The sequence below is a fragment of the Gordionus sp. m RMFG-2023 genome, chromosome 1, assembly GCF_954871325.1.
Source record: "Gordionus sp. m RMFG-2023 chromosome 1, tfGorSpeb1-WG-v2, whole genome shotgun sequence".
In the NCBI taxonomy this organism is placed as follows: domain Eukaryota; kingdom Metazoa; phylum Nematomorpha; class Gordioida; order Chordodea; family Parachordodidae; genus Gordionus; species Gordionus sp. m RMFG-2023.
In genome coordinates, this window is record NC_088775.1 from 87,896,410 (window position 1) to 87,968,498 (window position 72,089).

Genomic DNA, 72,089 nt, shown 5'->3' on the forward strand with positions numbered 1-72,089 from the left:
AATAAACACCGGCTTCTATACCCCATCAATATAATGCAACAGCGCTCCTCCTATACCTTTATTAGATGTATCCACCGCTAATATCACCTCCAATTCATTGTTAAAACACACTAGAACCTTTCCTATTCGACATTTTAATTCTTTGAAGGACTCCTCTTGTTCATTTGTTAAATCAAATTTTCTTCCTTTCTTTAACAATTGATATAGCTGCTATTTGAGCAAACCCTTTCACGATCCGATGATAATAGGATATATTTCAATGAGGGTTTGATGAGAGTATTTTTTTTTTTAAAATTTAGATTAAAGTTCCAAAAATTGGATGTGTTAAAGTGTGGGTAAAACAGATTCAGGTAAAGCTAAAGATATAAAATGTTATCCTTAGGAGTTAAAAGAAGATATCATGGCGTTATTCATCGAATATGATGCCAAAATGAAGAAAGAGATATAAGATTTAATGGGTACAAATCTAAAATTCCCATTTTCAAGGTTGTGATAGACCCCAGTTAAAATCCTCCAAATATTTAATATTTCCTAAAATATTCCTAAAAAATTTATGGAAACATAACTTCATTATTTAAATGAAAAGGAAGAAGATCTAAAAATAAAATAAAATATTTTGATTAAATTAAATATTATTTTTTTAATAAGCCTTTAAAAAAATTTCCCATGAACACCTTACAGTTGGAAAAAGTGCTTATAGGGGAAACAAAAAAGATTAACTTTATTTAATAATTTTAAACCTCAAGATTTTGGAGGGCATTGGAATTTAAAATGAATATTTCAGATTTAGCTTTTTAGAGTAAGACCTTTTTTTAAAGGAGAATTCAGCTCTATATAATCTACGACCTAAGATATTTTTAGATGGTTCACAGATGATGCCATCATCCAGATACCATATATTTTAGTGTTGTTAAACGGCTCGTTTTGAGCCGATTTTTAAAAACGGCTAATTCAATATTTTAGCCAGAAATATTGCCTAAGACTCTAGATTTCGCTAATTGATGTCTAGATCTTTGTGCCATATAGCAAGATCTTCAGTCTTGCGTAATATTATTCTAGGTAAAATAATGAGTTAACCGTTTTAAAAATCGGCTCAAATCGAGCCGTTTAATAACACTAATATATTTACGTATAAGTTAAAAAGAGTTTTTAAAGAATGAATTAAATTATGTATGCCCAAGCTAAAGACGAGAGGAACCACAGGGTTCCCTTGTTGTATAACCTCAACAGAAAGGATTGTATATAATCCCAAAATTTAAGAGGGGTTCCATAGTCATATGCCTGTCAATAAATTTAACATGCACTGATAATTATTTATAAAATATGTTCAATAATAATTTTCTGAATAAAGAATTAAAAGCACTTTTTAAATCCAGCTTAGAGACTACGGTACCTGGTAGAGAATCATCGAGGTATATACGTAGAGTAAAGGGTTATTTTGCCTTCCTTTTTTTTATTAAAGCCTTTTTAATATGTTTGTAACATTTTTGAAGCAACAGGTTTGATGCACTCAAAGTTATCTTAGCTATTAGTCTCCTAAAAAGAGGCCTTATTGCAATCGGCTGATCCTCGTCATCAGGCTTAAATAGTGCAATTAATCTTGCAACAAAAAGGAATTGAAGTACTTACTTTTTAGGGCTAATTAAAAATTGGAGACAAGGTCAAAAACTGTCAATTCCCTTAAAAGATAGAACTGTTTTTGTTTTCTTTATTTAAAAAAATCGCAATCATTGGGAAGTATCTCTGGCCTTGTTAAGAGTGTGACTTGCCAATCTGGTAGTTAGTTCGAAAACAGAGGACCATATATTTTTTTTCTGAATCAAGGTTCCGTCTTAGGGTACGCGTGATTCTATCTCTTGATATAAAGATTAAATAAATTTTGAGCCTTAGAATAAAATTGGTCGTTGTTTATCAAATTAAGTGGTTGCTTAGAAAATTACTATTTGTCGACCTTGGCAATATTTAAAATCAACCATAAAAATTAAAATGAGTTAAAAATAAAATATCCCCAAGAGGGAAATATTTTTTTACGTGGTTAACAAATAGCCTTATACTTAAAAATTAAGGCAAATAAATGAAATCAATTTAATTGCAAATTTTACAATATCCAGATTTTCTAATAAATATTCATAATTCCTAGGGAAGTGCAAGTGCGCCATCTTGGATTCTTCCACCCATGATTGTTACTCATTTATTTTTAATGACACACACACATAAGATAAAATATTAGTTTTAGTGTATGTTGATTCATCATGCGTGTAGTATATATATTATATAACTCGAGTGCAATTTATTTTTAAACTGTTATTAAAAATTTTAAAGCCTTATAGCACTTTGTAATGGTATAATAAATAATTTTATACCTTTAGTTTGATATTCGTAATGAACTAATTAATATTCTAGTAGGAATTATTCGAATTGAGTAAATATTATTCAAATAGAAGTGTTATATTTTCGACTCGTTATATCTTAGCATTTAGGTCAATATATTTTTTAGGTAAATATAACCTCGACCCATTTAACATTGTTCCAAATATTTTTACTACTCCCGTTTTTCTTCTTCTTCTGTTATTATATTCTTTTACTATCATAAGAAAGCGAAATTACTTTACACGCTATACAGTTACAGATAAATATTTGAAGATCATTTGTTTATTTTATGGTTTGTTTGTTATTTTTGACTAAAATTTTTTTTTTCTCATTTCTTGTTTACATTGCAGAATAGGTTACAATTTTCTTGATATAACTAGTATTCCAATCTAAATATTTAATTATTTAAGATAAATAGAATTTTTTTTTTGAATAATAATAATAATAATATACAAATTATAAACTATGCGCCCATTTTTAAAATTTTTTTAAAATTATCTCACATAATTTATAACCCTTCGAAAATGAATAACAATCTATTCGTGTTCATAGCTATAACATTTTTGTCAATTCTAGCGACCCCGGAAGGTATAATTATTATTACTATCGTTAGATATAATAATCTTATTTTTTTTTTTTAAAAAAATAAAATTTTTTCGGATGAATCAATTCGGTCGTTTAAAATAATTCTATACAATAAAAATGAATCCATCCCAATTATATACATGTTTCTAACCCCATTAGCATAATTTTTGGAAAAGCTCTTTAAAAAGGGAAGATTCCATTCTCAGCATGAAATTAAAGTCCTCGAAAGCGAAACAAATTGATAACCGAATTAATATCTTTATTTTAAAAATATATAAAGCTCATCCCGAAATTCTTAAATAACAGGCTCTTAATTTTATGCATTTATAAATTGCTTTTTAAAAAATATTTAATTTAAGTCATAAAATATCTTATTAAAATCTTTAAAAATAAAGGTCAACAGGCCCGGACCTGAAACCACCCTAGTAATAAAACGGATTTTAAAAATGTGTGCAAGGCTACTTCAATAGAAATTAAGTCCAGACCCAAAAACGCACCGCCAAATTTTGATAACATTTTTCGGGGAAAGAGCGCTTTATTTATCAAATTTCACAATAAAATATTATTGTTTAAAAATAATAATAAAATGACTACACACTGAGATCCCGACAATAACAACATTTTCTATATAATTATATACAATTTTACTACTTTAATAAATTATATTATTTATTTTTTATATTAATAAATACAAAAGCTCAAAGGTGAATATCATTATCATTCATTATACAAAATATATAAATATACACCCCCCCCCCTCACTTCCCTCCCCTAAAAGGTATACTCATCCATAAAGCTTAAACGTTTTAGTTTTTTATGCCCTTTTCTTAATTATTCATGTAGTTTGAATAACAGGTGTTAAGAATATTTGCAAACCTGAATTGAGGCATTCCGACTCAGGTTGGATACCTGATTTGGGGACAAATCTTTTGAATAGTGAAATAATTAATCAAGGAATTTACGAATGAGTAGAGTTGGGTTAGAGTAAATATATAGTAGAGATCTGCAACGCCCGGCTAAAAGCCCAGCCGCGGGTGGAGCATGGCTTAAATTTTAACGCAATTTACACTGTAATCAGAGAGAGCCCAGCAAAGTTTCTGATTTTTCATAAAATTTTAAAAGACTATCCCGACTATTAAAATTGTGACAATATATTTTTTTGAATTTCAAGCTAATATTTTTTATTTTAATTAATATTATCTGAAAAAAATTAGTGTATTTTAAGAGTTGTCTAACTCTTAAATCTAAGAATTATATTAAATTCGTAAAAATTTAAAACAAAGTTATTTACGATTATTATCCAATTACAAATATGCAATGTAATATCAAACAAAATTGATTTATAAACGGTTGTTCTAAATAGATAGCGTTAAAAGAGAAGATAAAAAAGCCTTAATTGACATAAGAGGGGGGGGGGTTAAATATAGATAATAAAGAAAGTAAGAAAGAATTGTATAAAAAATTTTAACGATCCAGGGCGGACTTAGGTAAAATTATACTGGGTCTAGCCTCCTGTCTTTTCGTAAAATTTTAACGGGCCGGTCATATTTATTAACGGGCTCCTTTTAATATATAGAGTCCCCTGCAAACAGAGTAGCACTCGGTCTCTTTTTTGTTGATAATAATTTCCCTTTTTCTTTGTTAATTTTAATTTAGATTTTGTTTGCTTGGGGTATAGATAAACTAGTTTTTTAAATAGACTATTGAATTCATTCTTTGCCCGGGTCAATCTTAGCTAGGTTCTCTGTGCACCTTTAAAGCCTACATTGCATATTATACATTTAGAATGATATACGCATTGCATAGAAAATCAGACTATATAAAATTGGGTATATAGCAAATAGACGTTGAATTTAAATGAATGAATTAAACGATTGTAATATATTTTTTTAAGTTAATAAGCTTCCCATTAACTTATAATTTTGGCGCAAATAAACATGGAATACTTCTAGCTCAATTTGCGCCATCAATTCCTCTAACGTTTTCTTTTTCTGAATGACCGATAGTAATATATTTAGAAAATATATATATATATAATTTTTTAATATATAAAATATGAATTATGTAAGATTAAGAGAAAAATCTTTCCAGCTCCTCAAATAAAATTCTCACTTGATGTTATAACCAGCCCGCCACTGGTGGGTGGGGAGTGTTATCAGAAAGATTTTTTATTAATTAATAAATAATAATTATTTATTGTTTTCAAATAAATTTTATTTTTGTTTTAAATAGTGGGATTTCCGAAGAGATTATTAATCAGGTAATGAATATAATTAAGACAATTTTTTTTTTAGTTAAAGGCGATAATAGTGACGTATATCAATGTATTTAGTTGATTCTCTCACTGGTAGAGGGAGAGAGATATCGTGCTATTTACCGCGCTCAGCATTAGAGCTTGCTCTATTTTTTAACGCTGCGTTAAAAACGTCGCAAAAATCTGAAATGCTCTAAAAATTGGCAACAAGACGACGATTTTTAAGCGCTGCTATAAACTGACACTGCATTTTAAAAATTCCGCTATAATTTAAGAAAATTTTTATAAGCTGCTGTTTGAATTATTTTAGAATTTAATCATTTATAATTTCAGTAAACTTTGAATGTCATATAAAAACAAATCGTGGACAGTTTCAATTTATGTTTGAATTTATTAATAATTAAGATTATTAATTCTAAATAGCTTATCAACCTTATAAATTATATGCATTAAAGATAATTAGTATTAAAATGTACAAACTTAATCAACTTTTCTAAATGACGTGAACAAAAAATAGCTTTTTGTTAGGACATTACTATTATGTTTAGTTAAGTCGTATCTCTATAAATAGTGTTGTTAAACGGCTCGATTATTTTTAAAAACGACTAACACAATATTTTTACAGAAAAATATTAAGCAAGCCGGAAGATATTGATTATAGATGGCACAAAGGGTTGGACATCTTTGCAAAATCTTGAGATATAGGCAATATTTTTCTGGCTAAAATATTGAGGTAGCCGTCTTTAAAAATAGGCCCAAATCGTGCCCTTTAACAACAAATAAATGTTGATATTAGTAAAAATTTTTTAGATTATGCCTTATGCGTAGAGTAATTTACAAGTAATTCTTTAAGATTTACGATTGATAAATTTTTAAATTTATATTAGTTCATATTACACCTTATATAAAATTAGTATCGTTAAAATAGAGCATCAATAATTGGTATTTATATTCATACTTTATAATCAGAAAATTATTTTAATATACAAAATAATATAAATTTTTAAGCTATATTGAACTCAACTTGGGTGGCAACCAACTTTTATATCTATTAAATAATGATCAAAGCAGTATATAAATATTCTAAGAAAAATAAAATTATGTTAAAAATAAAGTCGAAATATATTTAGTTCTATATTTATAAATGAGTTTTAAAACCACCTTTAAATCGTTTTTCATTTCTTCATTATTTCTTTAAAACCCAATTTGAGGTATTCTCATTTAGGACACTAATAAAAAAAAGAGTTAGGAATAATTCTTGTTCTAGCATTAATATGTTACCGTTGGGCGGTACTTGAAACTTGTAATTACCCCCATTTAAACTTGTAGGTATGAAAATATATATAAATTTTAAAACCAACAAATAAGAATAAAATGTAAGACTTTTTAGCGTTAAAATTTTTTTTTTCTAGTCCTCTGTTTCTGTTATATTCTTCTAATTATATATATATGTTTTAGTTTATTCCAGGCAAAAGCTTTACCTTGAATAGAAAGATGTTAAGAGTGTGTTTGTTAAATCATGAAGATAACGGTACATATTATTGTTACGATTTTTCAGGCTATCGATTTGCACCAATCCCGGAGGCCGTTAATAAGGTTAGGCACTTAAACATTTTTATTGGTTTTTTTATTTAAGGCAAATTTATTTTGTTATCAACAGTTAGTTAATTTGGACTTCTTTATTAAAATAAAAAATAAATAAAATCAAAATTTCGAATCATTTAATTTCAAACTAGATGGAGATTATGAAAGTTGGCGGAACACTCTACACTAAGGAATATTATACCGGCTTCTATGTTCTGAAAATAGGGAAGGGAATAAAAAAATTAACCGTAAACGCTAACAAGGAGGAAGTTCAAAGCGAACTTAGCGTAACGAATTTCAGGATTCAGCAAAACACTTTTCGAACACCCAATATGCTATACCCACATTTTAGTTTGATTCCTAAATGATTAATAATTGTTTATGAAATCATTTTGAAGCTGTGGTTAAATGCAAATCATATGGTGACACTGACACGCCATTTTGGTTTCCCCGTATAAAAATTTTTAAATTTTTTTTAATGTAAGCTATTTATAATGAAAAAACTAAAATGGCATGTCAGTGTTACCAGCTGATCTATCATTTATAGACTTTGAATTAATATCCCGCCAGTCTAAATCCTATTGTTTATATAACAATTGATAATTTAATATTAAATCCTAAATGAAGGATAAAAACTGAACGATACATTCTTATGCAAATATTATATTTATTATATCTCCCATTAGAATCTTACGTTGATTACGAAGATGTTTGTGATTTAGTTAAATCACCGATTATTTATAATGTGTACAGACGGGGACGTTTCTTTGAGTAATATATTTTGATAACATTTTATGGTAAAAATTGATAAACTCTGTTGTTTATTAAATCCAGCGCTATCCCTTTGGCATCAACTAAAAATGGTGTCGTAGAAAGAGTAGAATCTGAATACCATGTTGCAACTACAATGTATAGGAATGACAATAATAAAATAAAGAAGAATAAGAATATCCCACGAGTGCAGAATGTTTTCCATATGTATTATCGCACCATGATTGGCAAATTATTTAGCAACAAGAAAGATTACCGAATCGAAGTTAACCCACATAGGGTAATTTACAAGTGATTACATATGTCAATTAAATTTTTCTCTCTTTTTTTTGAACAGGTAAAACTGAACGTAACGGGACTAGACATTACCGTAGTAATATTTAATATAGATAACCCAGAAGTGGATGTATTTTTGAGCACAAAATTTGATGAAGTTTGTTCAACGAATTATACATATTAATATATTGTTTATTGTAAACTTGTAGATAATTAAAATAGATAATGAATCTCAGTTAAAATATTAATATTATATACCATTAATATATTATAGTATATATTCGATTTTCATTTTCATTTTTATTTCTTCTTTTATTTAATCCAAGGCAATAATTATCCAAAATTCGAATGGGGTGAAGTTCAGAACTAAGCAAGCTATTAATGGGTCTACCATTTACAAATCTATGCGTTACCCCAAGCATTTAATTGCTCGAATTGAAATAAAAAAATATTATCCCAAAAACAAAAGGCAATATAAATTCCCGAAAGGCTTCTATATTCGCTTAGAAAAACTATTCAAAAAATGTCAGTTTGCTTAAATATATATATATCTTTTTTCTTCTTCAAATAATAGCAATAAAATATGCAAAATAAAATTTTAGTTAAATGTTAAGATATTTGTATTTCAAAATTAATTACTAGTTTAATTATTATCATATATGTAATATAAAAAAAAGGTAAGATGTATGTGTTTCCATTACTTTCATTTAATTTTCAAAATGTTATTAAAAAAAATTTAGTTTATTATTTTCAATAGAAACATACAATTTGTAAATGGTATACAATACAACACAATCAAATATAGAAATTTAGCAAATAATAGTTTTGTGAAAATATAATTGTAACTATAATTTAGGTAAAATCAACTTTGCACTGTATTTACTTATATTTGTATATTAGTTTCTTTCTAAAGATACAAACGCAGATCTTTGAGAGCCTATGTGTTATGTTGCTTGTTATAACTGTTGTAAAATGTAATTGGAGGTAACCTAGAGTTTTTAATGTGATGATCCTGTAAAACCGGGTATATGTATTAAGATTTGGGGGAAAAACACAATAGGAAGAGATCATGTTAAGAGTTTCCGCCTTTTAAAAAGGGATGTGTAGCGCTGTTTGCTTTTTTTTATTAAGAGAAATATTGGATGGTTCGAAGAAGTTAAGGGGCCCTGTAGAATGAGAGATTTTGACAATAGATAATTGATATTTTAATGATGCAGATGAGTTAAATATTTTGGAATGGGCTAGGCATGACAATTTCCCTGTAATACTATCATAGGTACCAACCATTTTACACCTTTAAATAACTTAAGTCAACGATTGAAAGATCTGATACGAGTAATTTATCACTAAATTTAATTTGTTCGAGTGTATAACACATCAGACGTTTATTTTATAGTAGCTCTCAATTAAGTGCACATTAATATTGCAACAATTTGTTTGTCTAGCTAGGTAGTAACGAGGCTTGTGAATCTAAAGCATATAATTTCGCCTCAACAAATAAATAAATCTAGTGATTCTTGATCGATATTATTACTCAGTTTTCTAAGTTGTATTAATAGATTAAATATTTTTTATATGTAAATAATTATGGATATACAAAATAATGCTCTTATAATATGTAATAGGATTATTTTTATTTTTAAATATTAACATAAATGTTGGGTTATTTTTTTTTCATGAGACATTAGAACTAAATTATGTTTGCTTATTCCTTTATCGATTCATAAAATCCACATGTACGTAGAGAATGAAGCCACACATGAAGGCGTTGATAACCTAATGGCAATAGCTGTTAAATCATTTATAAAATTCGTTAAATGCAATATGACACTTTTCTTACACATAGTATTGATAATATTTTTAAAATCATGTTTTTCTACCACTTCAGCTGCTAATAATCCCTTTGAAAATTTCATTTCATGATGTGATGTTTCAATATTAAAGTTTAATAAAGACACATTAGAGTCATTTTATCTGCAATAAAATAACTTAGGTCAAGAGACAATATATAAAAACAATGTCATAATCATGGTCAGTAAATCTTTTTAAAAAATTCAATAAAATAATCAATTATTTTATTACATAATAATTTCCTTTATAAGAAAGAAATCCAATTTAAGTCCTACAATCAAATTTTAATTTGGCATAAACCAGTGACGAAGCATCAAGTTTACTACTAGGGAAGCAATCAAAATTTTTTTTTAAATTTAATTATTAGTGAAATCATAAAAAAATTAAAATATATAAATAAGTAGAATTCGACTTTGTTTTTGAATAAAATGATCAAGTACAGAGTTATTGCTAGATTTAAAATTAATTCAATCGATATCATAAATAGATTTAAAATTTACATTAAAATTTAGCGGAATATCTATAAAATTATTTTACAAAACTCTAAATAAAATTTATTTATTTAAAATAATTATGTGCATCAATGTTATTGTTTATAATTAATGGGCGTCATGGCTAAGCAATGATTTATAGATTCTTTAGAATGATAAAAATATTCTTCACAATCTTGAACAGATATCTATAGATATAAATGGGGAAAAATAAGCTTCGTTGATTATTTGATTAAGTTGCAATAAGTGGTATTTATATCTATTTTTAAAATAAGTATTAATATTGTACATATATATTTTAGTCTTAAAATTTTTATAATATATATTTATTTAAATAATATGCTCATATATGTGAGATAAAATTTGCACTTAAATATATTTTTATTTTTTAGATAAAAAAAAGTGTTAAATGAAAGTATATCAAAAAGTATCTATACACAGATACCTCAGAAATAATATATAGATACAGATACTTTTTATATAATCTGATAATCTTAATAAATTTTCAGTAATATAATTATAATTATTAAACATTAATTATTGCTTATAAAAAAGTAAATATTTTTTATTTAAAAAAATAAAGAAAAAAAATATAGTATAAAAAAATTTTTTCTCTTTTATTTATTAAAAAAATATGCATTTTTTAATTTGCTTCCCCAATGCTTCTTTCTTAAACGTAAAATTACACAATATTTTCGCATGATTTTCTCTTTATTTATTAAAAAAAAAGCAATATTAAATTTGCTTCCCTCATGTATACATTTTTTTAGCGTAGTAAAATATAATGGTAAATTTTTTAATGTAGTAAAAAAAATAGTAATTTATTTAACGTAGTAGAAATAATAGTCATTCTTCTTAACGTAGTAAAAATAATATTAATATTTTTAACGTAATAAAAATTATATTAGTTTTTTTTAACGAAGTCAGATAAGTTTTTTTTAAACATATTATAGAGATTATATTAAGTTTATTTAGAATTTTTTAGGAAAAACTTCAAGGGAAGCAATGTCTCCCTAGCTTCTATAGAAGCTTCGTCACTTGTATAAACCAAAAATTCTTAAATATTATTTGGCGTTTTACAAACACTTGTGGATTTTTCTTGGGTCAAATTAAATTTTGATATAAAATTTTTACCTCTTTAATTTTTTGATATATTAATTTGGAGTCAACACAGTTTTTAACATCCATTATTGTTATAGATGCAATAAAATAATATTTTAATATTAATTAAAATAAAAAAAAATTATAACAAATTAACATAAATTAATAAATTAACATAAATTAATAAATTAACATAAATTATAATAAATTAACATAAATCATAATAATTATAAAAATATTATATAAATAAATTATAATATTAATTAAAATAATCTATAAGAATATATAATAATATTTCCAATAATCGAAATAATGAATAAAAATGAGATATTAATTTTGAGATAAATGCTTAAAATAATGGAAATAATATTGATGTTGAGAATATTTTAGACAAAAAAGACGAGGCCATGAAAGAGTTGATATATTTAATTAAAATATTTACTCGTTTATTTTATATTTATTATATAATAAGAATAGATATTGATTTTGAGATAAATGCTTTAAATAATGTAAATGAAAGCAATATCGATGATGAAATTTTAGACAAAGAAAGATGAGGCAATGAAAGAGTTGAAGTTGAAACAAGTACATTTAATAAAATACAGTTTTTCAATTTCAAACTAAGCTCTAGATAATAAAAAAAAGATTAACTGTAGCTGTGAGAGATGTAAATATTGAAAGTAAAATAATAAGAGAAAGAAAATAAGTAGATTAATTTCTATATTGGATATTTTATTTGTATGTTAGGCTCAATTAGGATATTTCTGATGGAATTATATTTTCTAATGTAATCAAAGAAAAATAAAATATAGGCATGGAATCTGATGAGGATGCTATTGCAAACTTAATTGTCGGCAACAATCCTCATAAAGATATGGATAATATAAGAAAAAAAATATTTTTTTTATCACTTTTTTTACTTTCAAAATTTACTTTCTTTGATATTATAAATAATTATTACTTATTATTACGGAATAGAGGGAGGGGGGGGGAGACGCCATATATATTTTATTAGTTCAGCCCCTTGGGATTGCAGACTAGTGTAGTCACTGATATACTAAATATTTTAATATTCTTCATCTCTTAAGATGTAAAAATACAGCAATAAAAAGTAAATGTAATTACATTTTCACCTGAATTAGTTATTGTAGTAGAAGAAATTATATCATATCAAATATCGATTTTAAATGTTATTGATTACGCACAATTTGATGGTTCAGCAAGATGACCAGTATTTATATATATCCTTTTTCAGTATTCTTATAAAACAATATTGAACTTAAAATCAACTTTATAAGAATTTTATGTTTTTTTTTATAGATTTAATAATTGAATTAAAATTTTTTAACTTGTATTTTCTTATATATTGGAGGACCGTAATATAGAGACCATTTCTGAGAGCCAAAAAAAGTCAGAAGAAAGATTAAGAGGCCGAAAATTAGGGAATCTGCCCCCACGTGGCTTAGGCCAGTGCCCTCAACATAAATTTAGCCACCCCAATCACGCATTTATATAAATATTTCTGCACACCACACAGACACTAGGCTTGTATCTAGATTGATATTTATACGGAAGACAAAATAAGTAATTTTAATAAAAAGAAATCAAATTAGTGATGAGCCAGACAGGTCCATATAATATAATCAATCAAATTTGACAGCATATATGACAGATATTTACTATCCTTTTTTTTATTGTAGAGATAAAACAAAACATATGATTTCAATAAAATATATTGAACAAATCTATGGAATCTTTAAAAGACAGTACTAGTCATTTAAAGTCGCCTATCAGTTATAGGCCAGAATTATTTAGGAGCTTGGAAGATATGGCTTGCTCATCATCAGTTATTAATTATAATAATGATAAAAATAAGATAGAAAAGTCAAAAAAAATTGCCCCTCAAAATAATGATGACAATATGAGCTTTTTATCTGAATTCATAGGCTCAAGAGTTGTTAGAGGTCCTGATTGGAAATGGGGAAAACAAGATGGTGGTGAGGGATATGTTGGCACAGTTAGGAATTTTGAATCACCTGAAGAAGTCTTAATAGTTTGGGATCATGGAACAGCAGCAAATTATAGATGCTCAATGTTTTATGATTTGAGAATCCTTGATAGTGCATCTGCAGGTATGCTCAATTTTATTATATTGACTTTTAATGACTATCCTGATATTTTAATTAAATCATTTTAAAAAATAATATATTTTACTTACATTGGTGTAATATTGTTAAGCAGCCCAATTTAGTTAATCATAATCAAATATTTTAGCCAAATATTACACAACCCTCAAGATTTCAATAGATTTCCAAACCTTTTTGACATCTATGAGCAAAATCTCAACATTTGCATAATATTTTTTGGCTTTAGTCTTTAAAAATCAAACCATTTAACCACTTTACACTTGGATAACTTAATTAGGAATTTTATTTAGAAGATCCCCTCATCACACATTTTATTGGAGAGTTCTAGGCCCTTGGAAGCCTTTGAATAGATTACATTTTTTAAAAAAATATTGGCACAACTTTTATGCTCTTTTCCTGCAGATTTTTAATTATGGTCATTATTTCAAAAAAAAATTAATAAATATTAAATTTAAAAAATTATTATAATGATTTTTATCTTTTTTTCTTTATTTACATTTATTTTATATTTTAAAAATGCATGCATAAATTTATTATAAATGAAGAATATTATATATTAGTTATAAATAATGCATATCAAAACTTTTTTATTTGACATGGTGGACATCTTTTCCCCTACAGATAAATTTAAAATTAATATATTTTGGGGAAAAATCTTTAGAAATCATAGTCTTAGTTTCAAATTTTGAAAGATAGGGGTGGGGAGGGGGTCATTATTAGGTGTGTTTCTTACATTGATTTTATTGGATACCTTTAGTCCCACTTATTATGATAGCATTTGATTATATTAAATTTTTATAAAAATAATTTTAGCTTGTTTTTTATATCTAAAGAATGTGTATAATATAGTTATTATTAATTTTTACTTATTTTTCTTTAAGAGAGAAGGAATTTGAGGGATTGATTATCTTATAAAAAATATGTAAGTAGCTAGTATTGGCTTAGAATAACAAAACAAATTCTATTGGTATGGTATTGATTTCAAACTATTGTATTGGTTTAAACATTATTTACATTGATATTGATCCATAAAATTTAGAGAAGCAAAATAATTAATTTATAGTTTACTCATGTTAAATATTCTTAAATCATCCCTAATATATTTTTGTGTGTTTTTTAACTAAACAAAACTTTATTCTACACCCAAACTTATCTTGAAAAGAGAGAAAATTATTATCAATATATATATATAATAATTAGATTGATTTTAACCAGCTATTTGTGTTGGCACTAAGGTAGTATTAATTTTTTAAAAATCCCAAATACAATATGATCTTATATTGTTTCGGGATTGTAAACCAAGACAAGAAAATATCGGTATTATTGCTAGCCCTTGTCATAGTCATCAAAAAAAATTGCTAGTAGCCGTAGATAATTTGAAATAACGCTAGCTAATGGTTTTTCTAAGTTAATTTTTTGTCCTCTTTATTTTAATTTTATATTTTCTTTGATCTTTTCCGTTTTTTTGTTTTGTTTCAATTAATAATTTAAAGTTACATTTTGCTGGCTTAAAGATAAATTTATTTATTTCCTCAACTACAGCTGTTAGTATACGCTAGAGAATAAATATTTCGGAATTATCGTTTATTAGTTTGTTTCCCAACCTACATACGTAGTCAATGTGATTCATTATCTGTAATAGACGCCTAGTGTTGTTAAACGGCTCAATTTGAGCTTATTTTTAAAACGGATTACTCAATATTTTAAGCAGAATAATATTGCCTGAGCCTCGAGATTTCACTTATAGATGTCCAAAGCTTTCTGCCATCTATGAGCAAAATCTTTAGGTTTGCTTAATATCGTTTCTGCATAAAATATTGATCTAGCCACTTTAAAAAACATCTGCTTAAATCGAGTCGCGTAACATTACAGAGCTCATTGAAAGGTATTTCGAAATTTCGTTTAAATGACTTTCAAAAGGGGCTTAAATTTCAATCAATTTACACTTTTTAAATTCTTTTTAATGAATGAGTCATTATTCTAGAATCAATGTTATTGTTTCATTCTCGAACGAAGGTTCACGAAAAATGAACCTAAATTTTGTTACCTTATGCTCGTACAAGTAGCTCCGAGAATAACCGTTTAACTCATTTGTTTGATATTATAGTTGTTAAATTCTGGTTCTTTACACGGTCTGGTATGAGTCCAATAAATAAATTTCAGTGAAGTTGCGGCTCATTTTTTTCTTCTTCTCACCAAAAGATCCTCAAAAATTATAGGTATCACAAATACTTTCGAGAATAGGATTTCTTAATTTTTGTACCTCGGTGAAAGTATCATCAAAAACTTGTGTAAAGTATCATACGTGTGTAACGAGTATTTTGCAACCTTTTTGAGAATTATTCGATATTCGTTTTAACTGCTTTAGTTTACCGTTATTCATTTGCTATGCCTCTGTTATTCGACAACAGTTTAGTACTTTTGTTGACCACTATTTGTTTACTCATATATGGGTTTGGTTTTGGTCTCTTACAACATACTCCACACTAGAGGTCTGCTATGGGCGGTATTAGCCCACAATCCCACCCGTCCAACATTTAAGAAATAACCCGCCCGCCCAACGCGCTCATAGTTTAAAAAAAATATACACGCCCGACCTTTGGTCTAAAGTTTTTTATTCGCCCGCTCATTATTTATAAAAAGTTTTTAACCCACGCCGCCCATATAATTTAAATAAGCTCATTCTTTCATTTTTTTATAATCTGCCAATAAAAAAAAATGCTTTAGTTTCGGCGTTACATCCCTACAAAAAAGTTTTATAATTTAGGAAATTGCTATATTAATAAGAATAAAAAAAAATTTAATTTAAAATTATGGATAAGGAATTTATTTTGATCTAATAAAATATTTATGTAATAATATAAAGTAAATATTTATTGATATTAAATCCAGCAATGCTAATTCGTTGTTCAGTAGAAGCACTGGTTGCTGGAATTGCCAATAATTTTCTAGCTAATCTTGATAGCTTTGATAAATATTTTTTTTTGTCGTTTCCATCAAAGTAGGATATCCACTCAAAGGATAAGTTTATACAAAAAGTAAAACCGTTTTAAAAAATTATTTAAATTAAAATTGTTTATAAATTGTAAACTTAAACTAACCTAAGTGGCCTAAAAGCTTGCTAAATTATACAAAAACTCGTTACCTTAAAATTTAGATATATTGTTATGTCATTAGGTAAGGTGCTCTCCTCTGTAACAGCCACATTTTCCCAATTGTTGTTTAATTTTGACGTGGATGCTATTTATTTCAAATATTGCATTTATAATTTAATAATTTTTAATTGAATTCTCTTAGCTTTTGGAGTGACGGGAAAAATCAGATTTTCATCCACGTTGATGTAATGTTTTATATATATTTGTTTACCTAATTAATTTCTTTCGAAGACAGCATCCTCAGTTATCGGTCCTTTGGTATTAAAAATGTTGAAATTTCAGGCAGCATATTTTTTTTAATGCTTACATAAATGATTTTAAATAACAAATATAAGTTGTAAATTTTTTAACCCGCTGGCCCACTCACCCATAGCTTAAATACTTTTCCTAACTTGCCCACTCGCCCGCCCATTTTTTAAATTTTTTTGGACCGCTCGCCCGCCGATGGGCGGGAGTTTAAAACAACTCTACTCTACACTACAGGCTTGTAAAACTAAACTTCTTTAAGTTTATACACAAGTTACATAATAAAATCGTAATTTAATATTTTTTGACCCATCTTAACCTCGTCCACATTGCCCCACCCCCTTCATCACCTTAAAAGACTAGTTTGCTACAAATTTTATTATATACTTTTTTTTGTAACTTTCAAAATAAAAAAAAGTGGAAAAAAAATAAATAAATAAAATCATTCATGTTATATTTATTTTAAATACAATTTGGCTTTTTTTTTTTATCCTGCATCGATTTTTATTATTTCATATCGTAATGATATTTTCTTCTCCATACTAAATTTGGTCATATTTTTTTTCAGATTTTATTTACATAACAAGTTAAAATAAGGAAACTAAAGAAAGAAAGAAAAAAGAAAGAAAGAAAGTTTATTAGCGCAAGACGAGATTGACAACAATTTTTTTAGAAAAATATTTATTATTATTATTATTCAAAAAGGCATCAAGCATGACAAGGTAACCTGCAATTATTGTCAGATTTCACCCGTTCACGGTATCAGGTGGAAGTGCGGAGAGTGCTCCAACGTAGATTTATGTTCGCTTTGCTATCACGGCGATAAACACAATACTAGGCACCGATTTTTTAGGATCAATAGGCCCCGTAGCGAAAAGTAATCTTGATAAACAATTTTATATAAAAGGAAAATATTATTCAGCTTATTATTTTATATATTACATATATATATCTCCATTACTCCCCTTAAGAGATGTTAAGAGTGGTGGCTATTATAATTGCTACGTTCACCTTTCTACTTATAAATGTCGATACTTCGATACTTTCAAATTATATATTAATTAATAATATATAATGCAAGCTAAATTCAGAAAGCTAAACTTAGGAGTTACCACATTTTTGCAGCTGATACCCCCCCTCCCCTCCTTCATATTTCCCCAAATGAAATATGATTGGTTACAATAAAAACTACTCCACATTTTTTTTTGAAGAGAAAAAATGATATTAATTTGATAGAAAAAATTCCATATTATCATTTTCCTTTCAAAAAATAACAATAGGAAAATTTTCTTTCACGTGACCGGTTTATTATAAAATTATGGTTACCTTTCTATACTGGATGATAAATGTAAAAATTAGCGATAGCGATTACATTTAAAATTACCTTTAAGTACCCTATTCACATATTTAAAATTTTAATTGTGTAATAAAAATCTCCAAACATTTACCTCCATTCATTTACTCAGAGTCCTTTTAGAGTCCAGACGCAAGTGCAAGAAAAAGATCAACCCCAGGGGGCTCTTTCCAGGTGCCCGAGTCGCTAGGGGGGTCGATTGGAAATGGGGCGAACAAGATGGCTGTGATCAGACTTCTAACGTTAACGAAAATTACTTACACAATAACCCGCTGAGTGTCGCGAAAACTAATTCACCTTCTTCCAACTTTCAAAATGTTCACGCTACCCTCTTTAAAAACAATATCGTCGGTAATAGCTTAATTTCCTCAAATGGCGGTTTCAAAAGGACGGGCAAGATAGTTGATTTGCAAGAGTGGACTAGAACCTGCCCCAGAAGCGCCGTTTACGTCATCTGGGATAGTAACAATAGCGGGACAACTGCCTCGAGTGCCACCGAAATTTCATCGGATTCGCATAGCAATGGGATCAAGAATTTGTACCGGGTCGGGTACCAAGGCATGGTTAAAAATATTTCTTTAGCAATAAATGGTTTATGTATTAGGTTTAATATGGTTTATTCAAAATAGAGATTTGTAAAGCCCGGCCAGTCTTAAAGCCCTGCTAGCGGACCAGTTGGGCCGAGATTTCCGGGGCGGGCAGGGGAATTCGTACTACTGATTTTTTTATAAAATTTTAATAAACCAATGAGGGGGGGCAATTAAAATTTTGATACTTTTTTGAATTTCAAGCTAATATTTTATATTTATATTTATTAATTACTATTTGAAAATAAGTTACAATGTGCTTATTTCTTTGTATTTCAAGAGCCTGCCTAACTAAAATCTTAAATCTATAAATAATACAATGAATTCACAAAAATAAATTAGGCAAATGATAATGTTTCAATTGCAATCACAATTACACAATACAGATATAACACGATTGATTTAATATGACTGCCATAATTTATATTGGGGAAAGATTGGATATAGATATTTAAAAATATGATTACCGGAAAATCCGTACAACAAAATTTAACGGGCTTGTGGCTGACTTTTCGTAAAATTTAAACGGTCGGTCTAGGCCAGACATAAATTTTAGCGGACCGGGCCGTGTAACTTGAGCAAATTTTTTTTATAAACTGAAAAGGGCCTAGATTTGCAGATCTCGAATTTGTTAACTGCACATAAGATTAAGAAGCCCACAAAAATCCAGATTTTGTACCCCCCCCCCCCCCCGTTATCTCAGGTATATTCTAACAAGCGAAAATTTCGCCTTGATGTAAGTAGAACATATATAATGTGCCTATAATTGAAATTTAAAGCGGTCGGCCGAAAATCGCAACTTTCTTGCTTCATTTGACATAATGACCCTAAAACATACATTTTGATTTATCATAATTATAGGTCGATTTGAAGGTCGTTAACGCGGGAAAGGGCATACCTTATTACAAGGAACATTTACCTTTGTTAGGTAAATTAAATATATATTGAATAAAAAATATTTTCATTTATATATTTTTTCCTCTTTTTTCAAACATTTTCCGAATTATCCAATCGGGTTGCGAAATAGGAAGGAAGAAAACATTCTCTTTGTCTCGCCATAAAATAATGAGTATAAAGGAATATAGTAAGACATTGTGCTCGATTGGCAGCACAGGTCGTACTTCCTTTCTTTGCAAGAAAATTAAAAAAAAAATATTAGGGTGTAGTGCCTCAGCAGACCAGTCGAAGCTGATGCCATTCAAAACCCCAAGTCACTTATGAGGTATTGATCTCCACACTAGATAACTAATAGAAATAGGGAGGAGGTGGGGTAATTCGTTGACTACCAAATCATAAAATTCTGAGCACTATAATCGAACTTTTTGAATTTGCATCTTCGTAACCCGCTTATACATATTTATCACGTATTTCGCGTTACATAATGTTATTTTTGTTTTGTTAATTAACCTTTTATATCAGCTAATAATTTTTTCGTTAATTTTTACTCCTTATTTTACGCGTTTTAGATACCTTTTTTTTAAACAATAAATATATATTTTCTCTATATATTTTGAGATAAATCATAAAATAAAATTTTGTTTAAGATGGATAATTCTTTTAATTGTACCACATTTGTACCATCTGAATTTTTTTTCTAACTAACGTGGGCTACCACTCTATTTTTCTTTGAGTGAGAATAAAAGATCAGCTTACATAAGATTATATGTTTTATATTAATATATTTGCCAAAATCACACTTTACTATTAGCATAGCAATTTCTTGTTTGTTACCCGATCATCAGAGCAAGAAAATGTTAATTTTTTTTTTTAAAAGAAGGAAAACATCATATTCATGCTATTTGTTTATGCAGGAATCAATCCCTATAAAAGGATCGAATAAAGATGACAATCTTTTCAAAAAGATAATTGTGACCTAGTAGGATCAATTTTTTTTTAAAAAAAGGAAGAGTATTGCATAATTTTTATAAAATCTAGAAGAAATTTATATTAATTATTTTGCATTTAAGTTGGAATAGAAATTTCTTTTCTTTTAATCATTTTGGTCGAATGTTCGTTAAAATTGACTAAAAGTTTCTTTAAACAATGATTTAAAACAAAAATATCTAGCAATTTTTTTTAAAATAATTAAAATTGGGTATTAATTAGCAGATTAGAATGTAATTAATGACTTTCTTCCAAAAAACAATGAGCAACTTAAAATTGTTGCTAAAAAAAACTAATGAACCCTATTTTACCAAATTGGTCATTTTTGACATGTAGTTTTCAAAGGCTAAAATTTCATAGAAAAATTTATAATTCCGAGTTTTTTATTTCTAAATATGTCATTAATTAATCAATTCGCTTTTACCCAAATAAGTTAAAAAGTTTTAAGTTATTAATTTTTTATGTAAAAATGAAGGGTGGGCAGTCATTTATGGTCGGTAGTGTATATAATTTTTTTAAAAATTTACTTTACATAGGAATATTGTTGAAAGAAAAAAAAATGTTTCAAAAACTATATGAATTGCAATAAAAATAAATATTTTATATATTAAATACAAGGAGAACAAATTACATCCTCGTCGAACGTCGGAACTTTCAATATAGACGACAAAGTCAATATAGACCTCGATTTGGAAGTCGTTCAAAGTTTGCAACACACACACGGTGGTTGGACCGATGAGATGTTCGAAGTAAATGAATAAAATTAATTTAGCTTTTGTAGGTTATGCAAAAAAATGGCTTGCTATCTTAAATTATATTATAAACAATTTTATTAAAGTGTTTAGGAAGCACTGGGACCGTTATAGGGATAGATGAAGATCAAGATATTATCGTGATGTACCCAAGTGGTAACAGGTTTGTAAATATTTATTTTAAAAAATTACAATGTTTACCACTTAATTTAAAATAAATATTTAACGAGTAATTGCCCCCCCCCCTCTCCATCCTCACCGGGAAAAACTTCTCATTTTATAATTAGCGGGGATCCTTTCTCTCTTCAACTGAAATGACATTTTTATTTTTTTAGGGGATTTTTAAAAATATTCATTTATAGTGGCAAACTTAATTACCGTTACGCTATCAATTTTGAATGATATTTTGCAAATCGATAACAACTTATATAAACATTACTAAAAACACAAACTGGGCTCAATTAGGTCGCACTATTAAAGAGTGCAAACATTTTGGCGCTTAATTATTTTTTTAGATCAATTTGGAGATGATCGAAATATAATAAATAAAATATGCCCCATCTTAACTCAACATGATTAATCACCGATGCTGATACAAGCCATCAAGCAGTTATTAAATGGTAAATTTCCTGTGTCTGATTACAGAATTAAGTAGGACTCTTAAAATTCTATATAAAAAAACCTCAACCTCGTCAATATTTTAGCTGACCCTTATAAAATTACCATTCTTGGGTGGCTAAGGCACCCTAATTCATTTCCATGCTAAAAATAATTATTCCTACTTTCAAAAAAAAGATGATCTATTTTTTTCATCCAACTACAGGGGTATATCTCTCATGTTTATTGCGGCCTAAGTATTTAATAAAATACTTCTTAGTCGCATAATTCAACAGTATTCCTTCTGATTCAAGATGTCTTTGTAGAAAGTCTAAACGGGGTAGAGCAAATCCACGCATAAGACGCATTATCGACGATTAAAAACCGAAGCCTATCATTAACATAATTATATGTCTAGATTTTTGGGAATATCTTCTCACTTGATAACCAACTACGTGTCATGTTTTACGAATATTCTTCCAAAAATTTCTTTTCTTATAACGATACTTAAGCTGTATAATTAATCACTGGATTAGTTCGGATCTAGCCAACAACTGATTATCCTATAAATTGGATAATTTAACTGGTTTTCATATAGGGAGATATACACTGTCATCTTTCCTATTCACTATACTGATTGACGGACTTGATGAACTATTTTATCTCGCATTGCAATTTTGGTTACACGTATACCCCCAAGGCGGTCATTGAGTTATCCGGGGTTAAAAAAATTATAGGACTCTTTGCATATGATATTTTACATTCTCCGAAATGTATAATCTCGTAGGACCGAAAAAATATCATATCCAAAGGCTAAAATCTACACAAATTAAGTCCCACTATACAAACCTGCAACGGCGATAGCTACATGTATAATTTATTTCCGAGTTTAAATATCCAGGCTCCCTAACTTTTAAATACCGAAGTTTGTGTTTGGGTTGCCTTTTGGAAACCTTAATTGATTTGGAGATCCAACATATTCCCCACACGATAAGTTGCAATGGATAAGAAACTTGGGTCTGAAGCAAAAGAGAAATTTAAACAGGTTGCCTTTGTACATGACTGCACGAATAGAAAGAAAAAAGGAAACAAAATTCCATATCGATTCGCCGCATTAGGACAAATTAAAAAAAATATTTTTTTGAATACATTTGATATTAATTAATTTTAAATAAATGCCTAATATTAAAAACACTATGTTTCTTTGGGCTTAATATATATATTTTTTTTCTTTATTAAAATGATGTATAAAATAAATAACAAAACACCCCAAGTCCTAAACTACTCAAAACAATAGGGCAAAAGTTACGTTTAATCTCACAGGTGATCCAAAAGAAAGCTTTTAATTGCGACAAAGAATATCGATCAGAATTTTCGGATTCAACTATATAGTCTATACATGGGTCATTAAGCCCCACTGACTTTAACTTAAGTATGGATTATTAAGCCCAACTGACTTTAACATAAATATTTATTATTTTAAAGGTTTTCTCTTTAGATATATTTTCTTTATAGATTATGGTAAAAAATAAACAATGTGTAATATGGGGGGGGGGTTTGCCATGTGTGTTAAAGAAACTAAGAGGGAGAAGGGAGTGTTTCAGAGGAACACTTGTAGTTCCCTTTTAGGATTTCAATTTGAGTTTTTTGCTTGAGGGTAAGGGACTCGTTTTTAATCCTCTTCCATATTGAAATTTTCGTAACCATTTTATTTAAAAATTTTAAGGATTGGGGACCGGGGTTTCCCAAAACACTAAAAATGAGGAGAATAAAAATAAAAGAATTCAGGAGGGAACTGTATTTCATTTTTTAATTTTTTGAAATCAGAATTTCTCTTGGCGGGAAATGAGGTAAAACAGGACACATCCCAGACAAGTCTTTTGCCGGCGAGCCAAGATTTTAAAGACATGCCATCGATTTAAAAGACCTAACGGCTCCAAACTATTGGAGAAACCGGCGATATCAAAGTGTCGATCAATCTATAGAGTAACAATGCTTATAAAATGGATCAATTTGCTTTTTGCAGGCAACACAAATGTCGACGTGTTACCTCATTTCCCGCCAATAGAAACTCTGACCTCTTGGAGCTTCAAGAAATTAAAAAATGCAATAAATATAGAGGTTTTATTTATCTCTCTAATCTTTAGTGTTTTGAGAAACCTCTGTCCCCAATCCCAAAATTTTTTAAATCAGAAAATTTCAACAATGACGCGGGTCAAAAACGAGTCACTTTACCCTCAAACAAAAAACTCTAATTGAAATCCTAAAAAGGAATTACAAGTGTTTCTTTGAACTACTCCCTTATCCCACTTAGTTCCTTTGACACACAGCAATCCCCTCCCCCTATTTCTACACAATTCTATTTTTTTGTTTATCGATTTCGGTATGGTATGTATAAATTTAATATTTATAATTCATCAACTGCAATCTTTTTTAATATTGAATTTGAATTTATAGTAACTTTTATTTAGTCCCGATATGCAAGTAGTATTGTTAAACAGCTCGATTTTAAGCCGTGCTAACTCAATATTTTAGATTTCGTTAATAAATATCCAAACTTTTACGCCATCAATAAGCCAAATCTTCAGACTTGCGTAATTATTTTTTTTCTGGATAAAATATAGAGTTAGCCGTTTTTAAAAAATCGGCTCCAATCGAGCTAACAACAATATACGCAAGAACGTTTTGTAGTTTACTTTGAATTTTGCTATGCCTTGAAAACGTGTTTACAAGGAGCTTGAAGGTGGTATCGTAATTTTATGACGAATAGTGATTTATATGTGTGGGAAATTAAATGCTTTTATCTTTTGTAGTAAAAAAAAATAATCCATCCGAATTGTCCACTAATTCTTCGCCGTAAAAAGAAGAAGAATTAGATACTGTTCTGAAATTTTTACATTTCTTGATTTTCTACAAGTTACTTTTTTTAAAATATTATTTTAGAAAAAATATAATGTGTTTTTTTCCGGCATTGTGCGATTTTTTCAACAATTATTTGTTGAGCGTGTTTTTTTAATTTTTAAAAATCTGATTTTTCTGGTAGTAGTAATAATTTTTATGTAAAAATTATGTCTAAATGAAAGGTTTTTACATTATTATTTAAAAAAAAATATTAGTTGACAGATGGGGGGCAATTTGGTTTTATTTAACACTTTGATTAACCCACTTCAGTCCAGCCTAGGATTTTGTACAAATATAGCAGTTTGGTATAAATCTGAAGAAATAAAAATCTTGATAACAAACCCTTTTTTTCTATGGCCATTTCCGGTTTTGTACATCCGGTTTTTGGTATTAATCGGGTTTCTATCGCATTTCGGTGTAAGGAAGTAAAATTTCATTTTTTTTCTTAGTTATAGTATATACTACCAATATACAAAATTTAAAAAAAATTCTGAGGGGGTCGGGTTGAAAATCGATTTTTTTCTTGATTTAATATTGCATTTTCATATATATCAGAGACGTGCAGGCCCGCCACGTTACCCGGTCCGACCGTATATTCAAAAAAATCCGGGCTGGGTCTGAAAATACGGGCCGAAAAAAAAATAAATCTGGGCAGTACGAATGAACCTTTACAGTCTCCGATATATATATATATATATACTTAAATCTAAAAAAAGATTAAAATATAAATATATAAATGATTTGAAAAATGATAAGTTTAATTTTTTATCAATTCTTCACAATAAGTTTTAAACACGTATAATATTTTTTTTCGAAATTTTGAATAATATTATCGTTGGCGTGCAAATAGCTAAAATGCATGTTTATAATCTACACTTTCTAACATGTAAAATGGGCTGGTTATTGGCTCCGTGTTATAAGGATAGGTTCTAAATCGCTAAAACAAAAATCGCTAAAAATTGGGAACCTGGCTTATATCTCCTAGAAAATTTATAAAGTTAATTTGAAATTAATATTAATAGATACTAGGAGACTAAACACTTGTATTTAAATTGAAGATTTTAAAAAAATCGCTAAAATGGAAGAAATATCATTCAAAAAAGTGTTTAGTCCCCTAGTATCTATTAATATTAATTTCAAATTTACTTTAAAAATTTTCTAGGAGATATAAGCCATGTTCCCAATTTTTAGCGATTTTTGTTTTAGCGATTTAGAACGGGAACCGTGTTATATACAATATTTTTTTTAAAATATATAATTAAAATCGAAATACTCGTAAATGGCTCATGGCAAAGATATGTTATCCGAGTTCCGAACAATTAGATAATAACTATCTATAAAAAATTTAATTTTAAAAACTTATTTTTTTAAAAAAACAAACCAACCATATTATAAATTAATTGACACAGTAAAGCAAATCATGCTGAAAAAAAAGAAAAAAGATGAAGGAAATCAAATCTTTTATTTAAGAACAAAATATCCAGTTAAAATTTTTTTAAAATTGAATAAACGCAAAAAAAACTAACGCGTTCGTTAAAAGTAAGTGAACGCGTCTAAAATAAAAGGAACGCTGATAACACCATGTTTTTTTTTAAAAAATTACAACACTAGTTATTTTATTATTTATTTGATTTTTCATAAAGAATTTGATTTAAATAAAACTTTTTTTAAATATTTTTTTGTTAGGTGGACTTTGAACCCTGCTACTCTCAATAAAGCTTCCAATACCAATACCGCCAACACAAATAAGTCCCTTCCGATGCCTCCCGATTTGGAAGGGCCCGCTTCGTGTTGTTCGACGGGTGATATCGTGCAAATAACCAAAGACCTCAGCGCGGGCGCAAATAGCCCAAGTTGGTCACGGGGAATGGTCCGACTCTATGAAATCCGTAAATTAATAATATATATATATATTTTTTTTAAAATGTTCACAAGTTACTCTCAAAAAAAAATAAATACTCATAGTTTACAAGTTATATCCTTAAAAGTTGTAACGTTTACATTTTTAAGTTATATTTTTGCAAACTAATATTTTTATATACCGCGAAACAAATCGGAGGTTTATTTAATTATTCAAATCGTTCCCGCTTTATACCTAGATTAACGATTCATTTATTAAAGATGCATTTTGAAAAGCGTCGTTGAATGAAAATCAGTTAATGTGATATGCCATGAAAGAAAGAAAGAACATAAAAAATTAAATTTTTTTTAAAATATAAGTTATTTATAAGAGAAACCATAATGTCGTGTCCACCAGTCGATTTGCATTGATACAAATTTTAAATAAATGAAACGTCAGTCAAGGTATATATTATAGTGCGCACAAATTCAACTTTTCAACGCAGCGTTTCAAAACGCAAATAAAAAAAAACATGAACGCACGCAGCTATGTTTAAATCGAACCGTTAATTATTATTATTTTTTAATATGAAACGTCTAAATTTAAAACAAAAAATGCGGCCCAATTTAAACGAACGCATATAAAATGTATTATTTGCGTTTTGAAACGCTAAATTTGTGCGCACTATTACACCAGATTATAATGAATATGATATCGTTAACGAGTTTAAATCACTAAGACAATCAGGGCCATAAACAAAGGGGGGTCAATAATTAGAGCTATTTTTTTTAAAAAAAGGATAAATTTTAACAAAAAAAAATATCCGAAATAATTGTGCAGTTGGACATGAAATGATCGGATAGATTTTTATTTGTAATTTCCAAAGCTTGAAAATAAAATAATTTAAAAAAAGGGCTGGATACATGAAATGCGTATAAAATTTTGGGCGCGAATTCTGGGTATAAAATAAAATAGTTTTTTTTTTAAAAAAAAAGGATCTAATATGTCCTGATCTGTAATTATATTCCTCCCGCTCCACTCCCCTCCTCCCTTTTTTTATACGCGGGACAAATTAAAACATGCCGCGCAATAAAGGGGGGGGCTCGATTTTTACAAGCCGAAAATATTGGGCAAAATAGAGCCCGTTTAACAGCATTTGTTTTTTTAAAAAAAAAAAAATTTGCGACAACTAATTACCAAGTCAGCCATCTTGTCGTGGATCGATTTTTTTTCTTTCGCTTGATTTAAAAAAAACAAACAATCTATTTACATTTTCTTTTGAAAGACCCTCGGGAATTTTGGCAAAGTTCAGCTCGTCTACGGCGATGGGGACCTTAAAATCGAAATAAACGGGGTTTGTTGGACCTTTAATCCTAAATTGGTTTCCAAGGTTGTATCCGAATCGGAAATCAACGGGGAAACGAACGGAGGTACGTTGTAATATTTATTTACAAGGCGTTATTTTAGAATATACATATTTTTTTTTTTTATTATTATGGAATATTTATCAGTCGTGTGCTTATAAAATAGTGTTGGTAAATAACCCGAAAACGGCAGATTTAAAAAAAACGGCCCGATTAAGATTATAACTAAAATAACATTATTGTAAGCCTAAAGATTTTGCTCATAGTCGGCAGAAATGCTTGGACAATCTATTTGCCAAATCTCGATGCTTAATATAATATTATTTTAGTCACAATGTTAATCGGGCCGTTTTGAAAAATCGACCCAAATCGGAGTTTTTAACAATACTATTTATAAATATATAAAACTATCGAAAAAATTTGGAAAAAAAAGGAAGGGAAAGAAAGGAAAGGTGACATCGTGTACTTAGGATTAGATTATATATCGAGAAGCTTTTATCGTTTATTTTAATATATATTTTTTTTAAATTATATATTTAAAAAAAAAGTACGATTAAGCGCCATCTTAAAACGCCTTTTCGAAAACCACGTGTGCGGAGATTTCAACGAAGAGCTGGTCAAGGCGGCTGCCAATGGAGACCACGTTAAATGCCGGGAAATATTATCTATCAATGAGCGTTCCGAAAATAGCCAAGAAAAATTTGTGGATGTAAAAATGAAAAATATTATTTACGATTATTATAGATTTTTATTATTATATATATTTATTTCTTTAAAATGAAAAGTTATTTTTGTTAATTTATGTCCTTTCAATAATAGCGATTAAATTTAACTATCTTCGTTTGCAACATGTTACTCCAAAAAGGTGACATTGTTACATTTAGGCTACTCTTTTTTTTAAAAAAAAGTAACACCCGTTACCTTACTTTTTTAAAAGTACCTAAAATGTTACTATGGAAAAAGACTGAATAAATTTGGACAGAATTTTATTTATCTATTATGATTATTCTCTATTCTCTAAATGTATATATTGATAATTTTCTTTTTTTAAAGAATTTCAATGGCTATTGTTTTCCAAATTTTCGATCAGCACCGTCTCTCCTGTACTGAACATCCGTTCATTAGGTCTCGAGTATGTTGGGGGAGAGGGGTGTATTATATTTTACAGACAGAATTTGAATGTTAGAAAATCGTCAAAGTTTTCCTTTCTAAAGATGTATCTTTTTTTTCTAGAAGAGTTTTCATATTTTATCATTCAAATAATCCTACATATTTTCATCACAAAAAAGCGTTTTTTTCTTATCTTGGGATTGAGTCTTAGGACTAACTTCTCATATATCCCTCAAAAATAAATAAAATATTGTTTTTCTATCATTTGGCATAGGTAATGATAAAGATAGTTTCACTTATATTTATCCTCACTAGCTCTACTGTCCAATAGTATCGAAGACATCCAATGGACCAATAAAATAATAGCAGCTGAGAGAAGAATAAAATGAGATTCCCCTTTTTCTCAGTTTATTGATCATTTTAGGTACCCAAGGACAGTGGCCCCTATATTTTCTGAGCGAATGAAGCAGAATACCCCCCTGAAAAGTCCCTCCCCCCCCCTCGAAAAAATGATAATTATTTTATGACATCTATAAATTTTCAAAAATTTTTTTTATTGCATCAATTTTTTATGCATAATATAAATAAAATGCAAAAAATATATATTTTATAAATATTATTTTTAAATTAATAATTTAGATAAATTAGGGGAAGAGAAAGCGAAAGAATTTATAATTTCATCAATATTTAATTGTTTAAATAAATTTTTCTCCATTGATAATATGGTTAAATTATTGAGAAATGAATCTTTCATGGTACTACGAAGTCTTGTTTTAATTAATTTAATTTTACTCATAACTCTTTCGGCAGTACATGAGGTTGTAGGAATGGTTAATAAATATTTATATAAAATTCTTAAATTAGGCAAAGCAGAAAAATTTAAAAGTAGACGATAAGGTAAATAAATGAATAGTTTTTCCAATCTGAATCGTAAGTCCCTGAATTATCATCATCATCAGAAGAAGCTAAATAATGTATTGGTAAAAATATTTTAATTAAATAAATTTACAATTCTCATAATCTGACAAATCTTTAGATTTCATGAGTAATAATTACATTCCCCATTTTGGCCATCTTATAAATATTTCTAAACTTCAACATTTCTTCGAAAATTTTACAATTTAAATTGTAAAATTCACTGATATCCTCGATATCTTCTTTAATAATGGATTTATCTGCCATTCCCTTTGGCGTAAAAAATGATGTTTGATGTAAAAATTTATCGAATCATCATTAAATCTTTCGTTAAACTGCATATGTTGTATTCATTAAAATTTAATAATGCTAAATTAATATTTATTACCAGTAGAGAGATAATAGGATTTTCTTGTTCTACCTTATCAAATCTCTGCTCTATGTCTGCCTATAAAAAAATATAGCAGAGATAAAAAATAAGAGTAATTAAATGACCTCAGGTCCACTAATTTCATGATCATTATCAGAATCATCATCAGAATCATCAGATACTATATTTTTTTCTAACACATTTTCTTTATTATTAGGACACTTTTAAAAGATAATTATATTAATTAAAAATATATATTATACCAACAGCATTGAATTCCCAATTTTTACTTCTTTTTTCGTATAAATAATATATTTAATAAAAAAATTACTTTGCTATTTGTCCAATTTTGAGTAACATTCGTAAAAGCTACTATTTCAAAGCTTTTCTTTATATCGTTAAAATTAAGCCCACCATGTCTTTTTCTAATGTGATCTATCCATTTATCATCTCTTATATTATGCGATTTGCAATTTTTAATTAGGCATTTGTATTTTTTTGGTTAATATTTTTAGGCATATTTAAAAATTGAAAAAATAATTTATGACAAGATCTCGGTTAACAACCTAATTTACTAAACATCGACCAAAATTTCCGTCAATATTAAATTAAATATTAAGCTGGGGAAGGGGGATCTTATTATTACATTTATAAACCAGAAATCACTTGATCATGATGATGGATGTAACAAAACAGTAAAAGAATTAAATAATAAAGAAAATTTAAAAGAAAATTAAAAAAAAGAAGTACCCCCACGCTTCGACCCCATCCCCCCCCCCCCCCCCCCCCATTCCCCCCATTGTAGGGGCCACTGTCCAAGGAAGCCATTTTCACCTTTGATTTTCCTTCTCCATTTTTCGGAATATTTAATAATAAAACAAAAATGATTAGAATATAATAATTAATAAAATATAAGGTAACAAGTGACGTAAAATGTATGACGTTACATTATATAAGTCGCTTTTTGTCCAATTAACCTCATTTTTGGGGGGTAAAGTAACGACTTTAGTAACGATATTACACAGCGAATTAATGCCAATCGAGACTGACTATTAATTTATTAACGGTTTACATATATCGAAGTCAGCTGTAGACAATGTAATAAATAGGCTGTAGTAGATGCTATTGAAAGATATTTCGCCTAAATGCATATAATGCCTTTCGATGGCCGACTTCAAGGTTACACTTGCATTTTAATGAGGATTGTCAGTCAGTTTGGATTAGTATTAATGTCATTGCACCACACTCCTATAATCTGTATATTTAAATGTGTCAAACAGGTCGATTCAATTTTCTCGGGATATGCAGCCATACACGTTTCCTGTCAAAATGGTCACATCGAGGTGATCAAAATACTGCTCAAACACCGAGCTAATATACAACTTGAAGTAATTCTTATATTTTCTCATCTATCCTTTCTTTTCCTTTATATTTTTTTTGAATTATTTTTTATTTCTATTTTCTTTTCCTCTTCTTTATAAGTTTGCGCCATTTTAATTATTATTTCGTAGTTGAAACTCATTAAAAGTTTGACCATCCACCCATACTATTTATTCTATAAACTGACCTATGGGTCACTCAAATTCCCCCAGAACTTATTAAATCGGTTCGCCAACAAGTCAGTAAACAGGCACCCGAACAATTACAAAAATGTCGGCTCGCGCATTGATCTAACCATAGTTAATCTCATGCAAAGCAAGACTACCTCGAAACATTATCAGGCCTATGAAAATAAGATCACATGTCTATTCATGTTACCTATTTACCATTAAATCTACCCCTGATCACATGTCTATCTCCATTTTACCTATTTACCATTAAATCTACCCCTCTTAAAAAAATATAATTTAAATAATAGTTATTTAATAATTTAAAGGAGTTCAATTTCAATTAATATTAATTTAAATGCACGAATAAGGATAAGAATGGGGATTTGCCTATTCACCACGCGGCCATAGGGGACGAACCTCACATCATCGAACTCTTGGCCAATTTTCGCGAGGGTTCCAAGATTATTGCCGAGCAACATAACAATGTCGAAAACGACAGAATAAATGATTTAGGCCACCACCAAGATCTCAAAATTGATAACCAACTGTCGATGGCGGCTAATTTCTGTTCTTACAATATAGATCTTAATGCCCGTAATAGGAAAAGGCAAACGGCCCTGCATATAGCAGTCAATAGAGGGTTCTCGGACGTGGTTGAAATGTTACTCAAGCTTGGGGCTCATCCTAATTTACAAGTAATAAAAGTTGCTTTAATAAGTACTCTCAACAAAAAAAATAAAAGAATGAGGAAGAAAGAATGAATGAGGAAGAAAGAATGAAAGAAAGAAAGAAAGAAAGAAAGAGAGAAAGAAGAATAAGAAATATATAGAAGTGCCGCGATACCTCAATTATTTTTTTTAAAGGATCTAGAGGGAGATACTCCGGTTCACGACGCCGTCAGCAAAAAGAAGGACGAAATTTTGTCATTTCTCCTGAACTTCGAGGAGATTTGCCGGAAAGACACCACCGATTCCCGTTTAAGCCGTAAAGTTTCAAATGTTTCTAATAACGTTTCATCGAACATAAACCACAAAATCAGCCACAAAAATGCTAGCACCTTCGAAATGTCGGGCCAGCAAAATTTCGGGAAAAACAAATTTATCGTCAAAGATACCGATCTCATTACTACGACCAATAATAACGGATTTAACGCGTTGCACCTGGCTTCTCTCCGAGGAAATCCGAAGTTTATTTATAAATAAATTTCAATTTTCTTTTCTTCGGGAAATAAATATGATGATTATTATTATTTCGTGTGAGTATTATTACAAATTGATATTAAATACTTATGAATTAAAATCAGCTGTTCTCTTGTACGAATTTCACTAGTCAGATTCGATGAACTGATCTTTCTCTATTTTTTTTTGGTCAGCTGATTTTTTTAAATTTTATTTTCTCGTTTATTAAAAATAAACTCTGGCAACTTCATTAACAAAATAAATCATTAAATTTTCGTATAAATATCGATCAAACATAAGTAATTTACGGTTCTACACACACAACACAATATGATATATGTAAAATAAAGGAGGCTGATAATCGCACCGACTGCAGTAGGTTAAAGGGGACCAAGTATTATTTATTTTTTTTCAAAACCTGACCCTACTCTAAACTACTGAAGTAGTGTTAAATTTGGCCTAAAGGTTTGTTTTTTTATTGTTCTAGTGGAGGGATAACTGTCGTGTCATTTTTTGGTTCCACTCGGTAGATAAAATATTTAAAGTGATCATTATTGAGAATGTAATCATAATATCTTCTTCTTCTTCTTCTCCATTTTAAGGCGATTTCCAGGTTTACCCTGGTAGGCCAATCATAATATATCGTATATATATATAGATCTGGTTTTTATTGTTTCCTTAGGGGGATAAAGATTATGCCTTTTTTTTGGTTTTCTGACAGCTAAAAAAAAAAATCATTGCTGAGAATGGAATTATAATATATCGAATATTGAAAATCGTAGAATGTCTTGGTTGTTCCTTGTGTGGATACATATTGCGTCACCTTTTGATTCCACTAGGTATATTAAAATGGTTTGAAATAATCATTATTGAGATTTATAATTAAAATTAATATCTCTCTATATATATATATTTTTTTTAAAAAAAAATCCAACAATTTACAACCCCGAAATAAAAATAAATAAATAATTATACCTAAAATTACTTCCCACTCTAGAAAAACTCTTTAACCAATCTATAAATTTCTTTTCACTTACCACACTAACTCTTGCCGAATTTCTTAATATGCATCAAAAAATATAATCATAATCATTCCCCTAATATGGTTAAACAAAGCTCGGTCTTTTTAAAAACGGCTAACCCAATATTTTAGCCTAAAAATATTATGAAAGCCTGGAGATTTTGTTCATAAGATTGCAGATAGGTTTGATGGACATCACTTAACGAAATCTCGAGGCTTATATAACATTTTTTGGGCTATTGTGTTATCCATATTTTAAAAAATCTGGTCGTCATAACATCATACCAGATTAAAGTCGATGTAATATAAATTCAGAATTTCCAATCTCGACTAAAAAATGATTTGACATATTAAATATTAATAATTTAAAATATCAAAAGACATCGGGGGTTCTTATTTTATTTTATTTATTTATTTTTTTAAAAAATAAAAATAATCCTTGAATTCGATTTTTATTCAAAAATATTATATTATTATAAAGAGAAATTGTTTATATTTTGACTCGAACTATATAAGGAGATCTGAGAAAAGAAGATATTGGCGTCAGAATGGAGGGGAGAGGGGGAGGGAGTGCAAAGAGTTGCTTTTAGAACCTCTAAAATAAGTGCCTAATGCCAGTTTTTAACCCATTTTTTTAAAGGAAAATTTATTTTTATAACATATCTCATGATTTAAAAATTTTAAAAGCACCGACTACCTAAATAAAATGGGTAGGTGTTAATGCCTCTTTTATTCTGGAAGCAAAGGCTGAAAATTGGGTCTAAAGGAAAGATTTAAGTTGGAAACGATCAAGATTGATTGATTCTTGTAGGATTTTGGAAATGTGTTCTTTTTTTTGCGGACAATGTCTTTTTATAATATCAATATATTAAATCCCGTCGTCGGATTAAAGTTAGAATTACCAATCAGGGTTTTTTCAAGATATAATAATAAAAAACATCGCCCGCTACAAATGATTTTTAAGTTTTTAAAACATCAGTTAAAAATCCAGATCAAGCTCGACGAAATTACAGCAGAAAGTCGTCGATATATAAAAAGTATAGATCCAAATCGGGCAATCCTATAAGAGAGGGGGGGTTGACGCGGTTAATAAGGAAAGAGAGGGTAGGAAGTTGTTAAGAGTATCGGCATTCGTGTAAAATTGGAGAAGGAAAGAGGGTTTTCCTCTTTTTGGCGTTTACAATTTCGCCGATCCCCCAATTTCCGGCACTTTTGAGTTTAAAAACACTCATAATCTTAATGGAATTATGAAACTGTAAAAAATTTGCTCCTGAGACAAAGTAAGAAAATTATTAGTTATTTTTAGTCGTTTTGGCCAATTTTTAGCCGAACACTATCACTTAGACCCCGGAGTTTTTCTAAAAACCATAGCAGTTCATATTTGAGAAACTAAATACAAATTTAAACCTCTTAATGTTAACGTATTTTCTCCGGCACGCACCTGTAGATTGAGGACGAACTAGCCGACATTTGGCCACCCAAACTATATTTAGGGTTTTTTTTTTAAAAATAATGTGGTTTACTAATTTCTCAATGATGATAAATTAATATAATCCCACTTCATATTACCAAATTTTTTTTAGAAAGTTAGCCCAAAAGTTGGTCAAATGGAAGTAATATTTTTGGTTGAAAGCAAAATTTTTTAGAAAGTTAGCCCAGATGTCGGTCAAATGAAAGCAATATTTTTGGTTGAAAGAAATATTTTTTTCAAAAAATGTCATTTTTTCCTCATAAATTTTATTATTAATATATATTTTTTTGTTGAATTAAATATCAAACTAAAAATAACTTTAAAAAAAATTCAAAATGGGTTTCCAAGCCAAAACTCTTTCCCTGAAAACGTGAGGTAAATATCGGGAAAAGACAGTATATCGAATTTGGGTCGAATTGAATGACGATGAAATTTACCTCCCCTCACCCACGGGGGTTATCATGTAATTTTAAATTTACAATTAGAAGAATTATATTATAAAATATCAATTTTTCAAACTTACCAAATTTTCATCATTGCTTTTGATTCCAATTCTCAATATAAGGGTTATTCCAGTAAGAATTCGTTTATTTTTTTTTAGGTCCTCTCTAAGGGGAAGAATGTTTCGCGAAACAAATATGTTTTAAATTTGTATTAAATATTTTTTAAAAAAAATTTACATATATAATTTCAAAAAAAAAGAATTTTTTTTGTGGAATATTTTTGAAAAAAAAAATAATATATAAAGTTTCACCTTCAAAAAACTTCAAAACTAAAAAAAATATAAAACACACAATCGACATATTGATTCCTTCTTGCTTCTTTATATTCCATTTTCCTTCATCATCTTTTCCTTTCCTATTCTACTCTAAAAACTAAAAAAAAACACATATCTTAATTTAGAAATTTTGATTAAAAATTTTATTGTTTTGTTTTTTGATATAATTAATTCGGAAAAAAATAAAGAAGAAACAACTTATTACAAATAATTTTTTTTTTATTATAACAAAAAAAAAATTGAAATTGATTGGCAAAAAAAAAATTAATTAAAGAATCTTTTTTTTTAACTTTTTTATTAGTGTTTTTAAACGGCTCGAGCTCTACAACAATTAAAACGCGAACCTCGAAATTTTGTTACTAGGTGTCCAAACATTTCTAGCTTCTAAGAGCAGAATCTCCCAGGCTTGTTCTAATATTCTTGACTATAGCGTTGTTAAAATATTATAGCCAGGAAAATATTGCCTAAGCGTCGAGATTTTGCCAATTCGTGTTCAATCCTATGTGCCATCCATGTGCAAAATCTTTAGGCTTGCTTAGTATTTTTCTGGAGAAAATATTGAGTTAGCCGTTTTTAAAATCCGGCTCGAGCCGTTCAACAACACCAATTTTTTTAATTACTCACCTTAATAAAAATATAATAAATTTAAATCAATCATATTTTTTATTTAAATGAAAGGTGACCATATGTTCTAGCTGGCAAAATTTTGCGGTGATAACTGCAACATACCATAGGCCTAACCAACCTGTTGTCATTAATCATTTTAGCCTATCGCCACTTTTTTCAACATTAATTCATTTTTAAATCTTATTTTACCGGAAATGTATGACGTCATGTTTGGAATACCTACCCCATGAATTTCAGACAATTTTTTTTTTCCGCGAAATTTTAAATTTAATTTAATTTATATTAAATTTTCCATATAATTTTTTTAAATATAAATTATTAAATGACTCAATGGTTAACAGCCAAAATTGTATAACCTATTTCATAAGATAGGTATTCCAAACATGATAGATTTCCGGTAAAATCCGATTATTTAAAATTTAATTAAAACACGCTCAAAAAAAAATGATTTAAAGTTGTAAAAATAACCCATTGCCCGAAAGAAACTCATTGACGCTAACATATACAATATGACTTCTTCTTCTTCTCCGTTTTATGGCGATTTCCAGGTTTACCCGGGTAGGCCGGTTTTCCCTCCGATTTTTCTTTTCCATTTTTGACGGTCCTGAGCATCAATATTTGTAAGATTCGTGCTTCTCATATCCGCCGCTATGATTATATAACATAAACGATTCTGGACAAATACAGCAAGATAGAAATCTTGAAATCCCTATTTCCCAATCTCATAGGATTTTCCATCCTATAGGCTTAGCATTCTTTTCGTGAAAGGAAAATAGGCAAAAGTTAGATCATTTCTCTAATCGAAAAACCAAAATTGTTTTAAGTCGTCTATAGGAGGAATAATACTAATTCATCAGTAGAAATCGAATTAATTTGCCTTAAGTAAAAGTCTTTATGGAGCTACCTAGAAATTTTCCCTGATTTGGCAGCCGTCTTCTTTAAAGAATTTTTTTTTTGCCAAATCCCCCAATATATTGTTTAGGTGGAGCAGATAATTGGTACGAATATGTAATTTAGCTAATCAGCGGTGTTTTCGGAAGAGTGGATCTGAAGACCTCAAATATAATTTATGGCGGCAAAACCTATCTAATAGTGCTTCCCCCCACTCCCCTTCTATAGGGAAATCCTGGATTGTACCTACGTAATATACTAAGCTAAATCGCACCAAGCTTTGAATATTCACACATCTTTTCTTACTGTTAATAAATATTAATTAATTAAAATGAATTTTAAAGAGAACATTCTGCGAAGGGAATTTGATTTTTAACGAATTGTTTTTTTTGCTTCTTTGAAATTCCAGAATCTGGGAGTGGGATATATTTAGACTAATAAAAAAAGGCATATGTATTTAAGTTTTAAGAAGAAAGAAGAAAATAAATTAGGCGAAGGAATTAATGGAATGCGAGAGATCTTGAAAAATTTATTTTTAAAAAATTGTGCGAGTTAGCTCAAAAAATGTAATGGCCTTGATGTTGGATGACAATAAAGCAGATATAGTTAAGCGATGTATGCTATCCCGGAAGTTCATCAAAAGATGAAAACAAATTGACTTATTTTGGAAGAATTAATTTTTCAAAGAATAATACTTCGATAGGTTTCTACCACTCAATATGATAGAACTGAGAATACGCTTAAGAGTTCATTAAATTGTAAATAATATCTTAAAGAGTGGGAAAAGATTTGAAGCACCCGGTAATTAGAATCGGGTATTATTTTATCTTTTTTTTTTACTATGGATTATAAATATGTTAAAAATGTGATTGACATAAAATTCGTACAAAAAAAAAGTAAGTAATTAATCGGCCCGGCCTGGCTTTTCCTAAATTTTTTGTGGGCTGGGCCGGGCAGGATAGTTTGTGCAAAAATTCTTAACGAGCCAAAGAGGGCCAGGTTTTGTAGACCTATAATTAGTATTTTGCTACCACCAGGGATGTTAGGGAGGAGAATGCAGACTCATGTTCAAAGTATGCCCCTAAAAATCTCGTTCTTATGATTGAAAAGAAAATTGTAATCTTTAGTAATGATCTATTTTTTTAGACTAATGAAATTTAGTCAATTTAATAAATTGCAATAAGTTGGTATCACATGATCTATAAAATCTGGCCTATTAAATGATATCTGACAGGTGAGGCTAATCATAAGATTTTTTTATTAACGTTCTCCTACATTGATATGCATTTGTATCCTTTTTATACATAAGTTTTTATTGCTAAAAGAACCATTCTACGGGTTAAAAATTTTTATTTACCTTATACACCCTATTTTTTTTCTTTTGGAGGGGGAGGGGGGGGGCTAAGTTCTAGTAGGATTATCTATAAGTTTAAAAAAATAATTATTATTTCTTTTTTTTTTGCAATCGGTTGTCAAATGTGAAAAGGATTCGATTAGTTTGATAATCCTACAAAGCCCGATTCGGGTCGATTTTTGAAAAACTGACCGAAATAATATCGTGTAAGCCTTAGTTTTGCTCATAAATGGCAGATGCCAAATCTTAAGGCTTAATCCAGTTGTTTGTTTATAAAATTTTTATAATATGTGTGCGATGATTTTTTTTTATAAGCATCAATCGTTTTTCATTGTGGCCTTTGTTTTTCAAATTCGTTTTTTAAAATTATTAACTCGTAATAATATTTAAAAATGTTAGCTAAAAAAAATATTTTGAGCCCCCCCCCCCCACCCTCTGAGGCTTAGTGTTGTTAAAATGTCGGGTCGATTTTTGAAAAAGGGCCCGATTAAGATTATAACCAAAATAATATTGTGTAAGCTTTGGTCATTTTGCTCATAGATGGCATAAAAGGTTTGGGATTCCACTTGCCAAAATCTTGAGGCTTCTAAAATATTAATCGGATCGTTTTTAAAAAAACTACCCAAATCGGACCTTTTAAACAAAACTATACTTGGGATGTTGTTCAGCTAGATTTTTTTTTATCAGCTCATCAGATGATAAAATATAAAAAAAAAAATTTTTCGGAGGCCGTTATTGCTATTTTTTTTATTTTTATCACTTGAACATATTAAAAAGACGAGGCTAAAATAAAATATACAGTTTAAAATTCAAAAACGAATACGAATTGGAGAATGAATAATTTATTCGTATTCAATTCCTTTTTTTTTGTGATACTAATTTGTAAGATGAAGCTGTCATGTTGATGTTATTGATTGGACAAAAAAAAGCCGAATTTCTTATGGGAAGTTCGTAACGAAGACGATTTCAACGGCATCTATGCGGGCTGTTTTATTTCTAAGAAGCCGCCATAGAAGTTCGTAACCCTAACCCCCCCCCCCTCCCGATTACTAAACCCGAGTGTTAAGGGTGATTGAAAGTACATGAGCAATAATATACGAAATTATGGAATAGTTTTACATGGAAAATGGTATTCGTTATTGTATTATTGGCGATTTGAAATTCACTTGAAATAAAAAAAAGAGAGCTAATCGAAATAATTTAGATTTTTAAATTAAAAATAAAACACCTTTATGAAAGTTAAACTAAACCAATCGATTTGAGCCGATTTTTAAAGACGGTAAACTCAATATTTTAGCTTCGAAAAAGATAGCCCTAAACCTCGATATTTCGTTAATATGTGTATAAACTAGTGCTTTGCATCGGGCCTCGAACCCGACGGGTACGGGCCGGGCCTTATTTGCAGATTTCTAGTATAAACACCGCCTGTGTAAAAAACCTTTTGGCTTTGGTAATATATATTTTCTGGATAAAATATTGAGTTGCCGTTTTTAAAATCAAATCGAAGTAACAAATAACTATTTTTCAGAGTTTGATATAAAAAATTAATCTTCAAATAATTTTCGAGCAATTTGTTATTTTAGGCTGCATTCAAAGTGGAGACGGATCCGTTTTTATTACATCCGTTGAGTCAAAAGTCAATCTCATTAAAAATGATATGTATGTTCATAGTGCTTCCGTTCCGATACCTTCCGTCTTAAAAACGGATCCGGCAAATTTTGAAGTCAATTTGACTTTTTGATTCTGCAAATTTTATAGAGCCCGTTACTTATAATTTTTTAAAAATGAAAATCAATATATATATATTATTTTGCAGCCTTAATCTTGAAAGATTATTTATGCATGAAAAATTACAAAAAATTTATGCTTTATATAAAATATTTTTTTTTTTGAGGTAAAATTTGATTAAAATTTCTTTTCTTTTTAATAAAAATCAGAGACCTGCAGCGGTACAATTTGCAAGGCTCGGTCCGGATTTAAAAAAAAAAACATTTTTCAGGGCCGGCCTGGATTTTTTTTAAAACATATTATATTTATTTTTGATTTTTATAGCTAATAATGGCAATTTCAAATATTTGGCTTTAATATATAAGGCCCGGCCCTGGGGTAAAAATACGGCTCGGCCCATGTACCCGAGCCTACGGGTCTCTAATAAAAAATCTTTCAAAAATTTTTACTCACTAAAAACAAATTGAATGATCAATCAATCTACTTACTATTCATAATTGTACCAATCAGAAAATAGTAAATTCGATTTATTCAAACGAATAGAATACGAATAATTCGTTGATTCGTATTTCCCTTTTTTCGGGCGTATATATTTTTTTGTAAATTTGTTTTTCACACTTGTGAGAAATTTCTCAGGAGATATAAGTAAGTAACTGGGGAAAAAACAAATATATATATCTTAAAAATCTACCAAAAATATATTAATTTTAAAGCAAAATATATGATTATTATTATTTTTTACTTTACTTTACTCGTCCTAACTAAAGCATACATTTCCTAAGGGAAGTAATAACATTTTAAGATAATGACGGTCCAATAGTGTTGTTTAAACAGCACCCAATATTTTTTAGCCAACACAAGCCTCTGTTAATAGATAGATATTCAACTTCAAACCTTTCACTTATCTTCTTCGGAGCAAAAATCTCCAGGCACGTGTAATTTTTTTTTTTTGGCTTTAAAATATAGGGTTTTGCACGTTTTTAAAAATCGAGCAAAAAGAAGCCAAGGATATATACATTAATAATTTATTGCCTCACTAAGATTAAAAAAAATAAAACTTTAAATCATCTTTGGACGCAAGGTATGTTTACACATCCAGTGTTGTTTAACTACTCGATTTTTTTTAAAAAAAAGGTTAAAGCTTAAATTTTTTTTTATCATACATAGATAGTATATAAAAATTCGAACATCTATTAGCAAAATCTAGAGGCTTAGGCAATATTTTTCTCGTTAAAATATGACACTAACTCATCATCATCATCACACATAAAATTATACATACATATTGAGGTCCTTGCAAACGAGCAGTTAATTCGCTTTAGGGTTTAGGTAAATTAGGGGTTTTTTTAAAAAAAGAGTTGCCGAATTTATTTTTTCTCCTGTTCGCCTAAATTTATTAGCAACGGTTCGGTGCAACATAAAACCATACATTGCGTATTATACCTATAAAATGACATATGTTGTCAAGAGAATTTGCATAAGTAAAATCAGAGATAAGGAATATTCAATTAAAAGTTTTTTTTAACTGGACGAAATATATTTAGAATCAAACAAGCGAAAATAAAGAGTAGGATTAAAGGTTAGAGAGATTTTAGGTTGGGGTTATTTAAAGGTTTAAGAGATTTGGGGTAGAGTTTAATAAAAACTAATCCTTTTTATTAATAACCCGTCAAAATCTGACAGGTCATGTGATTAAGAGACGAATCCACTGTTGTAATCCTTGATCAAGCATATTGTAAATAGTTTCTCAACATATACAATTTAAATAAATGAATTAAAACGAATGCAATATAATTTTGACCCGGTTAAGGTCACTAAAATCTCCCTTTAACTTCTAAATTAGCGCGAATAAACAAGAATTTCTTCTAGCCCAATTTGCGCTGACAATTCTCTTTCAATGGACATCAATAAAAATGACTCCAATTTATCTTGTCGGATACAAAGTTTTTCATAATTTACTCGCGTAAATTGATATCTCTAAAATATATTCATAGGCAAAAAAAAGAGATGTTGGTGTATGCAGTTGCGCGTCTTTATTGCGGGAAACAGGTTCGAATCTGGCTGATGCAAAAAATTTTTTTTATTTTCTGGGGTCAAATTTCGCCCTAAATTCGATTTGAACTTTGACCCGATTTTGGGGGTCGGCCGGATGGATAGATCGAAAATTTAACATTAGGGGTATAGTCTCCTTAGTTTCTATAACATTAAGATGATATGAAAGTTGATAGAAAAAATAAAATTAACATTAAGATGAGTTTACTTCTTGATTATGGAGATTATACATTAATTTCATAGATTCTCCAGCCCTTGACTTATACGGATAATATCAGTATTTTAACTAAGCTCGACTATTAAATCCTTTTTTTTAAAAAATAGTTACAAATAGAGGCAATTCAGGTCGTAATTTGACGCTGGATATTATTTAACGGATTGATATTTCGCATATAAACTCTTTACCGTTCGGTTAAACTGTTTATAATTTTATCAAATATAGGGGGGGGGGAGGGTAAAATATTTTAAACCTTAAAAAGACAAATCAGATCTCGCGGACATTTAATTCTTGCATTCGTCCCCATATATCCGTTTCTTCTTATTCTTTGGGGCATTTATTTTATGCCCAGATGCTATATCTGGCATCTTTTAAATAAAGCTTTTTATTTAAATTTGTAGCCATTTTTATAAGTTTAAATTATTCGTTAATAAGGAAAATACGTTTGTGCGTAATATTTTTCTGAATAAAAAATTGAGCTAACAATACTAATGAGACTTCACATCTTCAATTATATTCCAAGCTGGTTAGTATAGTCCTTTAGATTTGCTAAATTTTTTAACAAAAGTTTGGAAGTTCAAATTGTAACGAGAATTCCACCAATCACGGAAAACCCCAAGACGCATATGGTGCCCCCCTCCCCCCATTTTTTTTTCTTCTCTTCTTTTTTGCTTTAAACATATTTCCTTTTTTTTTTGTTTTTTGCGAAAGAAAGAAATCTAATAGATTATATTACACAATAAAAAAATATTAAAAAAAATAACATTTTATTTTTGATAACGGAAAACAGTGTGCGCTGCTGTTACTTGGAAAAATAATAAAAAAATACAAAGATCAAGTGAAAAAGAAAGATTTCTAATTTAAGAAATATCTTTTCGAAACATTGTATTATATTAAAAGTTAAGTTTTTAAATTTATTCGCGAAATTGAATTTTGAAGATTTTTCGATTAAATAACTTTTGTTTGCGTATCGATTTTAAAGTAAGAATATCTTTTTTTCATTTCACTCTTTCGCTTCCCTAATATTTTTTTAGAAAAGATTGTTACCAGCAGTTTTTTTTTAATATTCAGTTGTTATTTTATTTTTTAAATAGGCGATGGATTTAACACATGTTTTTATTTTTCTTTCAAAAAAAAAAATGATAATTATATTTTTGTTTAAATATAGGAAATCGGAATAATAAATCTTTATCTAATCATGTGATATAAAGGCGTTTAATCGCAAGAGAACGACGATACGCTAAACACAATTTTTTTTACCCGATGAAAATAGTCAAAAAAAATAGGCAAAACCTTATTAAAAATCGTTTACTTTTTTTCCCCCTGATTGAGAATTATAGCTTTCCAGGAATATCGCCGAGTCGTTTGATCGATGTTTCTAAATCTAAATTGGCGTTTAGTAACAGATTTTTTTCTCCAAGACTACATACTTCTTTACATTCCATAAGTATTTTTTTTAAAATCATATGAGGCTGCAAAGAAGTATTGAATCTTGAGAGATACATCTTTTTTTTCTTATAGGTGTTCTTAACGCTCAGCCGTGGATCACGTGATAGAATGGCAGAATTTTTCACTTCCGAGTTTTATCTTTAAAAATAAAACAATTTTTAAAATAATTGGGACAAATTTCCGTTTTCTTTCTTTCTTTATATAAAAATTAAAAAAATAAAACGGGTTAAAAAAAAATATTACCTTAAAATTGTTTATAATTTTTGTCATTATTTTTATTCCGAATTAATAATTTTTCATTTCAAAATAACTTATTCCGAAAAAGAAATTTTATAAAAAAATATAAGCTTGTGGCGCCATGAATGAAAAGACAAAAATAGAACAAATTTGGGATTTAATAAAAAACAAATTATTTTTTTAAAAAAATAACATACTTTGTTATAAATTTTCTTCAATTGCAATGAGTCCATTTTTCCCATAAAGAATTTCCAAGTTTACTAACTTTCCAAAGTTTTTCGATATTGTTTTAAAAAGAATTTATAAACATTACATTACTTTAATATAATAAAAAAAATAAAATTATAACACCCCCCCCTTCTTTTTTTTGATTTATATTTTTAAATAAAGAAAAGATAGGATTTTTTTTCTGTGAAATTTTTAAATATTTTTAAAAAAACTAATATTAAATAAAAAACACATTTTGTTTTTTTTTATATACATATAAGAAGATAAATAACATTTGTTTGTTTTTTTTTGCTTAAAAGAATGCCTTTTTTCGGTCTTTTAAAAAAAAATATGTTATAATTTATAGGATAATTATTTAACATATATAATATAAAAAATAAAATAAATAATTATGTATATGGTTATTTATGGGATGGGGGAAATTTTTTCTACAATTCCTATAATTTAACGTGTGTGCTTTTTTTTTGCAACTTTATTATTATTACTGCTTATTGTGTGCTATTGCTTAAGCTCTTTATTTTATACCGTAAGTATTTGTTTTTTTCTCTTTAACCATAGCATAGCTATTATACACAAACCAAATACTGAATTTTTTTTTTCGTAATCTTGAATTTTTTTTTAATAGTAAATATTTTAAAATTGCCATTGCCATGGTTAGAGTTAGGATAGAGATTTATTATATTATTCTTAATAAAAAATTACTATTTTTGTTTACGTAAAATATAATAAAAGGGTGGAAAAACGGAGGAGCAAGAAAAAAAAACTTTAATAATACTTCATCTGTTCTTTTTTTTTTACCAAGCTTGAGCTTTCTTAAATAAAAAAAAAAGAAGAAAATCCCATATTTATAACGTTATTTTTTTTTTACGAAGATATAATATTTAATTTTGAATAAATAAGGGATTTTTTTTTAAAAACATGTTGGCTGTTATGCAACTACGAATTTTCTCAACGTTTAGATCTGATTGTCGAAGGGCCGCGAAATAAATACATTTTATCTAGAAGTCCGTGGTAAAAAAGAGAGAGAAGCTTATATGAGTTGCGCGAAATTATCCAGGACTCTTTAGGGAGAATTTAGTTTTTTTAAAAAAAAATCAGACCGAATATGAGATTGATCAAGAACTTTAAGGATGAGGGTAATTCCTACCTTTGTTGACTTGCGCAACAAATTTAAAACCATACCCACTTAAAAATTGAGACCATATTGAGTTAAATTGGTTCCCATCATATTCTAAATGAATTATTAATATTCTAAAAAAAATATATAAATATCTAAATTGAAAATAAGTAATATTGTGTAGTCAATTTTTTAAAAAATATTACCCTACTTTGCTAGTGTTGTTAAAAAGCCCTATTTGGGTCGATTTTTAAAACGGCCCGATTAAGTATGTATGCACTGAGATTTGGCAAATAGATGCCCAAGCATTTATGCTAGCTATGTGCGAATAGGCTTACATATAGTTATTGGTTATGAATCGGGCTTTTAAATAACACTACGACTTTCATCAATATTCGACCCCATCTCATTTTTAAAAATAATGACCAACACTCAAAAAAACTTTCAGTATTATGTGAACAAAATTTAAATATTAATTATTTAAAATATATAACTAATGATCGTCCTAACTTATGCTAAAATATCCATTGTTTTCGCCGCAGCTAAATTAAAATTGTGTTACAACTACTTTTTGTGTTTATAACTGCGGGATATTGGCACACATTCGGAGATACGGATTTCCAGATAAACTCAAAGAATCTCTCATTGTTTTAGGTCGCTAATTTCTAAACCTTCGTTTAAGTAAACCTCTAATGCTTTCACTTGGGATCTGCTGTATGCTAACCTATTGATAGTAGGATCCTATGAAAAGGAGATTCTTTGATTTACTTAACTCTCCAATAAATGAATTGATAGTATCATTACTTAGTTGACGGTGTTTTGATATTTAACAATAATTATTGTATTATTTATAAATAAAACAGTCCTTTTGCACTCACGCAACCCAGGCGCGTAGCCATGAATTTTCTACAAGGAAAAGGGGTGGGAATAATTTTTTTCATTTATTAACATAATCTCGAGATTTAGGCGACATTTTTTTTTGGGTAAAATATTGAGTTAGTCGTTTTTAAAAATCGGCTTAAATCGAATCGCTTAAAACAACAAAATGACAGTTTCGAATTACAAATAAATATTAGAAAATACAAAATATTTTTGGACGAATAATCTCAATGTATATTAAGTAAATTAGAGTCCATGCAATCGATTTTAAGATAGTGTTTTATTCTCCGTAATGAAGAAAGGATCCTCATTTTATTGTTGCCAAAGTATATAGTAATTTTAATATATTTTGGAAAAAATACCTCCAAAATATATTTTTAAAGTAAACAATGATTTAATTGCATTTCTTGGAGGATTATCTACTTAAAATTAATATTTCATACCAAGATTTAAATTCTGGTATTAATAGGCCCTCAGATATACTTATATATCCTCTGAATGAAATTTTGCGAAATATATAATTTTTCAATATCAGGATTTAGTGTATCCTTAGAACGATTTATAGGTAAATTTGGAAGAGCCATTTGATGAAGTGTTACAGGCGTTAATCACTTCGAAGCCCTCATTGAGATAGTTTATATAGCCAGTCTAGAAAAAATCAAAAGGCTTTGGTTCAAATAGCATCTGAATTGGGCATTCAGTTGCCGAAGATTGGAAGGGTCGATCGGTGTTTAGCCGTTTTCGCACTGTTAGTTAAGGCAGTTTGAAATAACTATGAGGCTCTCTATACGTATTTCAAAAATTTAGCTAATTCTATCAACAATGCAAAATCTAACGGGCTGTCCAACCAATTAGGAAGTGGTGAATTCTTATTTAGATTTCAGCTTGATGTATGATGTTCTATTTAAATTTTACAATCTGTCTTTAAGGGTGATTCTTTTTTAAAAATCATTTAAGGATATCCTAGTACGTTCTAAATCTCTCTTGTAATTTCTAAATGAATGTTTGTTTAATATTTCTAAATGTGAACATATGAAAATAGATCATGAAGTTATAGAAATATAAATTTGGATTAGTAATATCAGAGACCTGCAGAGGTACCACTTGCATGGTCCGGCCAGGATTTTTTTAAAATATATTATATTTATTTTTGATTTCTATAGCTAATAATGGCGATTTCAAATATTTGGTTTTAAAGTATAAAGCCCGACCCGGATATTTAAAATAAATATTTCCAGGCCCAGCCCGGCCCTGGTATATTTAAAAAAAATTAAAATACGGAGTAATATTGAAGAAAAACAGTTGACACTTTTTGGTATCAATACAATTCAATTAATTACTGCCTTTAATAGACAATATGCTAAAATAGATTAATGGATGCTAATTCCAATAATTCTATTAATTAAAAGATGGCTATCTTATCTGATATGGAATATTTACGAAAAAGCATAACTGGCCAGCAGACACTCACTAATTATGGGGAAATTATAGAAAATTAAACGACTTTGTTTCCGACTGAAGTTGATATGAATCTCACAATAAATGGGATGAGGGAATAATATATTGATGATAATAATGAAAATAATAAATGTTCCCGTGATTTGAAAGAGTTTCTAAATTGTATTAACACAATTCCTTATAGTACCGCTCTGAATGTGAGCGCGGCTTTCACCTTGTGAATTATCATTATGACGAATTTGCTTTCATTATGATAAATCATATATCCAGTAATGATGATAAACTTTAACCGGCATTCTCTCATTCAGTAGAATTCTTCTCCATATTTAAAAATGGCTGACAAGTCAACGATAACCAGCGTCCGAATTATTAAAAAGATTGAACAAGATTCGTTACCTCTTTTTTAAAAAAAATCTATTCTGATTTCTGCATGAATGCTATTATTCAACGTGTCCTTAAATCTGCTCAGATTCCATCGATCCTAAAACCTCTCAGTCTCTTCACATCTGATGGAAAACGTTCGGAGGGCATAATCCAAATTCCTTAGAAGAGGGATCAATTCTTAATTTGGGACTATCCCTGTATTGATCCCTTAGCCCCCCCCCCCCACACAAATCTTAACACAAATATCTTTGATCTCAAAGATCTGTCTAAAATGAATAAATATTTGGAAATACTTACTATTTTTATGCCTATAATCTCCTCTACATTAGCTACATTTGGCATAAGCTTTATTCCTCTTCAAAAAACCTGGTTCACGCATAACCCTAAAATACTGATGATCCGAGGGAAGGTTTTTTTTTATCTCAGATAAAGGCTTTCTATTTACCATACAGATGCACAAATCGAATACATCAGCTTGAAGCCTCCTTCCCAAGGAACCAACTTAACTTTTATAAAAATCCTTTTTACAGCATTCTAAAAAAATTACCTCATTTTTTTAAATACGATTTTTGAAATATATTTTAATTTATTTTTTATAAAACAATAGCTCTTTCGTATAATGTATTTTATATGAAATGCTTCGATATAAATTATAAATTATTTTTTTTAAAAAAATTGCCTCAAATTCCTAGAAAAAATAAAAATTTGATTCATTTTTTTGACCATTTTAATCGTAGCCTCCTCCCCCTACTTTTTTTTAGAGTAATGACGTGCCTCAGTTGATTTTAGGACTATAACACTGATACCCCTATAAATTTATTTTCCATACATCATTTTAGCGCCGTAAAGATAATCCTAAACAAGCTGGTTGACAAAACATGGGTTATCGACGAAAAAAAAGACGACGGTTACACGGCTCTTCATTTGGCAGCTCTCAATAATCACGTGGAGGTTTTGGATCTATTACTAGATCAGGTTTGAAAATTAAAAAAAGGAAAGTATAACATATACCTTAAAAGGTTACTAAAATTCCTATTTTTGACCTTGAAGTTAGATCCAGAGCCAGTGACGTCATTGGAGAGGGGGCGTAGGGGCTCGAGCTCCCTGAAAAGTTTGAAGAGTCTCTTGACTTTTTTTAGTGAATATTTATAAAAAAAGATAATTTTGAAAATAAAAGCTAGTGATGACAGCTATGCTCGTTCCTGTTCGGTCCCACCGAACTTGAATCTGTCAAACTCTCCAAACCTGGCTTTGATTCTAGAATCTTCGTTCGTGTCGGACTCGTCACCGAAATTTGCTGTTAGAGTTTATAATTTTCTTTGACTCTCCTATAATTTTCCTCGGCCCGATATTTTGCTTTTAACTTTGATTTACGGATAGTACTAGGAATAAGATTTAGGATCGGACGCGGACCTATGGAAAAATGGTGGGATCAGATCTGCCGGACATTTTGTCTCAGATTAGGCTGCACCTGAAAAGATAGGCTTGATGCCGGAACTATAACATCACGTGCTTGTAATTTTTCTTAGCGCGTTTTATGCTTCATTAAACAACGGAATTTTATTTAACTATTAAAAATTGGAGAATCAGTAACGAAGAAGAAAAAAGGATTGATTTAGATAAATGGGTTAATTTTAAACTAGAAAAATATTTTAGGTTTATATAGTCACATTTAAAAAAAATGTTATCAGTATTTCTTCTAAATAGACGAACTTATGTTGATTAGTATTATTATAGAGTACACGACACGCAAATCAAACATTTATAATTCTTTTAACTATAACAAAACCCAGGGTAAAGCTGACCCCAATGCCCGTAACGCGAACTTGCAAACCGCTCTTCATTTGGCCGTGGAGAGACAACACTTCGGGGCCGTTAAGCGGCTCCTAACACCTCGGGTTAAGGCGCACGTCGATCTAACTTCATCCCACTCCTCTAATGCCTATTATAACCGAGAAGATCATACGAATATCGGGAAAAATTTGGAAGTAAATGGGAAATATGACGACGTGTCTAGCAACGCGGATACGAGTAAAATTTGCTGCGCCGTGGAGGCTCAGGATAAAGATGGGGACACGGCGCTTCACGAAGCCGTGAGGCATCATACCCTGGCTCAGCTAAAACATTTGAGAGAACTCCAGGATATCGGAAAAGTTTCATTTCTTTCATTCATTATGTCATTGCAACTTGTACGTTTATGTTTGGACGTTTGTTAGAACACGATTAGAGTATTTTATGGAATTTACTTAAACATTTAAAGGCAAATAAATATGTAAGGAATATTATATTTTGATTTATTCTGTAATGTAATACTTTCTTTATTAAATGATTCATGAGTGAGAGGAGATTTTTTATTAATTGCTGGGGGGTATGATTTATTTTCACGAGTACCAATCTTTTAATCCAATATAATCTTTTTTTCCATCCTTCACTCACGACTTATTAGTTATTAATAGGCGTCGGCCTAAACATCAACCAAAACTCGATTTCTAATATCCCCCTCAACCGAGCTAATTTAGCGAACCCCTCATCCCCAGCGAACGGTTCCGACACTGTCCCCATTAATCCCAATCCCTCCATCAGCAATGAAAATTCCCGCAACACCTTGAATATTCCAGGATCGGCTCCTCAATATTCCTCCTGCAACGGCAATGGCTCCAATCTCCTGAACATTAAAAAGAGCAGCGCGGCCATAGCCTGTTATTTGGTAAGCAAGGGTGGCCTGGCTGGGGCCTTATGTCTGGATATCAAGAATAAGAAAGGCCAAACCCCTCTAGACCTTTGCCCAGATCCTAACTTGACCAAGGCGCTCAAAAACTTTTACAGGATGTACGTGAAAGAAAGGTTCGATTTATATTTATTTATTTGATAAATATGTTTAATTCATGTCTGCCAAGTAATCTTTCACAACTTTTCATCGAAACAATAAAACTATTCGGCCGTGTCTTGGTTTATCTTGTTCCTAAATGGAAATCTGTTATCTGTTTAGCCATCTTATATAACTTCTCTAAACAAAATAAAAAAGAGACAGGTTTAGAAAAAAGCAAAATCGGGTGATCTAAGATCAAAACCTGATTAAACTTGTGTAAACAGAAATAATTTTCAAAAATAAGACGAACCGCAGGACAACGGATATTGATCATAGTTTACCTCTGACTTAAATACTTAGATTTATTTGAAAAAAATAGATTAATACTTTACCCGACAAAATTAAAAAAATCTTTAAATTATTTAGTTAGAAAAAAAAGGAAGGAATTATTTTATCGTTTATTCGCTTTTTACTTCTATAAAAAAATGTATTTTTTTATTATTCAAATTGTAGAAACGATAAAGACCCGTCTATAACCAGTTCCGACAACGATTTAAATAATCCCGGAAATAGTTTAGCCTACGAATGCGATAGTAACACTAGTGATGATCATATTGATAATGAGATTAATTTTGAGCAGGTATATGTTAATTATACATCATACTTTTTATGTTTTAAAACAGTTTGAACGCCCAAAATTTAGAGCTAAATTTTTTTGTTTTTTTTAAGATCAAGATATTATTTTTTATAAAATTTGGGATTTCATTATGAAAGATTTTTTTGTGCAAAAAATTTTCTTATAAAAGAGATAACTTATAAAAAAATTTTTGTTGTTAAAATTTTAAGTAAAATTTGATCAAAATCCTTAAGCATTATCAAAAAAAAAATATTCATTTAGAAAAAAAAGTATTTTATTTTGAATAGCATTTTAAACTCTTATAAAATAAGATCCATATGTGCACACTTCTTATACTTCTTCTCCGTTTATTGGCGATTTCCAGGTTTACCCAGGTTGGCCAGTTTTCCCTCTGATTTAATCATTAGGAGATTATGAAGCTAGGTTTTTACAATCGGATGCCCTTCCTGACATCAACCCCTTTAGGTGGTTTTTACATCCCGTCGAGTAGGCTGTGATCCTATTCTAGACCCAGACCACAGGGAACCTTTTAGACCTCCATTATCCGCCAAAAGACATTGCCACTCCCTCGCCACTATGAGGCTGAAGGTAAGATTTTTTTTTGTGTGGGGGATGTGGATACTATTACATTGTAAAATAAATATTTTAGATTATATAAAACTTTTCTCAAAACATTTTAACACAAATTCATAGTGCTCTATAGAAATGAGTTACGGTGTTCCTTCTTCAAATATAAAAATGGGAGGTAATCATCCAATATTCTAACTTATTCAATCATCCAGCCCCCTATCATGTGTATTTTTTATTCATTTTTTTTTATATAAAAGACTAAAATTGTTTAAGTGATGATGGTTGATCATAATGCATTCATTTTTTATGCGAAACTATTATTTACTATTTACAATAATTTTAACAAGAAAAAAAAATCTCTTCTTCATTTTATCAATTACTCAAAGCCATCCTTCGGTTCCACTCCAGCAACGCATAAATTAGAGGCAACCAAGTTACTCAATCTGCGACCACAAATCGCGAACAATAATAATGTTATGGCGGCAAAACAAGAATCTCCTTACAAACCTTCATCTTCTTCCTCGGTGCTCCTTCTCGATAAATATCCTAGCAACCGATTTTCCCGCCCCAAAATTAATAACAACGAGCACAACAAAAATATGGTCAACGCCGTCAACAATTTTGTGATGGCGACTTCCGACGAAAATAACGGCAAAGAGGCCATCGAATGCCTGGTTTGTTCCGAGAAAAAGGCTTCCGTCCTATTCAAGGATTGCGGTCACGTGTGCGTTTGTCAAAGTAAGACAATGGCATAGGGGGGGGAATGAGAGAATTTGCCATCCTCCATTCCAACCAATGTAAAAATAAAAAAATGTTAATTTAATTTTTTTTCAGGTTGTTCAGTTCTCGTCAAAAAATGCGTCAAATGCAGAGCGACTATAAGGCAAGCCGTGCCAATCGTGGAAACGATCGAAAAAGACGTGAAATCGAACAATCTCAAATCCTCCCTCCTTTACCAGGATAACGATTGTCGCAAGAATTCTAATCTTGATTTAGATAACCTGCTGCCTTCGACCAGCTCGAATAACCGCGATGATGATGACGATCTCAAGAATGAGAGCGGTAACCGTGAACAAGGTTCTAAGAAGAATCTCAAGGGCAATTGCCTCAACGAAAACATCAGTAATTATAAGGACGTCCAAAAGTTGCAGCAACAATTGAGGGACATCAAAGAACAAGTTAATAAAAAAAAACATATGTTTAAACTCAACCATTTGCCATACTTTATTATCATCAGTAGCGTCATTGGTGGAGGGGGAAGGGAGAGCGCACAGGGTCTCAGGGCTTCTGAAAAATTTAAAGAGCCCCGCTGAAAATTTTATTTGCCTTCCCCCTGATAATTGTAAAGAATATTGACACCACTGATTATTTCCCTTCACTTATTCTTAAGGTTAGTGTTATAATATTGACTATTCTGACTAAAATAAACATGGATTACCTTATGGATGTTTAACCATAATATTTCACTAATTTTTTTTAAAAAATTATAAATGGTCAAAAAAATTTTTTTTTTAGACAATGTGTCCTGTTTGTTTGGATAGATTCAAAAATATGATTTTTCTTTGCGGTCATGGTACCTGCCAGATGTGCGGAGATAGAATGAATGAGTGTCCCATATGTCGGAAATGTGTTGATAAGAAGATTCTTTTGTACTGATTGTTATAAAAATATTAAAATAGCTTCGAAATCTAAATTGTGATCGCGATTACAATATGTTTTTTAAAATAAAATTTTTTTTTTTGAAACAACGAAACAAAAACATATAAATCAAGAATTCTTAAATTCCCAAAAAATATTATAATATATTTCAAAAAAAATATCGAAAAATAAAATATGAATACAAAAAAGCAAAAAAATTCGTGATTTTTTTTTAAAATTTGATAATTTCTTGTCTTTTTGTATTAAATTTTTTTTTGCATTTTATTATTTTTTTTTGTATTTTTGAAAAAATAAATTAATTTTTTTTTTCAATAACCAAAAATCTCCAAATACTATATCTATGTTAAACTTTTTGTTAAACGGCTCAATTTGAGCCTATTTAAAAAAACGGCTAACACAATATTTTATCCAGAAAAAATATTGTCTAAGAAGCCTCGAGATTTCGTTAATAGATGTCCAAACCTTTGTGTCAACTAAGCAAAATCTTTAGGCTTGCATAATATTTTTCTGAATAAAATCGGCTCAAATCGAGCCGTATAACAATACACTGTTTAACTATTATATCATTAATATTTTTTTTCATAAATAGCTTATTTAAAATTAATATATATATTTTTTTAAATATTTATATTTGTAATAAGAATTTTTTTTTTACTTCAAAAATTTTATTGTTTACAAACGTAATCGTGAAAATTGTATCTTTTTTTAAAGTTATTTAGTAAAATCGTATTTAATATGTATCGATTTATAACATTTTCACGTATCTAAAAAAAAATAACTGTCATTTTTATTTAAAATGGCATTCGTTTCATACAATATTTATATGTCAATCAAATACTATTGTGTATAACCGTAAGTCAAAAAAAAATATTTATTTTGGCTCCTAGTAAATCCTCTTAGCTAGAGAATTTAAAATATTTTTTTTATATAACTTATTTTAAATGCCTTGTATAAAAAGGAGATTTTTATATGTGTATACATTAAAATTTTTTAATCTTGATATGTTAGTCAAGTCAGTATTATATTAAGAATGTCATATTCATATTAATGTGACTATAATTTATAGTTTTTTTTAATCACCCACTTTTGGAAGATACTTATAACGGCGGAGTGATATATAAATATACATTTTAGTAACTATACTGCTTCGCGAGAAAATTTGTAACTTACGCTGCGTTTATAGAAAGCGCGTTATCTTCAAGCGTTGTGTTATTTAACGTTATTACAAAACGCGTTTACTATAAATGCGGCCTTACTCATAATCTCATACTTTCAAGATAAAATGATGTTTTTTTATATATGATACCACCTTTATATACAATAATTTTTTTATATTTCAAAATATATAATATCAAAGAAAATATTTTTGTCACTTAGAGTCATTGTTGGCTTATATAGCTTATAATTGTTTAACTTTTTCTTTTAAAATAAATAAATGAAGTAATTAAGTTTACGCTCAAAACTGAAACCCCCTAATTAATGATGTTAAACGATTCGATTCTGGTCTATTTCTAAAAATGGCCAGATTAAGATTTTAGCCATTATAATATTATGTAAGCCTCAAGATTTGGCAAATAGATGTCCAGACCTTTCTGCCACATATGAGTAAGATTTCCAGCTTTGCATAATATTTTTTTTGGCTAATCTTAATCGGGCCATTTATACCTCTATTAATGAAATATGTTCCTTTTTTTCAAAATCAGAATTCTGAATAGTATTTTCTTTTCAGAATCAAAGAAATAAAGAACATTCAAGTATTATATTCTTAATTATTAGAAGTAAGAACACTTAGAACTTGTCAGAAATGAGCCACATTTTTGAATAAGACACCATTAAGAACTAAAAAAATCGGCTAAGCTCCTAACGACTATACCAGGAACTAAATTAGAAGAAATTATTCAGTTGTGTCATATCAACCGGATTTTTTATATCCATAAGAGAATTTTTGCATTTCTCTTCCGGTTATTGCTACATATAAAGTGTCAATTAAAAAAAATAATAATTTGATTATTTCTTAACGACTACCTTTATTTACCAATTGTTTATAATAATGGGAATAGATTTTATAAATAATTATGATTAATTTACAATCTGGCCATAAATAGTTAACTTGAAGTAATTTTAAAGGTTGATTAATATTTTTTTTACATTGTTTCTAATATTTTATTTTACTCCCCATGTCATAAGATACGCCAACTTCTCCCTGTAATCTCTAAAAATTCACAACTATACGCCAACTTCTCCCTGTAATCTCTAAAAATTCACAACTATACTCCACCTTATACGAGGATAAGAATTCATGAATAAGAACTCCCTAAGATATATAGATAATAATTAAATAATGCTAAAAAAATAGAGGCGAAATTTTGTTTTTCCAAGAATTTGAGAATTTTTTCTGAAAATTTTTTTTTTAAAAATGGTTTATATCGAAGCTTCATATAAAATACATTATATAGATATTATATAAAATAGGTTAATGATAGTCACCACCAAGTCAACGTATATCAATTTTCTAAATACCAACCATATACCGACCAAAATTTATTAAATAGTAATAAGTCTCTTATTATTTAATATATATTATAACGGAATCACGTGGTCGAGTCCGGCCTCCAATATACCCCCCCCCCCCCCCCCCAAGGATGGAATTACCAAATTAGATTAAGAAAAAAAAACATGATAATTGCTGGGATTCTAGGCAGCAGAGGCTTCCAAAAATCAGATTTTTCAATTATATATTATAAATAAATTTGGTAGTGTCTATCCAAATGAATGTTGATAAGTATTATCTTAAGGTAGTGACTATCATTAACCTATAAAATAGCTAAGAGTTATATAAATATTGAAATATATTGCAAAATAAGTATATACTGCGAAAAATGAGGGAATTTTTAGAATGCATTTCATAATTAGATATTAATTAATTATATCATTATAATCTAGTGCAAAAATTGGAATAGATCAAATAAAGGTTAAAAAAACCACAATATTCTCCATAACCAATTTTTTAAAATATTTTTAATAATATTAACTGCACGTTTCCTTAATTGGTTATCGTTTCAGACCTATGACTTGTCACTTGTCAGCCACTTCTTAATAATATGGAGAAGAATCAACTGACTCAGAGGAGGCCTTGTTAACGTTTTATTCATCATTAAACTGGAAATATGTTTTATCATAAGACTTGCACTCAAATCCGTCATAATGATTCAATATTTGAAACTCTTTCAAATCACGGAAAGGGGGGTGGGTTGCATTTATTACTTTCATTATTACCATCAACAAATACCTCGTTACATTTTTCGCGAGATACACGAACTTCAGTCGGAAACAAAACTTGTGATATATATTCATATATTTAGTTTTCACCTTTTTTTAGAAACTATTGTACTTTATATTTAATATTATTTTTACAAGTTGTACCTCTAGATATTTATATCTACGACAAATCTGATAATTATCTTTACCTTAGTTCATCTTAGAAAAATTGGAATTATTTTTTTAGCTGTTAGATATGTGAATTTAGAGAATACAAATAAAATAAAATACTAATTAATTTATTGAATAATATTAATTGTAATTTAATAAATTATAAATTAACATAAAAGGAAAAAGTAACAAAAATTAAAAAGCAAAGTAAAAATTAAAGTCAACTAAAATTTATAAAAATTTCTTCTTCATTACATTTTTTTTCCTCTATATTTATGCTAATAAAATTCATATAATCTCGTCATATTCATATTCAAATTTTACATGAACTCTAAAATAAAAAAAAAACTATTTTCCGTAACTATTCAAATTTATATAAACAACTATTGAATTAAATGAAAACTCAAGTAATAACATTCTAATTATTACAACATTAGCCTTTATTTAATTTTGTACGCAAGTAACTTTTTAACTCTGATACGATAAATTTTAAACTACAAGAACTACACTTTATTTTTCATCTAATAAATTCCAATAGTATAATCATAAAAATCGATATCCTTTATATTTTTTACAATCAATAAAAATAATAATAGCAATGAATATCAAATAATTCAAATTCCAATATATAATTCATTTCATAAAATCTCCGACTCATTTCATAAAAAATCACACACTGAATAAAAATATTATTTTTTTCAATAAAAACATATTATCAAAAGAATAATAATCCGATTGCACATCTTGAAAATAAATAAACATTTATTATTTTTCTCTTTAATTCAACATTTGCAACAGTAACGTTTCAAGTTTTTCTTTTCCCAAAAATCGAGAAAATTTATAATAACCAATTTTAGGAACATTCTAACATTTTCATACGGTAAATATAAATGATTAACAATAATAAAAATAATATTAATACATAATTCTTCAACTTAATAGAATAGATCTCATCATGAGCAAAGTTGCCAGGTCAAAATTTTCAAATAGCGGTTTGGTATTCTGCGGATTAAATATAAAAATTGCTAAAAAATATTTTTCGCGGGCCTTCGGCAGGGATTTTGCCTTAGTTATCCCTCTATCAATTCTTATAATTACTTTATATTAATATTAACAAAGTCGATAATGTTTTATAATTTCAAAATAGTTAATATTTTATACTTAATTTAATTTCTACTTCTTTGACTTGGAGTTACTTTATTTATAAAAAGAATTTAAACGTGATAATTAAGCGCCTAGCCCTATAATGTACAAACACATATGAAAATGATAAAATATGTCTGAAGGATTTCGATTTATTATTGGATAAGAAATTTACGAACTAGACATGTTTTTTGAACAAACATTTAAAATTTATTTTAAAAATATAAAAATAATCAATTACTGTTTCTCAAAATTATTATTTATATATTAAAAATGTTAAAATGCTAGAAAAAAAAATTGTATGGGAGATTTAAAAATTAATGTAGATTTTTGCGTTAGCCCAATTGCGGCAGTTTACGGAAGTGAGATGTCTGCGTGTAAACTAAAAAATTGCGGGAGTCTCCCGCTGATGGGTGTAGGCCTGGCAACCCTGATCTCGAGTCTCACAATTAATAAAATCAAATTCACGTTTCATTTTTACAAATACAAAGTTTAATTGCGATTTCCAGGTTGGCCAGTTATCCCTCTGATTTTTCTTTTCCATTTTTCCGTCCTGAGCATTAGTAGTTGTAAGATCATTTTTATCATATCCGCCGCTATCACTTTTATTCATGTCATCTTGGGACTTCCTCTAGCTTTTGATCCTACTACTTGCATCAAGGTGCCATTCTTTATCCAGTCATCTTTTGTCTTACGTTCCACATACCCAAACCTTCCCTATTTCTTCGCATTACCACTCCAATCGCTTCTTTACCTTGAATTCATAGTGGAGCGATTGCGATCGCGATTTAACAGCTGATTGATTTTTAAAATCTGTTTATGAGTTCAATTATTCTTTATTAAAATCATTATTTCTTAGATTATTATTAAAATTTGAATTGAAGATAAAATTAATATTAATAAATAAAAATTGATCTCATAAACAGATTTTAAAAATCAATCAGCTGTTAAATCGCGATCGCAATCGCGCCACTATGAATTCAAGGTTACCCATTCTTGCTCGCAATTCCTTGCTAATTTTCATCATCTCTGTTCCGGTGGGTCTATTTATCGCTCGGCTAGGAAATGTGGCTCGCTCGGCTAACCACATAATAAAACATTTATATCGCTCGGCTATAAATACTCCTTTATTTATTTGTATTATATTTCGAATTATATTTGTAGCAGATATTAAATTAAAGAGGGAGAAAAATGTTTTTTTTTTAAAAAATAGAATGTAAATCAATAATTTATTTTTTTGATTATTTTTAATTTCGATTGATTATTCTGTTTTAAAAATTATCAATTTTTTTTATTGGGAAATTATAAATGAAGAAAATTGAAAATTACAAAGTGTTGTTGTAAATTTAACGGCTCGTTTTGAGCCGATTTTTAAAAACGGCTAATTCAATATTACATTCAGAAATATATTACGCAAGCCTGAAGATTTTGCTCATAGCAGGAACAAAGGTTTAGACATATATTATCGAAATCTCGAGGCTTAGACAATATTTTTCTGCCTAAAATATTGAGTTAGCCGTTTTGAAAAATCGGCTCAAAACGAGCCGTTTAAAAACACTAGTAAAAAACCCCTTACTTATCAACCCTTTACTCTTAATCTGCACTAACTTAAATCTGCAAATTGTATCACAAAAACCTTAATTTTATTAGTTTTTTAATTTAATTTCTAAACAACAATTATAATATATTTTAAAAAATAGGATTTCACAATTCATAAAAGAAAATGATACAATTCATAAAAAATTTAATAATTTCTAAAGAATTTAATAATCCCGTAAAGAATTTAATAATCAAGTTCTTTTCAATTTTATTCACAAAAAAAATACAAACCCATTACATGTTAAATAAATTTAATCATTATCCAATCAACCTTGTTTATATCGGTTGAATGGCATTACTTAATTCTAATTGTTAATATATATAAAAATACGACATACCACCCCTTTATGGGCCAATGGCATGCCTACCAAAAAAATAATATTTATCATTGCTAAATGCTATAATTTATCAACAAACAAAAAAACTATATTATACTAATTTAAACTAACATTCATGTGTGCGAAGTTTCTTACGCAGACATGGGATTTTCCCAGAGTCCCCATCATTCACGTTCCCAAAGAAAAGGGTCGCGGCGGGATTGTGAGCGATGGTTTCTATAGTAGCCACTGTTTGCTGCAATAAATTCAACCTCCGGTGCCCTGGACACATTCCTTTGAGTTTCACTTGTATCGCGAATCGGCAATGACAACGGAGGCTCCAGAATATTGTTGATACCCGGCACCCAGTTTGCGGATAATGTCGGTTGATTCACCCCACCGTCGCGAGCTTTCCTTTTGTGAGTTCGATTAGCGTCTACCCATTGAGTTGTTGGACATGTCTCCCATAGGTACTAGGGGTCCCTTCGGAGACATCGAACACTGGTGACGCATGCCCATCTGCCTGGCAGTTGTAACATCGTTTTTTCCTTGCTCCCTGGAACGGAGGTTGATTTTCGTTCGCAGTATCTTTCCCAACAACATTCCGTTGTTTTTGCGAATTAACGTAACTTGTAGATAAAATTCTCCCATACCCATCAATTTGGACGTAGTCTCCATCGGGCGGTGTTACAATTGATAGCATAATTAAAAAAAATAAACGATAATTCGTATTTTCTCTTTTAAAATTTATCAAATACAATTTATAATGATACAACTTTAAAATAAACGAAATTATTATTTGTTTATTTTTTTTTTGTTTTTTAGAATTTAATAAATTAATTTAAAAAAAAAATAAGAACCGCAACCTTAACCAGGAGACTGTATAAAAACTTTCTGTTGTAGCTGTTAAAAAAAAGAAGAAATAAATTTAACATAATACATCAAATGCCAGTTATTTTCTGATAGGGGAATTAAGTTTTCCTTGGTGGAAAAAAAGGACGTGATCATCACGTGGGTTGGTGAGGGAACAATGGGAGCTTTCTTTAGATGTCTTTTGGGGTGAAGAATATATGGAAGCTCGATAGTTTATGATAATTATTATTTATAACTTTATACATTTTTATTGAATAAGTATGAAATATTTTTAATGAATAAATATGAAGTCTTCGTTACTTTCCCTTTTATTCTTTTTAATACATAAAACATGTGCATGGTCGAAATCTAGCAGAAATCTTTTACCAACTCTTCCGTTTTTTCGTCTCCTCTTGCGGCTTGGCAAGGATAAAAAAAACAAACAGGGAATATTAAAAATATAATTTAAAGAGGAAGGAAAAAGGCAAAAAAAAATAATAAAACATGGTACCATCCCACATTTCAAAAATATCTCCTTCATTCTTCTTTTCTTCTTGCGGCTTGACCAAGATCCTAACATACCACAAGGATATAATAAAAAGAGAAAGAATCAAAAATGTTTAACACAACTTTTATCGGCTAAACCCAATTAACGTTCTTGCCTTTTTAAATAAACATTAATCCATATAATCCCTGGTGTATATCTACAGAGTTATACCTTTATCAATATACGTAATCAAAGGTATTTGAATGCCATAACTATCTGCCTTGTACTTTTGCAGATCTTGTAAACCTTTAACGGGTGAATTCAATTGACTGTTAAAATTATCTTTACTCTGAGGTTTCAAATCACAAACCGTACCTTCCCATAAATGTACAAGTTCTGTCAATTCCTCGAATTGATGTTTCTTATTTTCAAATACAAATAATCAAATAAGAGGGAACAACCCTCTTTAAATTTTTCATCGACTTGATAATCGGTTAACGCCCCAATCTTTCTTCCAAAATTATATATAACCTTGGCATTAAACCTTCGCCCCGGTTAATCCCTGGGCTTTATATGGTCATTGTGTCTCATCACAGTGCCTCCCATTTCCAGCTGTACCAAATTTAACTTCGCCCTTGGCCCACTTCTTGCCACTCCCATCTCATAGGCGGGTCCACACCTTTTTCCCTACACCGGACTTAAAGGGTCTTGTCGGACTCCATTCCCCTTGTTCTTTACTTTCAAAAAATCCAATGGAACCATAGTTTACCGACCAAGAAACAATTCTATAGATGTCATCCCCTCTCGATTTCGAGAGTTAAGATAATACAACTGAGCTAGGTACCCTCCATCCTTATAATTTCCCGATTTCCTTATCCAATTCTTCACAACGGCTACCATCCTCTCAGCTTGTCCATTCGAGCTGGGATGATATAGCGGCGTAAGAATATGATGAGTCTGTGACTCAGCACAAAACTGTTTAAACTCTTCCCTTACGAAGTCTCGACCCCCATCAGACATTATTGTGTCTGGCAAACAGAATCGGGCATATAATTCTCGTAATTTCCTAATAACTATTTTAGTGGTATAACCATGAACCTTTGAATATTCTACCCATTTTGAATACGAATCTACCATTAAAAAATAAAACTTTTTATTAAGATCAAAAAAATCGATGGGGAGACGCTCCCACGGTTTTTTTGATCGGGGCCAAACTTGACCTACCTCTTTACGGGGCATAGGTGCACATGTATTACAAGGAACGCATTTCCTGGTAATCCTTTCAATATCATTGCCTATAACAGGCCACCATACATATTCATAAGCCCAAGATTTCATTTTATCCCGTCCCTGATGTCCAGCATGTAATAAATTAACAATTTTACCACGTAATTTACAAGGAATTACAGCTCTATTTCCTCTCACTAAACAATCATCCACCACGGACAATTCATTTTCAATTTTTTTAAAACTTTTACCATTATTCCCCACGGTTTTTTTCCCGTTAAAAATAATTTTACCTGACTCAGTTCTTTATCTTTCAAAGTATTGAATATTAAGGTCTTCCCAATTAGTAGGACCCCCTTTGAGCATATGCGAAAGCGAACAAACCAAGGCTTTCTTATTATCCCTGACCTTATTTTGATCCAATTTACAACTTTCCTCATCCGACTCTAATCGGGACAAAATATCAGGCAAACAATTTTCTTTACCTCGACGATATCTAATTTCCACGTTAAGGCTGCCCATCAACAACAACCAACGTTGTAACCGGGGAGACATCATCAACTCCCTGTTATCTTTCCTAAATAAGTGAATCGCTTATGATCGGTATAAATCACAAATTTTTTCCCAATCAGATATTCCCTATACTTGGTTAAACCAAAAATGACCGATAAGGCCTCCTGTTCGAAAGCCCTCTATTAAATGTAATAACGCATTACTAACCCCTTTATTCCAGGCATCCAACGCCATAATTATTTCCAAATCATTGCTGAAACACACCAAAATCGGTTCTTTTTCAATTTTTCCCTTTAAAATTTTGTTCACCTGTCCACTCAAAATGACTTCCATTCTTTAATAAATCATATAACGGCGCAGCTACCTTCGCAAAATCCTCTAAAAAACGATGATAGTAATTCACCATACCCAAAAAAGATTGCACCTCAGCCCTACTATTGGGCTGCTTCATATTCGATATATTCTTCAAATTCTTATCCAATGGTTTCACCTCTATCCCATTTATTCGATGACCCAAATATTCTACCTCCGTTACGCCCAGAACGCTTTTCTCCTTACTGGCTCTCAAGCCCTTGTCACGAATTCTCCTAAAAACTTCCTCCAGACGTTGGTTATGCTGCTTAGGCGTCACCCCGGTAATTAGCACATAGTCCATATAATCCAATCCTTGGAAAACTGACGCCATGGTACGTTGAAAAATAGGGGCAGACACACTCAAACCAAATGGTAATCTACAAAAAGCAAATAACCCCTTAGGAGTCGTTATGGTCAATAATTTACGAATTTCCTCCCTCAAAGGTAATTGTAGATACGCTGACGAAAAATCAACATTTGAAAAATATTTCTACTCCGAGCCAAAATTTCCTCAATCCGAGGCAACGGATATTTAATCTCCACTACCCTTCGATTTAATGTTACCCTGAAATCAGCGCAGATGCTCAATTTACCATTTGATTTTTTAACCGGAACCAACGGGGTGGTCCACTCGCTATATTCCACCGGAATAATGATGCCATCATCCACCATCGATCTAATTCCTCGTCGATCTCCTTCCTCCATTCAAAAGAAACCCGCCGACAAGTCGAAAAAATCGGTGAAAAACTTTCTCTATCAACTTGATAATCGTTTAAACATCCCAATCTTTCTTCAAAAATGATACCATATTGTCTAACTAATAGCATGGTCAAATTTGGTCCTCATTGATCTCAACGTTAATCGACTTGCCGGATCTACTCATTACTTCCTCCTAAATTCCACCAATTTTATTATCGGGGTTATCCGAAATTTCTTTCCGTTCAACATCATTTATTTCATTACTACTTATAGTAAAAACATTCCAATAATTATTAAGAGGGCCAAGTTTAGTAATCCAATCCTAACTCATGATGGTTTTCACATTTTCCTTCACCACCCATAAATCCAAAAAAGAGGTTACACCGTTAAGATTCACCCCCAATTTGACCTTTCCCAAAAAGGCAACTTCCGACCCATCAAATTGCCTCATACACATATCCTCATTTTCAATAATACCCTTTGGCCTAAAAGTTTTCTTGAGACATTAAAGAAATGCTCGCTCCTGTGTTGAACAACATCTCTAATCCTTTGGTCAATTTTCAAATTAACCCTTGGACACATACATTGTCCATTTAATCTCTCCGTCATTAAAATATCATATGTTTTAATCGGAGGGCCAGTGTTTATTTTATCTGAAATAACAATTTCATTAGAATCCACATTATCCGCTAAATTCAACTCGGAATTTAGAGGTCTTTTACTGACAACTATGTTTCTTTTGCCAAGATCTCTGGGACATTTTTCCCAACTAAAATTCATGAAATCCCTTCTAAAAGAATAACGGACAATATTACTCGGATATTGTTCTCACTTGAACCGATTAACCTCCCTTCCATGGGGATTAAGAGGATGACTACCCCTTTTCATTTTATTCCTACCAATATCACAATTTACATTATCATATGTTTGGTTATAAAAATTTTTACGATTTCTCAGGGTCCCGACTCCTATATGATTAACTCTGCAATCAAATGCAAATTTTGAGACATTTCAATACAGTTCATGGCCACATGTTCCGGCCTTTGACACTTAAAATACGAGACCTGTCCACACTGACCATTTTTACATTCGCATTTCCTACTTCAGATCTTTTTAACGGAAATCCCTCTTTAAACCTCTGTTCTGGGACCACGTAGGTATCTCTCTTGTGCCCCCTCCAAACCACAACGATTACAAATGATTATTTCACCAAATTTTTTTCTCCCTGACAAGCCATTATTTTTCCTGTAGTAATTTCCTTTATTATTATCATTTTGGCCACATGTATGGCACTTCACTGGATTTTTGCTCCCTCTCATCAACGACTTGATGATTTCCATCTCCCTTACCTCCTTGAGGATCTTACCCGACCTCTCCACACCATTCCCAGCCTTGATTTCGTCTAAAACATCCTATAGATTACTTTCCAAGACTGCTATATTCTTTACATAAACATCCGACACCAAAGTGTCCTTCTTTAAATTACAATACATTTCTGCCAGTACCGCGGTACACCTTTTCATCAAAAATTTCAATATAATTACTAATACATACATCATTGCCAATATCCCAATGGTAATCAACTGCCTACCTAAATCCAATTCATTAAAGTTCTTATACAGAACTTTATAACCCAAATCCTTATAAAAGAAAATTATCAACAAAACTGTGATCCCCACCATGCCTAAAAAAAAACCATTTGCTCATAAATTTTTAATTAAGATCCCAGCCCAATAAATAAAAATTAATTAAATGCTTATATGAAAATAAGAATATACGTGGGTATTATTACCAAAGAAAAATTCACAATAAAATACGTATATATGCGGGCTCATTTCTTTCTTTCTTTCTTTCTTTCTTTCTTTCTTTCTTTCTTTCTTTCTTTCTTTCTTTCTTTCTTTCTTTCTTTCTTTCTTTCTTTCTTTCTTTCTTTCTTTCTTTCTTTCTTTCTTTCTTTCTTTCTTTCTTTCTTTCTTTCTTTCTTTCTTTCTTTCTTTCTTTCTTTCTTTCTTTCTTTCTTTCTTTCTTTCTTTCTTTCTTTCTTTCTTTCTTTCTTTCTTTCTTTCTTCACTGCGTTGTCAAAAATTTTTACAAAATAAAATATGTATCAAATAAAATTTATTTGTTTAACCTTTTTAAACCGAATAACTCCAAACCTTCAGATCTGCGTCACGAGCACTACTAAAAAAAACCTTACTTTCAACCCTTCAAATCCATCCTTTAAAATCTCAAAAGCTTAATAATTTCCTAAAATCGTGGAAAATTAATACTTTATTTCAATAATCGCAACAAAAACTTAATAATTTTAATCATAAATCGCGAAAAAAAAAAATTTTACATAAAAATTTTCATAATCTTGTTTTTCTACAATTTTGCTTTAAAAAAATATATATCAAAACATCACGTGTTATTTAAATTTAATTATAATCCAATCAACCTTATTTATATCGGTTGATTGGCATTACGCAATAAAAATACGACACGTATCACCGAACCCCTAATAAAAAAATTACAAAATAGTCTTAACCCTACCGAAATCAGCGATATACAACTATTACAAAACAAAGATAAGTACGGCGGGGAATGGCTCGAAGCACTTCCAAGCCAAACCTTAGATAATCTCTTAACCAATGACCAATTGAGAGTTACTATAGGCTTTAGACTTGGATGCTCGCTTACACATTCACACTCTTGCCTCCAATGCAGCCTATCCGTTTAACCTAACGCCAGACACGGTCTAAACTGCACCCGCAGCCAAGGACGCCATCTCCGGAATAAAGAAATTAATAAAATCATACATAACGCTTTTAATAAAGCTAAAATACCCAACATCCTTGAACCTACCAACCTCTCATTACAAGACGGCCTCAGACCCAACGGCTTAACCTGCATCCCCTGGTCCAATGAGATATCCATTATTTGGGATGCAACCTGCTGTCATCCTTTCCTTCATCAATTAATACAAACCCTCTTACTTGTGGGTAAAATAAAAAAAATTAATAAATATTAAAAATTAAATAACTTTATATTTCAGTTAATAGTCATTTCAACTTACGGCCATTTTTCACAGTCTACATATATTTTTTTAAAACAAACGAAAATTGCGAATCCTTATTTCTTAAACAAAAACGTCAATTGGAAATTTTTAAACACAATTATACTTGCTTTTTAGGTACATTTTCATTATTGAATTAAGCTCTTTTTAGAGCCTTCGATAAGCTCCGTGAAGTTGGCCGAACGATTGGAAGCACTAATGATGAATCATATGTCATTTTTTAGTGCTTCGTTAGTGCTTGTTAGTGCTTCAATCCGTATAGTAGCCGAACTTAAGGAAAAAAAGTTATAGGCAAAAATAAAAATTTGTGCCAACTTCACGCTTAAAAGTCGATTGGAAGCACTAACGATGAAACTTATATCATTCTTTAGTGCTTCGTTAGTAGAGGTTAGTGCTTCAATCCATTTTGTAGCCGAATTTATGAATAAAAAGTTATTCACGAAAAAAACAAAAATAAACAAATATTGGCGACGTGCCAAAACAAAAACTAGAGTAGTACTTAACATCCGGTTTTCGCCATTATTTAGTGCTTAATTAATGTATTTAAATTCCATTATTAATTTAGTTAACCGCTATATGGAAAAAAAGTTATTAGCTAAATAAAAATTATGACATCACGATTTAAGTTGGCCGAACTTTTAGAAGCACTAACGATGAAACTTATATCATTCTTTAGTGCTTCGTTAGTAGAGGTTAGTGCTTCAATCAGTTCCGTAGACGAATTTAAGAATAAAAAGTTATTCACGAAAAAAACAAAAATAAACAAATAATGGCGACGTGCCAAAACAAAAACTATAGGAGTACTAAACATCCGGTTTTCGCCATTATTTAGTGCTTAATTAGTGTATTTAAATTCCGTTATTAATTTGGTTAATCGTCTTTATAAAAAATTGTAATACGCTAAAGAAATGTTTAGAGGTCAAATTATGGCCAGAAAAATATGAAAGCACTAACGATGAAATTTATACACTTCTTTAGGGCTTCCTTAGTAGAGGTTAGTGGTTCAATCACTTTTGTAGCCGAATTTAAGAATAAAAAGATTTTTGCGAAAAAAACAAAAATAAACAAATAATGGCGACGTGCCAAAACAAAAACTATAGTATTAATAAACATCCGGTTTTGCCATTATTTACTGCTCAATTAGTAAATTTGAATTCCATAATTAATTTGGTTAACCGTCTTTATAAAAAATTGTAATACGTTAAAGAAATGTTTAGAGGTCAAATTTTGGCCAGAAAATTATGAAAGCACTAACGATGAAATTTATATCCTTCTAGAGGTTAGTGCTTGAATCATTTTTGTAGCCGAATTTAAGAATAAAAAGTTATTTGCGAAAAACACAAATAATGGCGACGTGCCAAAACAATAACTATAAGTAGTACTAAACATCCGGTTTTGCTATTATTTAGTGCTCAATTAGTAAATTTGAATTCCATAATTAATTTGGTTAACCGTCTTTATAAAAAATTGTAATACGTTAAAGAAATGTTTAGAGGTCAAATTTTGGCCAGAAAATTATGAAAGCACTAACGATGAAATTTATATCCTTCTAGAGGTTAGTGCTTGAATCATTTTTGTAGCCGAATTTAAGAATAAAAAGTTATTAGCGAAAAACACAAATAATGGCGACGTGCCAAAACAAAAACTATAAGTAGTACTAAACATCCGGTTTTACTATTATTTAGTGCTCAATTAGTAAATTTGAATTCCATAATTAATTTGGTTAACCGTCTTTATAAAAAATTGTAATACGTTAAAGAAATGTTTAGGAGGTCAAATTTTGGCCAGAAAATTTTGAAAGCACTAACAATGAAATTTATACAATTCTTTAGAGCTTCCTTAGTAGAGGTTAGTGCTTCAATCAGTTTAATAGCCTAATTTAAAATAAAAAAGTTATTAACAAAATAAACAAAAAATCTATCAGCGACAAACATTTCACAAAATATTATTTCCACTACTGTCTAAATAGGTCCATTGAACCCCATTCTTGTGTAATAATTATATAATTTTTATTATTTTATTGTAACAACTACATTTTTTCTCCAGCATCTATTATTCTGAGGTGTCATTGAATGATATGGTTATTAAAAACATTCTCTGAAATTTTTTATTCTTAATTCAAATTGTTCTTTTTACATAGTTTTATTTTATTCGAAAAAATTACGCATATATTTATTTCTATCATAAATTTTAGTTATATTAAGATCACAATATTATAAAGTACCCGTCGAACCGTGCTCAGACCTAATTTTTTTAAAAATATTTGATTTTATTTATAGAAACTAAACAACATATAACGTCTTTTATTTTGAGTAATTTTAAAAATTATTTGCTATATTTAAATAAATTCGGGGATGACCGGGCCGGGTCGGTAAATTTTTTTAAAAAAATTTCTGGTTCGGGCCAGACCGGCAAAACTTTTTTAAAAAAATTTCGGACCGCGCCGGGCTTGAAAAATTAGGCCCGATGTAGATCACTAATACTTATGCAGGAATTCTGAGAGTTATCCTGATTCGATAAATTACTGACATATTAATCCTTCAAATTTTCTGACATCTTTCTCGACGCCTAAGAAAATTTTAGACCAAAACATTAAAAAATTATATTCGATTCATAAATTTGACGTTCGTCTTTATTAAAGTTTTATTAAAAATTTTTTGAAAAAAATTATATCAAAATCAAAATGTTTTTTACAATAATTATGGAAAGTTATTTAACTATATAAGAATGTTTCACATTATGGAAATGTGTTACATACTATAAAAATTTACAAGTAATCAAAATTTTTTGAGTAATATAAAAAATTAACCACAGAATTCCCCACATGTGATTAATAAATCAACACTCCGCTGTAAACCATATAATAAATAAAAGCTTAACAGCTGCACACATTACAAACAATCTTGAACCATCAAATTTATCTCAAGTAGATGGTTTAAGACCTGATGGTATGACAACCATACCTTGGGCCCTCGGCAAATCACTCATTGGGACTACACGTGTGTCTCATCATTCCCTTCAAACATAAATTTCAATTTAATAACACAGGCAGAAATTAAAAAGACAAACAAATACAAAAATTTTAAAAACTTCATATTCACTCCAGTAGTGACTTCTACTAACGGGCATTTTTTGCCTTCAACATTTATGTTTTTAAAAAATTTGCGTAATAAAATACGACTTTTCACAAATGAACCAAGAGAATTCCTTTTTATTCGACAAAAAATTAAAATAGAAATTTTTAGACACAATTATAATTCATTTTTGAGGACTCAATTATAGAATTTTATTTTTAATTATATAATTATAAATTATAATTTTTTAATTAGGTTTTATTACAATAATTTTATATATTTTCATAATCCTTAGTGTATTACAATTTTTATAAAGACGGTTAACCAAATTAATTACGGAATTATTGAGCACTAAATAATGGCAAAACCGGATGTTTATTACTACTATAGTTTTTATTTTGGCACGTCGCCATTATTTGTTTATTTTTGTTTTTTTCGCAAAAATCTTTTTATTCTTAAATTCGGCTACAAAAGTGATTGAACCACTAACCTCTACTAAGGAAGCCCTAAAGAAGTGTTTAAATTTCATCGTTAGTGCTTT

The 72,089-nt window shown here is 29.5% G+C and overlaps 2 protein-coding genes across 2 annotated transcripts; both read left to right on the forward strand.

The window, feature by feature from the left end:
- Positions 1-2,845: 2,845 nt before the first annotated feature.
- Positions 2,846-8,379, forward strand: LOC135930894 (uncharacterized). The gene is made up of 5 exons (XM_065467693.1): positions 2,846-2,958; positions 6,668-6,805; positions 7,628-7,844; positions 7,902-7,997; positions 8,167-8,379. The coding sequence occupies exons 2-5, from the start codon at positions 6,729-6,731 to the stop codon at positions 8,377-8,379; spliced, it is 603 nt and encodes a 200-aa protein (XP_065323765.1). The 5' UTR covers positions 2,846-2,958; positions 6,668-6,728.
- Positions 8,380-12,978: 4,599 nt separating this feature from the next.
- LOC135922451 (E3 ubiquitin-protein ligase mib1-like) lies at positions 12,979-54,925 on the forward strand. The gene is given in 20 exon segments (XM_065456823.1): positions 12,979-13,415; positions 17,537-17,708; positions 18,298-18,748; positions 19,634-19,700; positions 21,275-21,405; positions 21,495-21,571; positions 26,593-26,734; positions 26,736-26,795; positions 28,032-28,176; positions 28,659-28,819; positions 31,786-31,893; positions 32,424-32,750; positions 32,919-33,241; positions 49,964-50,099; positions 50,918-51,277; positions 51,571-51,968; positions 52,447-52,573; positions 53,527-53,878; positions 53,975-54,318; positions 54,656-54,925. Coding segments are annotated over 20 exon segments (4,407 nt in total). The 5' UTR covers positions 12,979-13,030; the 3' UTR covers positions 54,797-54,925.
- Positions 54,926-72,089: the final 17,164 nt, after the last annotated feature.

Excerpts from the sequence above, each read along its gene's own strand:
- LOC135930894 (XM_065467693.1), top strand. The coding sequence starts at position 6,729 with ATGAAGATAACGGTACATATTATTGTTACGATTTTTCAGGCTATCGAT. Across the intron at positions 6,806-7,627 it reads TCCCGGAGGCCGTTAATAAG|CGCTATCCCTTTGGCATCAA; the intron begins GTTAGGCACTTA and ends TATTAAATCCAG. Across the intron at positions 7,998-8,166 it reads TGAGCACAAAATTTGATGAA|GCAATAATTATCCAAAATTC; the intron begins GTTTGTTCAACG and ends ATTTAATCCAAG.